Source organism: Homalodisca vitripennis, chromosome 6 (assembly GCF_021130785.1).
Source record: "Homalodisca vitripennis isolate AUS2020 chromosome 6, UT_GWSS_2.1, whole genome shotgun sequence".
Lineage (NCBI taxonomy): Eukaryota > Metazoa > Arthropoda > Insecta > Hemiptera > Cicadellidae > Homalodisca > Homalodisca vitripennis.
The window spans coordinates 35,618,373-35,673,825 of record NC_060212.1 but is presented as its reverse complement, the minus strand read 5'-3'; the positions used below and the strand labels follow the sequence as shown (position 1 = coordinate 35,673,825).

At 33.3% G+C, this 55,453-nt stretch overlaps 2 protein-coding genes across 4 annotated transcripts; both read left to right on the top strand.

Moving 5' to 3' along the window:
- Positions 1 to 3,794: 3,794 nt before the first annotated feature.
- LOC124364275 (UNC93-like protein MFSD11) lies at positions 3,795 to 27,952 on the top strand. Its single transcript, XM_046819620.1, has 8 exons — positions 3,795 to 4,705; positions 11,214 to 11,383; positions 12,499 to 12,675; positions 13,387 to 13,652; positions 18,229 to 18,351; positions 20,164 to 20,338; positions 24,906 to 25,041; positions 27,093 to 27,952. The coding sequence occupies exons 1-8, from the start codon at positions 4,604 to 4,606 to the stop codon at positions 27,255 to 27,257; spliced, it is 1,314 nt and encodes a 437-aa protein (XP_046675576.1). The 5' UTR covers positions 3,795 to 4,603; the 3' UTR covers positions 27,258 to 27,952.
- Positions 27,953 to 33,827: 5,875 nt separating this feature from the next.
- Positions 33,828 to 50,566, top strand: LOC124364276 (UNC93-like protein MFSD11). 3 transcript variants are annotated; one of them, XM_046819623.1, is made up of 8 exons: positions 33,828 to 34,070; positions 39,496 to 39,665; positions 41,191 to 41,341; positions 42,185 to 42,450; positions 44,314 to 44,436; positions 46,215 to 46,389; positions 47,255 to 47,390; positions 49,459 to 50,566. In XM_046819623.1, the coding sequence occupies exons 3-8, from the start codon at positions 41,244 to 41,246 to the stop codon at positions 49,621 to 49,623; spliced, it is 963 nt and encodes a 320-aa protein (XP_046675579.1). In that variant the 5' UTR covers positions 33,828 to 34,070; positions 39,496 to 39,665; positions 41,191 to 41,243; the 3' UTR covers positions 49,624 to 50,566. The 3 variants fall into 3 exon arrangements, with proteins under 3 accessions (XP_046675579.1, XP_046675578.1, XP_046675577.1); XM_046819622.1 differs by having other exon boundaries at positions 41,176 to 41,341; XM_046819621.1 differs by having other exon boundaries at positions 41,165 to 41,341.
- Positions 50,567 to 55,453: the final 4,887 nt, after the last annotated feature.

Sequence of the window (55,453 nt, the reverse complement as noted above, 5' to 3'; positions counted from 1 at the left end):
ACAACGAAATCATTGCTATTACTAACTTTACCGATACAGTCATTAACTTCCACTCATTACTGTCATCCGTGCGTCATCGTCTCTGAGATAATGTATTTTTTGTTTGTCCATCTTCATTTGTTTTTACCGTGTTTTATTTAAATGCGTGCTAAGACAGCATATTCTAGAATTTTTTGTGTGATTTTGATTAAATGTTATACTTTAAATTATGTATAGACTGTCAAGTTTTTATTTTTTATTTAAAGTTTCCTTTAGTTCATTTCTGTTTTTATTTATTTATTTTTCATTAATATATAGCATTTATTATTTTATTATTTATACTTTGTACATTCTAGATTTGAACTGGACAGCACGCACAGACTTTGTTCTATGTGCTGTCAATTTTCATGCAGTAACATGTACAAGTGTTGGAAATTTGTTTTTGAAAATAAATTTATTTGATTGATTGATTGATTGTAAATCTGATATGAGCATTTTTGTTTTCATTACAAAAAAAGAAAAATCAATTTGTGTTTAATTTTTATCAAAGAAACTAACTAACTATAAATACTTAGTATTCCAAGCAAGGTGTACATAAAAATCTGGTCCGTTTTGAAAGAAGGCTCTTTGCACCCAAGACAAAGTATATATTGAAGCAATTAACCTTGCTATCCTGCAACTGTAATAACAATATTTAAAATTATACATGATTACATTTGTAATAGAACTAATACATGATTAACTAGCTGTTTTCTACTGCTTCGCATGCTTTTCATAAGCTTTGCCCATGTATGTGCACTTCTGGTTCAAGCGAATTATATTTCAAACGCTGATGTTGAGTTTGCCTTGTTGCAATGATTAAAAAAATCTGTGTATGTTTATAGCCATTGTACACGTACATGTACTTTATTATAAAGTGGTCTAATATAAGTTTAAGCTTAAAGTTCAACCAGAACTTTAGCGTAAAGACAAATATACATCAAAACTTAGCGCCTTCAAATAGTGTTTGGCTATTTAATATATGTACATGTCTCGTAATTGCAGTTTATAGTGTGCAGGTGCTTTGAAAACTTTTATCTTTTGCTGCGCCGTCTGGTGGTGAGTTACATCAATGGGCGTTGCACATAAACCCTTCTCTGTGAAAAATATATATATGTACATTTTTTCATAATGATCGGTTAAATATTTTACTATTTTATAAAGAACATACAGACAAACATTCATATACAGGGTGTCAATTAAGTCTGGAACCTCTTTTTTTAATTTTTAAACCACAATATAAAAAAATACCAAAGTTCACACGTGTTTACTGGTGATAGTAACGCATACATCTGCCCAATTACCGACTGGATAATCCCTTTGGGGAACGGTCCACAAGGAGTCAGACAAAATTCTTAAATAGCAGCATAGGTCAAGTTTGGTATCAAATTAAAGGTCTCACTTAGCAGAGTAGAACGCCGCAAACCGGACTTCAAAAGGTGGATTCATTCAGTAGGTATAGTTATTTGAATTTTAAAACAATTGAACAATATAAAATATTAGGTATTACAAGTAAACACCAATTTTAAAGTACCTGGGATCAAAGTAAGTGTTCAAAATGTTCCCCTCCCATCATCTGACAATGTAGTAATCGAAGCCAGGAATTAATAATTATTACCAATAACACAACTACTGTTAGAATATGAAAGTGACAGATTGAGTCATACACAGCATCCACAGAAACTTAACGTTTGGGCAGGTATTACAGGAAATCAAATTATGGGCCCATTATTTATCAATGGTACTTTAAATGGTGACTTGTATCTAGCAATGCTCCAAAATGAGATAATTCCTGCACTACAAGCTGCTCTTGGTCGACAATTCCAAAGAATTTATTTCCAGCAAGATGCGTCCCACCACACTTTGCTCTCCTTGTTAAAGAATACTTGGATACAATATTCCTTTACAGATGGATTGGAAGACGTGGTGCAGTAGAGTGGCCTGCTCGTTCCCCTGATTTATCTCCGCTGGATTTTTTTCTTTGGGGATACCTCAAAGATAAAGTTTATCGTACTAAGCCTCGAGATTTGGCGCACCTAAGAAATCTCATAGTCCAAGAAGCTCAAGATATTACTCGTGACTACCTTCAAAATGCGGTGGATGGCTTTTAAAACTGCATAGGACATTGCCAGACGATGGGAGGGGAACATTTTGAACACTTACTTTGATTACAGGTACTTAAAAATTGGTGTTTACTTGTAATACTTAATAATTTACATTGTTCAATTGTTTTAAAATTCAAATAGCTATAACTACTGAATGAATCCACCTTTTGAAGTCCGGTTTACGGCATTGTACTCTGCTAAGTGAGACCTTTAATTTGATACCAAACTTGACCTATGCTGCTGTTTAAGAATTTTGTCTGACTCCTTGTGTACCGTCCCCCATAGGGATTATCTGGTTGGTAATTGGGCAGATGTATGCGTTACTATCACCAGTAAACACGTGTGAACTTTGGTATTTTTTTTATATTGTGGTTTAAAAATTAAAAAAGAGGTTCCAGACTTAATTGACACCCTGTATATATATTGCCATTTTATACAGTTTAATGTAAATAAAAGTCGTTTGACAGGTATTTGGTCTTCCGATCATATGTTAGTTTGCTTATTTAAACGCATATGTGACAGATACGGCCAAATACAAAATAATTGAATCGGAAAAAGTAAGCGCTCTGTGGTGTAATAGTAGCACATTCACCCGGCAAGTGAGAGATCCGGGTTCGACTCCCGGCGGAGCAAGTACTTTTTGTGATTCAATGTTTATTGAAATTATATATATATATATATATATATATGAAGAAGCGTAATGCGAAATATAGTTAATTAATATTAATATGTTGGCCTTTTTCTACATATATATATATATATATATATATATATATATATATATACATATATTAAGTTAATAAACAAACAATAAATCTAACACTGATAGCTGAAATTATATTAGTTCCAAGGTTGTTCCTGGATTTAATTTATACTGTATTGTTTAAAATTTTTAAATAAGAAGAATAAGAATAGTTTATTCCCAAATTCACAAATAACAAACATAAAACTTATAAGGAAATACTGCCATCTTACAAGTTATGATAGCAGCTGCAAAACAAAAATTACTATAACTACAGTTGCTTGTTAATGTCATGACAATGTGTGTGGCTCCTGTGACTGGCATTCAAACACTATCAATAAATACAAGAATAAACAAAAACCTTATCACTGCACTTTGTTCTCTTATCTATGGACACTATGATAACGCAAAAACTAAACATTTCCTTCAACTTACGTTAACAATCCTACTTTATTGTATTCTTATAATTAACAAAACAATAGCTCATCTACCTTTGCACCTTCAAAAAGTCATATATATATTATCTAATGCTAACAACCATAATTTTATTTCCAATGAAAATTTTTTGTACTATTATTACTTTTAATGACGAGAGGTAACCGGTTATAACACTTTGGACCCAAAAATACGAAAGATTTTTCAAAACATGCTCTGTTTACTCTGGGTGTGCGAAAAGATCCCATGTGCCTGTTTGGTTGTACTGAGTAATTAGTGCTTAATAGGTTCCACACATTTCAAGTTATATACATTGAATACATTTTGTGTCGCTTTAGTTGTGAATCATCGTATACTGTGCATGATGTGGAAGTGACTCACACTGGCTAATGACTAAAACTCTTATCTAGATTGGGCAAGGTCAGGTATTGCCATAAAGATAGTGGTGGAACATGTCTGGAGAAGTTTAATTAGCTTGTCAAATGGTGTCCACTACACTTGCTTAGCATTACATACAATTGGTGTTTTTTACAGCTGTTAAAAAAACTCAGCAATTAGTTATGTTTAGTTTTGTTATATATAATTATATATCAGTACCTAAGATAAAAAATAGGCAATACAATAAAATTGTAATACAAATATTATAAATTTAAAAATTTTACTGTCGTTTTGCAAGTGCAGTTTTAGTACAGAAATCAAGAGCTGTTCATTTGTTGCGGTTGAATTAATGTGAACACATTTTAGTTGAACTCTGAAGTGAGATCCTGAAATCTGATATCTAACTTATGCAAAATTTTCATTAATATTTTACAATATAAAATTGCTTTGTGGTAGTAAAAAATAGTTGTCTGTTTATATTTTATTTAATATTACGTTGCTATTCATTCCATTTACTTTAGTTTAGTATTGTATGTACAATCATCAATGTGCAATCATCTTGAATTTATCAAACCTGTTTCATTCCAATGTTTCTGTTTGTCGTAAGTACAATTTATGATTGTTTGATTCAAAATGGAAAAAGAGGCTTAGAGAAAATTCAATTTTAAAACAGTTTCGGAGTAAATTTGCAACAAGCTAAATGAATGAACCTAATATATGGAATAATTTTCTCTCCCCTCCCCTCCCCCCAAATGAAGCCTGAAGGCCAGATGTTGTGGAAGAGGGGGGAGGAGATTAAGAGGATGTTGTTAGTTGAGTAAGGAGTATCAAATGAAGACAAGAGGAAGATAATCTCTTCTGAACTGAATGGTTCAGACTACAGAAGCCCTATATTTAATCTATTTCTGAACTCAAAGTTTATAAAATGTCAATACCAAGCATGAAAAGTGAAATTGTGAAGAGTGCATACATTGGTTTCTGTTTTATGGTATTATATTCTGGATTCTATACCTTATCAAATTTGGAGGTAAGCTTCTTTAAACAATTTTTATTTTGGTTTTTTTACTTTTATAATATATTCTAATTGTATAATTCTGGTTTATTATAAATGATTTAAATTATTCATGCTTTCCATTCTCCAATAAGATGTATACAGTGATGTATATAGAAAATTATTTCGGATGGGGCTGGCACACTGGGTGGTTTAGGAGGTATTCAATACTTTATTCTTTAATTTTTTTTTATCTTTAAAAAATTACTAGATGCAATTTTAACATATATCTTTCAAAATTGGGAGGAGACGGGGACTTGAGCTATCTAAACCGTGGTCTTATTTCAAATTTTTGTCCCGTCCATATTCTTTTTAATATCTGGTTTCTCTCTCTTTCTTTGTATGTGCCCCAATCATCTGGCTCAATCTGTCTCGATCACTGTATATAATTCTGAGCTCATGACTTTTCCTTATACACCATTTTAAATTTTCTTCTATCGGTCCACTCTATGTGTCAAAAATCTGAGACTTAAGAGTTCCTTAGTCAAAAATTTGATGTATAGTCCTCTTCAATTGGTTCAATAATAAATTTCTAACTCGATGAGGTAATTAGGCATTTAATTTAATTATGTACACGTTTTTGGAGTTTTTTATACTTACTGTATTATTGCTTATTTACAATTACAGTAAATTTATGAATTGGCTGTATTGAACTAACCTTGAGTATTACCACATGAGAATAATAAGCGTCAAATACTTTTACGCCCTTATATATGATTAATAAAAATCCAAATCCTTTGCAATATTTTTGTAAAGTGTATACTTTTTGATTAGTAAAACAATGTAGTACGAAAACGTTAAAGAATTTTTTCTCAATAAGCACCCAGAAACAGTAGCTTAGCCAGAAATTTCGTCGTGTGGGGTCCGAAACCGGGGATCCCTGTGGGGACGGTTTTGTGTGTTATTTGCCAATGAATTTCACTGGTAAAAGGTAAATACCAAAAATATGGAGCTTTAGTAACTTACGCCTTATAGAAAGTGGAAAGAAGTAATAGGCAAATAACTCTCACAGCAACTCTAGTACCAAAAATTTTCATTGTAGAGCTACAGAAACTTTACGAAGTTCGATCTCAGCCGAGTAAAGGCACCAAAGTGATGATGGATTCACTGGAATAAGAAATAAAAGATCAAAACAAGCTTCACTTCAAGCGTAGAATTGACTCAACTATAATTCTGTCTGTGGAAAAATAAATACTCCTTCGAGACATGGGCCAGCTGATACGACGAAAACCCTTTAAGAAAAGAAGGGCATTTTCGCGCGTTGCTCGGGTACAGATCAAACTAACGGTCGGAAAATGCACTCGTAAAACTCTACTGATTTAAAGTTCGTCCACTTTTGGAATTCAGCTGATTGGGGTATTTGTATGAAATGAGTTTTATAATGACGATTTTTTTGTATCATATACACCACTGTAGACGAGTATATAATAGAATTTATCTGAAAAATCACTTTCGTCGGAAATAAAAAACCACCTGAAGAACTTCAACAACTTCGACTTCGGTTATTGAGGTAAACGTGGTATTCTTTTTATTAGAGTTAGGACGGACGATTTTTTCGTTATCATTAAACTGTACTCGACTACCTATATAATTATCGAGAAAAAAAATCACATCCGGTTCGGTAAATACCAAAAAAAAGCTCTCTAACTACCGATTCGTTTTGAACGGATTATTGGATTTCACAGGTTGAGTGGTTGAGGAAAAGTAGTACTTAAAATTAAATGTTTAGGCATAACATTGAATTTGGATATTAATTCAACAGCACGACAATAAATATATAAATATCGATAAAAAAAAACAAAAAGATTCACTTCCGAAACGAAATTATACTAAGGAAAATGAAATAATACCTCAGAGAGATGAAATCCAAGTAGTCCGGAACTTCTTATCAGTAGAGTTTTTATTTTTCCGTGTATTATCTGACCGAAAGCGATTTTTTCAATTTTATTTGTAATATATAGATTTTAGTCGTCGTTCAATTGATACCTAAAATCAAATTTTTAAACATAATTCAAAGTACCGCCTACTTTATATCTCAACGACTCAACCATTAGAAACCCAAAATAATCAAATACTGAATCATAGAGCATTTCCTCGGTATATTCCGACCTGAGGTAATAACAATACTTTTTAATTGTGTCAACAATAATAAAAAATTGCCATACAAACGTCAAATTAAAATTATTTAGAAATAATGTATATCTATTTTTTTAAGAATAGCCCCCATTCATACCCCGTTCATATACAGTCCAACTCATTCCTAAGACTGATGCATACTTACCAGCCATACTTTTTAAAATCTTCTAATTTTACCACCAGAAATAAGGATGATCGTATTACTTTAAATTTCCAATCCCAGCGGCTTCATCTTAAACTCTTCCACTGAATAAAAACAAACACCCACGACAAGCCAAAAAAAGTGGTCTCATCGAGCATTAAATTTTGTTGGTTCATACACATTTTTTGATTTCATCAGGGACCTTGTTGATCAGCTTAATACAACACAACCAAACAAAAAAAACAACGAAAACACCAAAAAGTCAAACAAGACAAAAAAGACCAACAACAAAACCATAAATAAACACAAAAACATAACAACCAAACAAACACACCACAAAACAAACACTGCAAACCAACAACCTTATCAAAGACAGAAACAACACCATAAAACAACAATAACAACAACAACAATAACAACATAACGCCCTAATAACAAACTAATACGACAAACAACTAACAACATAACTACACAACACAAACCAACTACCGAAAACACACACAGAAACAAAAAAGACCCTAAAACCAAATTAACTAAACGCGGATAAACACCAACCATAACTAAACAATCACAAAACACACCAACAAACCACAACACCCTACCAAAAACACAACTTAAACAAAATACACACAACACAACCAATTCGTATGGCAAAAACGTTTAAACATGCTCTGTACTGTGCGGATGTAACCGAAGGTTGTCCCTTGCCTCTGTCCCTATTGATATACGACCCTGCCCCCGACGTACTCGCACTTAAATCCAGAACAGTCGACATCGAGATGTAAGACAAGGCAAATTTAGCCAAACCAACTCCCTAAAGTCATCTCTGCATGAATTTCCGGGATTTAAATTTTGAAATGATGCGGACAGACTTTCCTTTTGACTTCAAATACTCGCTCAAATTTGTATTTACAGAACAGCCGGCCCCATATCCTCAACTCCGAACATTAGATGGGGTGTACATGGCTGAAGTAGCCATATTTAGTACATCCGCAGCAAAATATATAAAGGTTCCGTAAGCATAAATCCTGAAGAAACCCGTTGAGCAGTGTACTTTCAATGTGATTGTCTCAGTCAGACAATCGACAAAGAAAACCTACATTAGAATGTACCTTTAATCGACCTTAGTCGTTGTTCCGATTAAGGTACATTCCGAGACTTGTGGAATCAAGTTTCCACTAGAGGCAACATCGTCCGCCATCATCAGCAACGCGATCCTCAATCTCTCTTTGGCCGCAAACAGAAATTTAGTGAATTTGATTTGGAGAGTTGATGGTCCTTCAGATTTAATTTAGAAAAAAACTGAATACAAGAATACATTCTAACAAAGGAAATTGATTTTCTAATTCATGTTTTCGATGGAGCTTTAAATGCAGAAGCGATGTATCGTCAACATCCTGACCATTTTCCCTCTCAGAGCGATAGTTTCCCCTGCAGAGTACACAAGGAACAAGACTGGTCCAAGTATAGATCCCTGTGAACTCCCATAGAAAAAAGTCGCTAATTTAAAGTGATTTAATTTGTTTTTTGTTTCTCGATAATTATATAGTAATTAGTCGCGCGTTGAAATCATACCTACAATCACCCGCTCCTATACATAATCCTAAGTACCACTTTTAACCACAACCACTCAACCAAATGAAATCCAAAATCGGCAAAAACTTGAATCTGTAGAGAGCTTTTTTTTTGCGGTAATTACCACCGGAAGTGATTTATTTTCTCGATAATTATATAGATAAGTGTAACATTTTCATGATAACAAAACTCGTCGCCTAACCAATCGAAAACCCCACGTTTACATCGATCATTGAAGTCAAAAAAGTAGAAGTTTCTAAAGTCAGTAGAGTTTTTCACGTGTTATTTTAGCCGACCGATAAGTGATATTTATATTCGATAATTAAATGCAAGTTTTAACAGTTTTAATGACAACCTAAATCAACGACATAACTTAATACTATAAGATACATTTTAGTCCCCGACGACGAATTTAGAACGAAGAGGTCGCTAAATTAAACTGTTCGCCGTGTATAGGTTCAGGTTACATTGCGACGTCCACGTGACCCGCAAGCCCTATAGAAATACCGTGATTACACTACACTATCCTAAAAAATCCAAATCCGAAAGACCGAGCCCAAAAGTATCGTTTATACTTATGATTTAAACGAAAGGACAATTATATTTTTAACAACGGTCACTTCTATCAATCAGTTGAAATCAATCAATTTAATGTTTGTAGACAAGAGAATTGATAACTGTCTTTTTCTCCTGCTCCATGCTCATTTTTTAATAAGTCCTTAAAATTTCGGGGGGGGTCCGACCCCTGGACCCCCCCCTTCGCTACGGGCCACTGCCCAGAAAATCTTCTCTGGGGGAGTTTTCAGAACATGGAGGAGCCAGGAGCATGGAAATCCCCGAAAATTTTGAAAAATATTAGGCTCTAGAATCTTTATATATAGTACTTTTGAACTAAAAAAAGGAGGACAAAGATCAGGTCAGAGTGTATAGTATACAGTAACACCACTTTACCAACAGGAAGTTTATAAAGGCATAATAAAAATATTCTAAAACAAATATAGTTTTAATGAAGTATATCTAACTAAAACAAAATTTAATTTAATATTAACAAAATATTGTACAAAATAATTTAAATCACAAATCAAGACAAAAGCTAAATCTTGATATCTATTCTCAGATCAAAAGGTATAGATATCCGAGTTTGAAAATTGGCCACAAACTACCTGATAGGGTACAATAATGGGAGTTACATTAAAATTTAGTTCGTATATTTCAACATATAAAACTAGAATCTGATTAAGACCAAATGTTTATACAAGATAAATATAAGTGTATTGTAGTTGAATATGTATTTTTAGGATTTATAATAGTAAGAAAATAAAGTTATTAAATTACCATCTTTTCTTTTATTCTTGGCTGGGTGGTTCACAAAATTCGGCACTAGTCATGTTATGGAGCTAAGAGTGTTATGGATCTTAAGCGCGTAATTTTGTAAACCTTTATTTAATACTTTTAATTTTTAACACATATTAAATTGAGTAGGTTTTGTTCATTTACCAGTAACTAAATGTTTTAACGCGCAAATCGCCAAACTGCACCCAGGGCGTTGTTGCCTGGTGGTGACAACAAACTAACACAGTACAAAAATGTTCAGAGTTTGGGAAACTCAGTCTCTACTTTGACAACTGATCACATAGAGACTACTATAACAGATACCTACTTTGTACCGGATACTCGTCTGTCCTGAGAGTAGGTTTAAGTTACCGGAAACCGAAAGTACCCGGTACAGGTTACTGCTAAAGGTACTTTTAGGATACAGATACTTTATACATTTACTGCCATACCTGGTACAAAGTAATTAGACTTGTTTATTAGTAACAACAGCTGGAACATGTACCTGTACCATTTTAAGAGTACTCCGATATGTATGATTCTAAATCAGTATTAGTACATTTTGTGCTCAGTTACTCAAAGTACCATGTGCAGGTAAAAACCAAAAGAAATAAAAAATAACTTCACTTTCGTAGTTGCTGCGTGACAGTAAAGTTCAAATATTTAGTGTTTTGAAAAAAAAAATTGAATTATATGTGTAGTGCTGTGTTTCGCTAATTAAAATACATATTAAAGTTATATTTATATATTTTATTATGACTGATTTCAAAGTTCTGATATAATTGTTCTTTTTAGCAAAAAAAAAAAAAAAAACTATTAGAGGCAATAGATTATTTTGAAATAAAATGCTCTTGGGGGGGGGGGGGAATGTAAATATTTGTTCATGTGTAGCAAACACTCGTGAACACACAATGAAGAAACTATTGATCAGAATCAGAATCCAACATCTTGTCTTGTATTTAGTGCTGTACATACATTCAGTAGTGTCAAAATATAAATGTTAAAAATACATTCAAATATACAGTTTCAATAACACAAAGTGATTGTAACTTACAGTAACAACTGTCTCTCTTATTTATAAAATAAAAACTTAATTAATGACAATTCAATGAATTTTGTGATTGACCTACAAAGAAATAAAATTGATCAAAGTTGTATAAATGAATTAAAAAAGTAGTGCTCTGCAAGGAGATATCTATAGTAAAATGTTGTATTGCTTACTACTGTCAAACCTGATGGTATTTATTAGTAATTAACAGAAACAATTTTGTGCTGGCTTAAAAATAAAACTGTTTCTAGAAACTGTTCCTAACCTCTGCTCGAAAGGAGAATCCATCTTTTAACGGAGATGGATACATCAGTTTGGCCATCGTTTTTGTCTCATATTCTGCCTCCATGTGGTTGGTACTTCCTATAATCAGTGTATGCGGCACAAAACTAACATTTGTAGCTGGCTCCTTAGGATACAGGCAAGTATTTTTTTTAATTTTTTTGCATTTATTAATGCATTACAATTTTTGTAATTAATACATTGTAATTTTTTACACTATTGTTGGCGTAAGGTCACATTTTTAAACACATTTTGTTTACAGACTTGTCTCCTGTCTGACAAAAATATGAGAAAAGGATATTTCCACAGATGTTTGGCAATTATTTAAATTTTAACAATATTTGAAATAAAAATTTAGTTTTTAATCTACTACTTAAAGTCAATTTATAAAATTGAAAATATGTGTGGACGAATTTGTGAAAATGTACATGTAGTATGCTCAAAGATGGCTTTAAATGTTTAATTACACTTCTAGTAAATGTTAACAAAAATATTAATACTTGAAATATGTACTGATAGTTTTTTTACTTTCAAAAAAGATTTTCCACATACCAAAAATGTTGTGTTTCATTGACATTAATATATCTTCTTTAAATGAAATACATATTTTACTAGTAAATTTTCCTCAAAAGTTTAAAAATGGTTCACATAAAGTCACAGAGAGACAAAAGTGGTGGGTTTTGCATCAGCAATTTTATAGCTCCTACCGAGGTTGTATGTTAAAACAATTAAGGTAATGCAATAAATTTTTGGCTTAGAAAATATTTCTTTTTATTTTAAATTAATAGCCCCTTAAGGTAACTTCTTAATTAGTTCTAGTTTCTAATGAGTTAAAAATAGTAACTTTTCAACTAGATCATCTTTACAGAATATACCATATTTATATTGTAGTTTTCTTTTAAAAAGATTAATTTTGTTTAGTATAAAAATGCAATTGACACTATAGGGAACAATAAAACGCTTCAGCTTAAACGTCCAGTAATCTCAGATGGTGTGGAATTTTTAAACAAAATGCTTAGAATATCAAGATTTGTTATCAATTTAGACTGAACGTTTACAAAACAGGTATTCAATGTAAACTTGTATGTTGATAAATTTGTTATCATGTTTTTGGGATCACATTAATTTAGATAGTAACTCAGGGGTACCACACCAGTATTTTCCAGTTATGTTTACATGTTTATGAAGGTAATAGGCTGTATGATGAACACGACTAAGAAAAGGAAATTGTAAGTTATGATCACCTATATTCAGCCTGTTCATAGCCTCGTTCCTGACAGAGTCCAGTTGGCTACTGTACGCAGGATCGGCATGTTGTGGGGTTGGATCTGCCATGATCTGGCCGATACAAGGCAACTATATGATCCTCATCTCATCCAACCTCACAATCACCAGGAACTTGTCCATCTTCAACATCATCTGGCAGTCATCGTAAGTCTTTCTCAAATGAAATGAATAATGTGTATGTTGTAGCACCATTAAAGGGTTGTTTTTATAAAAACTTTTATAAAAACACTTTTGGAGGGATCTTAAAATTTAGTGCATGCATTTGGAGCAGTTTCCTTAAAAGATTCAAATTTAATGTCGATTTCAGATCTTAAAGGGGAAAAACTGTGTTCAGGAGGCTTAACAAAAGCTTTGTTGTGTACATTTCTGTATAGAAACTTAACTAAACTAACTGTATAAACCATTCCAGAAGGGTTCACTTCTGGTTGGTTTATACCTTCCAGTTGAACACTGGGTACAACAAAAACTGATGTGTCACTTAAATCTGAGCAACCTTATGGATATTCAGGAGCCACAAATCACTAACCGCAAATGTCGAGATATTCGGGTGCAGAGGTAGATCGGTAGGTCCAGTCTAATTTTGGAATTAGCGGGGATTCCTAAATGTTAAGGGCTGTTGCTAGCCTAGACATATGGGCATGCCACCCCTGCCCGCTTTGACTGGTGAGGCTGGTACAGAGCTGGCTTCCAAGGAAGCGTGACTGAGATAAATACCCAAAATCCTTCCTCAAGAATTTTGAGAGGAGGTGGCTCCTATTCCCAATCTTACCATCCAGAACATCCTGTGACTCTGGAAGCAGTGCAATGCAGTGTTACTTGTGAACAGTGAATTAATATTTTGCCATTATTTTGCAGATTGTTTTACGGAAACATTTTAGCCCTTTTCGTATTCCAAGATAAAGAGTACTTAGATAAACAGTCACGTACAACTGTGATCTTGGCATTACTGGGGATCTCTGCTTCAGCAACACTGTTTTTGCTCTTCCTGCCCACCCCGACCAGCAGTGATGGGAAGGATATAAAAGAGGATTATGCAAGTCCTATTGTGGCTCTGAAGAAGACATGGGAAGTTGCAATCACCAAATATATGCTAATTTTGTTTATCCCCTTTGTATTTATGGGTAAGTTTCATTTAATACATTGTTACTTATTAATCGATTGTGTCATTTATTTAATACTGACTATGGTAGATAGGGCTATACTGAGCTTTTAGCGGGGCCTGGAAAAGACATTCAGCCAGGCCCCATCATGTCTCGCTACCGCAACCCTGACACACTGTTTCACAACCCCCCCCCCCCACAACATTGTCTCATTGATAACATTGCATTATTTTGTTAATGGTAGTAACATTCAGTATTAAGTTATAGTTTTAGATTGAACTGTCTTGTTTGTCGAAGTGTGGCAGGGGCCGCCTCATCCCTTTTTGTCCAAATTGAGTTATACATCCTGTTCCTTAGTTTAAAACATGCTGAATCCAAATAAATCATTATTTTGTATCTAATCCCGTCACACCCACTTGCATAATTTTTTGGCAAAGTAGGAAAAACCGTAACAAACAGATCCACCACAATAAAAATATACTTTTTTTTACCAAAAAGTTCCTAAATTTCAACATTTATAAGTGAAAAATTATGAAAACATATGTACAAAAGATGTCAGTTTATTATGAGAAAAATATTTTTTGGAAGTATTGGTGTGGCAGGTTGATACTCACTTAAGAATATGATGGGTTTCTAAACTTAAAATGAATTAAGTTAAAAATAAACAAGAATTAAAGCACTTTACTGACTAAGAAGCTTTTACACTCAAAAACTCGTATGTATATAACTGCACAGAACAAATATTAGCAAACAGGAAACCTCCGGAATAAAGAGAATGTACTTCAATTTAAGAAAAACTATGACAAGAGGCTGAAGGCTATAAGAAAGAAGGCATCTTCATATTTCATTGAAAGGACAGAAAACAAGTCACAAGCAGTATGGCAAATGATAAATTCTACACAGAATAAAAAGAAAGATTGCCCTGTGCTTAAATTAAAAGTGGGGGAGGAACTAATAAACAATAATTCATGAAAAGTGGTAAACTGTGTCAATAACAATTTTTCAACAATTGCGGAGGCCATACTTGCAAAAATATTTCCTCCCAGCACTAAACCACTTCTGCCATTTCCTATTGTTTCTGTGATATCAAATTTAAAGTCCAAAAATTCTGCTGCCATTGTTAAAGTTTTCTCTAAAATGTTAAAACTGTGCAAGAATGAACTAAAACCTCCCTTAGTTTAAAATTTTAACAAATCATTTGAGGAAGGAAAGTTTCCATCAGGAATGAAAGTATAAAATATCTATCCAAAACATAAATCAATACTTACTAACTACATGTCAATTTAACTCTCTCAACTTTTTCATAAATATGTGAAAAGATCTTAAAAGGCTTCTAAATTCCTGTTTCCAATACAAGTTGCTAACAAACAACCAACATAGTTTTCGAACTGAAAAATCAATAACCACTGCAATAATTAAGCTGATAGAGACTGTTATTGACAATCTTGAGGAGGGCGAGCTTCAAAGGTCAATATTTTTGGACTTCAGTAAGGCTTTTTTGACTGCTAAAGCATAGACTAATTATAGGAAAACTGGAAAGTCTAGGTGGAAACAAGATTGCTAAACAATGGTTTGATACTTCAAGGAAGAAGAAAATTAGTGGAAATTAGACATACAAGTAAGGAGTTCAGATCTGACCTTTAACCAACAGTCAGCGGAGTGCCAAAGGGATCTACAATAGGACCAGTTCTTTTCATCTTATTCACCAATGATACATCTCAGTATTTTGGTGACTACTGAACACCATTGCTCTATGCCAACGACACCATGCTGCCTCTAAATGGAAAGACACATGATTACATAGAAATATCTTCTTATAATGTACTTAATATGGCATATCAGTTTTGCTTTGGAAATGATTTTGCTGTTAATCGTTTTAAAACCAAACAATTGGGATTTGGAAGGCGGGCAGCGATATACAATTCTCTCTGATATAGAAACGGACACACAAGCAAAATACCTTGAGATGACAATAGATGTAAACCTCAACTGGACACTAAATCTTGACAATATTAGTAAAAAAATTGAACACCGGCCTGTATGTTATAAAGCAAATAAAATCAATAAGTGACGACCATACAGCTAAAACAACATACTTCACTCTTGTTGAAGCACATTTTCTTTATGGTCTAATAGTTTGGGGTACTTCTATTACAAAATTTGAAAAGGATTCTTGTCATGCAAAAATAGGACATTAGGATCCTCTTTGACTTCCAAAGTCAAGAATCCTGTAAAGAAGCTTTTGAAGCAAAAAATATCTTGACAGGGTTGCGTTATACAATCAGGATGTAATCCTGTATGTTGACTGTGAAGATCTGCCAAAACTGAACAGCATATACCAACACAACACAAGACATGCCACAAAGTACATTCTACCCAACCACCATCTCACATTGAATGAGAAAAAAACCTTCATATGTGGGTAGAAAACTGTTCAACCATCTCCCCCAAGACCTGCGTTGTAAGAGTGAGAAAGCTTTGAAGACAAAGATGGCTTCAAGAAATACCCTACTAAACAAGAACGTAGCCGGGAAAAATTTGTTGGGGATCCAGACAACTGATATTTTCCCGTAGTGGACAGAGAGTAAGTCTCTATTTTGTTGCTTAAAAAGTTCTTGACCCGTTTCTTTATTAAGAACAATCTTTCAACAGTATATGTCAGTAATACTGAAATTTTTAAATAATAATAATCATTTACTACAAAAGTGGGTGGGTCCGGACCCCTTGACCCCCTTGCTGGATATGTCCTTGCTACTAAATACAATTTGACAATACTACTTTTCTTTCTTGACAATATTTATAGTCTTAATGATGACAAATAAAGAGTGTTTCTGATTCTGTACATTGCCTCTGGTCACTAAGAATTAATAAAATCCATCATTAAATTTTACATAGTTACTGGCTTCCTATCAACTAAATAATACAGATTGACACATGCTTTGGCAAACATTGATTGCCTGCATCCAGAAACTGTTCTGTTTACATTTTCACAAAAACTTTGAGGACCAAAAGAAGCATTCTAAAAGTCAAATCTTAAAAGAACTCTTTTGAATTACCCCTCTTTGGAGTTTCATCAACTCATTTTAGTTTGATAAGATAATTAGTTTTTATAGCAATACAGAATGCAGTGGTGGCAGAAGACTTTACCGTCTCCTTATTTTCCTAACAGGACAGTCGCATTGGTGATTCTCGACCTGAGAACTTAAGCGTAGAACTAAATAATGGTATATGTGGAAGATATTAAATGATAATTGAACTGCTCAATATTAAGTAATTTTATTTTAAATTATGCTTCCCCTATTATAGACAATATTCCATATTCAAATTTAGCAATGGGAAAATGTGAAAATTGGCTGTTACCTTATGATTTAAACTATTTCAAATATAACATGGGATTAACTCTCCAGACAAATCTGTAGATATGGTTAGGTGTTCATGCTTCCTATTGTATTTTTTCCCAAATCTTCTCAGCATACTTTTTTGACTTAGTCCTTCCTTTTACCACTGGAGGAAATATTTGATTGCAACACTTCTGGTTATTCCTCTTGTTGAATCCTCTCATATACCAACATGCATTGTGCGTACTCGTATGTATGTACATGAAGTTGAATGGTTCTGCTACACCATTGTTGTGAAACTCATGTATGTTAGAGCTCAACTCTTTCTTGCTGTTCTTATCCCACTGTTTAAAACTCTTTCAAGGTAGAAAATCTAGTGTATTCACTTTTAGCCATGATAGCCTTCAGCAAATCAAGTTTCTTTTTAACCCTCCACTATATCTGACAGGTTTAAAATATTGGTTTTCTTTTCTTGCAATTACTTACTTAGTATGTTCAACTTTTCAAACAATTCAGTAAGAAAAGCAATCTTTACCAGAAAGTTCTTGTCAATAAATTTATCATGGTTGTCAATTACATGGTTTTTATCCTCCTGGTAACCATATATTTCATATCTCAGCTCAAAAACACCCTAGAAAGGGGGTTACCAAGAAACAACCAACAAGAAATACCGAAGATTATAACATGAGCGGTCAGATCCCATGTCCTTGTACATTTGTTAAAAAAATCTTTCTTTTTAGAGTGTTTTTAATTTAATTTAATGTAGTTGATTGCACCCATAACAACGGTTATATCATGCAGTTCCTTAATGAGAACTTCAGCTGCTAATGCTTCTCTATGGATCATGCAATGGGTCCAAATCGCAATGGTTGCTCTTGCTTAAATGAGCTTGAAGCCTCTTTTTTCGACCCGCCATTGAACTTCCACTATCAGTAGACTACTTATTACAACACATTTTTACTAGTCAATTTCTTGGTTATTGGCATTATTTGGGTGGAATGATGAGTAGCGTCAAGGCAATACGTTCCAAGAAATAGTGAAAAGTCTGCCTGCGAGTCTCTCACAAGATTGCCATTCATGCGATGATGCAGCAATCTTACACGATATATTGTCTTAATCACTGTAGCTCAACTGCAGTGTGTGGAATTTCAAGGCGCCCCAGGGTGCTGCATCGCACGCTTTAAAAAGCACTCGACTAGACCATGTGTTAATTACCTTAAAACTAAGTACACATTATGTGTAATTTTTTATTATTGCAGGATTTCAAGTGTGCTTCATGTCTGGAGTGTACGGTTCATGTGTGGGGTTCACCAAACAGCTGGAACACTCTGAACAGCTTGTTCCTCTTATAGGATTGATTATTGGAGTTGGAGAAATTGTATGTAAGTAACACTATCAATAAACAGCTCAAACATTTTTAAGCTTTATAACTTTTGAATATTGTACCTCATACATTTTTGGGTTTCACTTTATTACATTTTTGTTTAATTAAAATTAAGTGCAAATTTCAAAAATCGTCTGGAGTAAGCTTTGAATGACTTTCTCAGAATAGAAACAATTTTACTTTTTAGTTTCTTGTTTATGTTGCACTGGTTTGTTACAGTTTTACAAGTTGTTGAAGACAGATTATTTTTATTTGTGAATGTGTACTGTTGAATTTCAATCCAAACATAGCTCTAGTGTGAGCTCCTGATATTGTTGAGATTAGATCTACATAAAGTCAAGCAAGATTCGCTTTGAAGACGCTTTCTTCACGTTTGGCCCAAACCATCTTATTAACTGTCTGTGTGATTTTGTATTGATGATGGTTGAGTAATACATTTTGTTATACAATGTAGTACTTAGAGGTTTGAGGTAGAAAGGGAATCTATGTGTGTATGTTTTTGGAAATAAAAAATGTTTCTATTTCTATATATTTCTAATCCTCATCCATCAAAAGTTTTTCTTGAAAGGAAAGGGATATGCTTTCCTGGAAAGTTTTGAGGATAAAGAGTCTCGAAATACAGTTTTGAGCACTTTTAAAAATTGAACTGGTTTAGAATAAAATACGATTCCTTTGTACTACCATGGAAAATTTTAATGTTTGGGACTAAAGAACACTGGTTTATCCACTTTCTGACAAATTTTACTTCAGGGAAATACAAGGCTTAGTGTATATGAGATACGAAAAAACACAATCTTATACTACGTTAAAATTATTTTCTTTTAAGAAAATATTAATTATTTTTTTCCATAAAAATCTGGAAGAAAGGAAAAATAATTCCTAAAAAATAGGTGGTAAAAATTTGAGAATTCTGGGCCTCAAAATGTTGTTTTTACCTCTGCCAAACTGATTTCGTTTAGGAAAGAACATATTGGTTCAATACATGTGTTCAGATATTGCCTCACAACCTTATTTCTATGTAATGCAAGGATCTGAGTAAGTTGCAAGACATAAAATAGCAGTAAAAACATATATTGGTAAAAATATGTCCAGTATACAGTAAAACAGTAGTTATGAGTGTAAATAATAAATAATCAGCTATAAAATAGCCATTTCACATTTAGACAGAAGACAACAGTAAAAACTAAGTGGTTTTGGAATTTCAGATATTATAAATTTGTTATGCTATTATAGTATGTTTATGTAACTGTTCCTGTAATGTATAATAATAGGATGTGTTATTACTTTTTGCATCTTTTAACATTATTTTGCTACAAACAATTTGAAATAATTATTCTGCAGTAGTACCAAAACAATTTATTCCACTGATTTCTTTATAAACACCATGACCGGAAGTGATAGTTTGATTCTAATTGAATTTAACCTTGAATTGTTTAATTTATACAATGGCCTATCGGTTTTCATCATGGATACAGTTATGGGTATTAAAAAAAAAAACTCAAATGAAGAAAGTAGCAACTGATTGATATTTAATAGATTAAAGTTTAATACTCATCTGTGTACAGTGTTTGCTAGCAAACGCTGACAAAGTGTCATCTTAAGCAATTAAAAACTTGATTATAAACAGTTAACTAGTTACCTTCTTACTTGTCCGGAGAGAGAGAGTAAATATGAACAAAATAATTTGTATTTATGCCTCTTACATATTGTTTAGCGGGTTTTGATGTTTGATCTGCCCGATTTTGTCAATGGTGTTGTGCCTATAGGCAATATTGCAGTATTTTGTCCGTATCACGTATTTTTGTTCCAGCTGCTCTGTGTTTGATATGTGTGGGTAAACACGTCACCTCGTGGATATGGGGACAGACTGTGGTGATGATTGTCGCTCTCGTTATTGAATATTCAACATTTATTCTGATATTTCTCAATTTACCTAACAACTCTGTATTTGGAGAGACGAGTGACTCGGCCATTTTACCAAGCAGGTGACAATACTGATTGAGATAACAAAATATCTATACTACCAAGTTGTACAAAATAGAATGTAAAATTTATTTTCACTTTTTTTGTAAACACTAAATATTTGACTATCCCTCTTCATATTTTATCTGATAAGGACCAGTAATCAAATTATGAATTGTCTTTACACTTTTCAAAACTTTAAAAGGCTATGTCAATGTCCTATTTGCAACTTCTAGGTGGTGTAATACAAGTTGTTCACACCATTTGTATCATTAATAAATTTATTATTTAATTCACACAGTTAAACAGATTTTTATATAATCAGTAATCACACAAGTTTGTTGTACCACTTGAATGTTGATCAGTAATAAATCATTACTCGCATTACTTAATTGTATTGCAGCGTATTGTATTGTAGTATACAGAGTGTTTGATAAGTCAATACCCAATTTTGTGTCAGCTGTATTCAATCAGTCAAAAATGACCCAACAGTTTTTTGTAGGGTGGCCCAAACAATAAGTGTAAAAAACCAGGCCAAAAACTTAACTGGATCTCAAAGAGTGCAGGAAGCATTAAGAAACATTCCAACACTATACGCTGCAAGCCTAGTGTCAAATGTCTGACAGTGGCTGTAGAAACGTGTTGCCAGCACTGGAGTTAATGTTGAACTGTAGTTAAATAATTTTTAGGGAAGGAACCCTAGGAATTAACCTACATTTTTATGTCAGTCACAAGTTCCACTAAAAAAAATAAAATATTTGATTCAAAAGATAAAACGGGTATTGATTTATCAAACTCCCTGTATTTTTATATCTTTAATGCAGTTAAATGTTTAATGGCACTTTAAATATTCCAAAACTTAAAATAATTTTGTTGCAATTTTTTAAATTCAATATCAATTCAAATATGTTTGGTGCAGTTCAATTTTACAGTTTCTTCCTAAAGCTAGTTTACAGTTTTACGTTGAATTAAATGTAATTAGTCATAATATTACGTAAAGTCAATTTCTTTGTGTGTATTTCACTTAATATTGTTTCTGGCTAAATGATATTTACTTTTCTGACTAGTTTCAGAACACGAGTTCAGTTCAAAATCAGCACAATATCAATTAAAACGCCTATATCTTTATTATGAAAGTAAAGTTCTCAATATTTACGTAAGACAATTATGTAATGGTAACTGTCTGAAATATTACTTATTTGGAGGATTATTATGTTTTGCGCAATGAGAAAGAATTTTTAAATTTTTCTTAAATCTTGAATTACGTTTAGTGATGGTTATTTTTATTAAATATTTGTACTGTTTGACATTGTATCTGCTTGTTTCCTTGAACAGTCGTCGTACCTCCAATTTTAGGATGTCTGAACATATTGAGGGCCTGTTACATCGATGTATTTTGATAGTATCTAAATAGATTTTAAGATAGCTATAAATGGAAACTTCTTAAAATTTTGGATTATTTCAATTATAAAACAAAAGCTCAGTATTGTACAATTTTTTTAACTCCCCAATTGTTCTGACCACCATTTTTGATCTACTATTATCAGTTGTAACAGTGTAGGATAAATGCCTCCCCAATGGATTATGCCAAATGTTATGCCAAATTATGGTTGACTCATACCAGGACAGATATCCTCAAATCAACACTACAAGAATACTGGTACATGTTTCTATTGATAGTTCGTAATTTACCAGTCAGATATTCAATATGTTCATTCCATTTTAGATTACAATCAATAATTAACCCTAATATTTTATCCTGTCCACAAGCTAAAGTTTTTCACAGTTACAAGTATATTTACATAAATTTTTGCTTCAAAATATATTTATAGTCTTTTAAATATACAGTAGCAGAATTTTTGTAAGAGAATATTACAGACTTAGTTTTGTTAACATTTACTATCAGTTTGTCACTAATGATCCAATCAGTTACTAATTTTAAATCCATATCAATCTTGTTTTTAAGCATATTGTAAGTTTCTCCATATGTTGCCAGGGAAATATCATCATAGACCAAAATAGTTGATTGAAATTTCTGACCAATCAGATCATTTATATAGATTACAAACATTAAGGGTCCTAATACTCCACCTTTTGGAATGAATTCCACAGGTTGTGGTCTTGGTATTTCTCATGATTCCCTGTATTCTGACAACCTGTTTCCTATCTGTAAAACATAATCCAATCCAACTATTGGCTGCACAGTTTTTCCATAATTCTTCAATTTATGCAGCAAGATATCTCTATCTACAATGTCAAATGCTTTACTAAAATTAATATAGGTAGCTATAGGTTTATTTTAATCTAATGATAGTACTATACTTCTGATATGGCTATCAATTGTAATTTTTCCTTTTAAAAATCCAAATTGAGAAAAAAATATTTGTATTGCAATATTCAACCAATTGCAACTGAAAACATGATTCAAATATTTTAGACAAGATATTTAATATAGAAATAGGCTTATAATTATTTGTGGACTGTCTATCCCTCGACTTATAGATAGGTACCACACAAACTAATTTTAATTCAGTAGGATATATACCACAACTGACAGAGAAATTAGAAATAAAAAATATTTCTACTAGTAGATAACAATGGCTAAATGCCTCAAAGTATTCTTTATTTTACACATACTTATTCTATCAATGCCTGGCCAGTACTTCTTTTGTTTTTCATACCTGATATAATTTTAAACATATCAAGAACAGATAGTTTACCCAAATCAAACCTACAGTTTTCATTTGATACCTCAGGGAGTTGAAAAATATCTTGACCAAATTCACATTTGATTAATTTCTATGGAATATCTATAAAAAATTCATTGAAACGAGTCTGCAGTAAATTTCTTGTTACTATTAACTTCATATACTACCTATATCTCCAACCATGACATAAGTGAAATGTTGCCGCTACTCATGGTTGACAGATCAAACTATGCACCAAATTCTCTAAATATTGTCTCTAGCAGCTTCTATTTTTCGAGAATAATATTGGAATTTGGCTTATATAATCTTTGCAGACACATCCTGGGCTACAATTGTGTATCTTGAAAAAAGCTTAATGTCATTTTTATGTATTTTACAGACTTGTACAATGAATTCTTGAAATTCACTTTGCTTATTGAAGAATCTGTAATCCAAGAGACCGACGTTTATTCGAACCTTTATTTGTTTTTATAAACTTGGCCTACCTTATACATAAACCATACAGATTATAAAATGTATTTAAGGATTCTTCAAATATCCTTGACAGTACTCCAGTTCTGTTGGGAGCTGTTTATTCACAATATCACATTCAGAAGGACAAAGGAACAATCATTCTCCATACTTATTAATAATCCAATTAATTTTTACTTCAGTCATTCTGTTTCCAATTCAGCAGTGTCCCAGTTAAGTGCCAAATACTTGTCAACACTATAAAATGCTTGAGATGCTAAAAAGCATTTCAGCTGCATTATGGTTGCTTTGAGCAATGGAGCATTTTCATCATATTAGGCAAAGTTTTGACAAAATAAACTCCTGTCTTTGACAACCTTTGTTGGTTTGTTCATAAACCACCTTTCTGTATCCCCAGTACGTACTTTCTCCTGTCTTTCTGTAGTTTCATACTCATGCATTTTAAAAATTTTCTACAAATGTAACAACTTGTTATTTTTGTCACCCATTTTAGCACTAACTTCACAGCATGCACAGCAATTTTATTAGTTTTTAGAGCACTTAAAAAATTGATAATCTGTTTATTACTATCTATTTACATAGTATTGCAATAATTGTAAACTTCTCAAAATAGGAAGGATAAAATAAGCTGGAGATAATAATAATAATAATGTTTTTTATTGAGACTGTATTAGAATAGTCAACTTCGTTAAGAGTCTAAAATTGTTCAGTCATACGGTGCACAAAAATCACACCCAGACATTCAAAGATCCATTTAGACTCATGCAATTGAATTCTATCCAACTTTAGTTCATGTCTGCGGGTTCATAGTTTCCTAGGAGTGTACATCACTACTTTTTTGTGATCGCATTTCAATTGGAAAAGATGAATGTTTCCAGTATGTTAATAGTTTCAAACTTTTGAATGCTAGTTTGCGCGAATCTCTCTTTTACAGTTTTACGATTGTTCAGGCTGCTTTTTTTTGGAAAATGAAAACTCTAGAAAAGTTTGCGTTTGAGCAACCTCCCCACAAAACCAATCTATAAGAGAGGTATCTGTAGATAAGCCCATAATATGCCGCCATCAGTACTTGAGTCGGGCAATATTTGGATAGTTGCGAGATACATTGAACATCAACAATAGTGTCACAACAGCTACTCAGTGTGTGTATTCATAACAAAACAATACTCATAGCTCGGTATAAAAAAAAAACTTAGTAAGAAAACTCCCATTTCGACCTTCACCAACACTAGTGAAGCTGACAACTAATTTTTTTCTCCAGGGAAATATCTTTATTGATTTGAAAAAACCCGGTTATGTGTTTATACAATGCAAATTGAATCTTGGCTTTTCGACTATTACTTGTTTTAAAAATAATGTAGTATACAATATAGTTGAGTAATAGTAACTACTATTTGTTTATTTTCCACAGCTGGTGGAATGCAGTATTAGCTGCATTCTTGATAGGTCTGTCAGATGGCATTTACATGTCTATGATTCCATCCATGATCGGCTTGCTGTTTCCCAGTGGTAGCGTGTACGGATGTGCTGTGTTTACCTTCATTTTGGTAAGTTCCTGTTATCATTCTTGTTTAGATTTTATAATACACTAGTATTGTATTAAAATTTCATTTTATAAACTCATTTAAAGAGAGGTGTCAAACAGATGAGCATTGTTTGATGACAAAAATTAAATCTTGGGGGTGTCAATGGCCAAGTGGTCTAAGACTTCGGACTTTGGATCTGAGTTATAGATAGTGCAAGTTCACATACTGTCTGTGAGCTTAGCACTTTTTATCAGTACCAACAACCTTGTACTGTATACTCTTATTCTGTTTGACAAGATCCTCGCATAGGCCAGTTGCTCAAGAGGATGGGCAGAATAAGGCTTTGAAGGGAATCGGCCTCTTCTTTAAAAAAATTAAACTGTATTGTATATAATGTATACAAGCACCATATTGTCTCCTAGGGTCTTATTCACAACTAGTACCATTTATCCTATGAACAAATTTTTTTTTATATATCAACTACACTCACCAAAAGTAAAAAAGTGATTTTTTCAATGCCTTAAAAATCAAGTGTAAAGAATTGTATGTGAAGAATTTCTTTTACAATAGTTAATATTTTATTCTGCAGAACGAATTAAGCTAATCTTGCAAATCTTGAAATTTGCATCAAGCTTCATTTTTGTATAGTCAACATTGAGTTTGATGATGGTTCATGTTCACTAGGTCTCTCCATATGATTTTGCTGAGGATTAGTGAAGCTTAACTGTTGGAGGATATCTTTAGGATGGATTGAGCTATAAGCTTGGATTGTGTATATTTTGCTATCACTCAGTAAGCTGACAAAATTTTTCATCTGACTTTGTCTTTCATGGGGTATTTCTAGAACGAATTCAACTATAGGATTGAAATTTCGTGTATAACTTCATTTGTACACGGGTTCAATCGGGTTTAGTGATGGTCCATGACTATTCATAGTATTTCGCTGAGTTTTAATAAAACTGAACACTCTCAGGGATATCTGAGAATTAATTTAGCTTAAGACGAGATTTCCATGATACTCCACTCACACATGGTCAGGATTGAGTCTGGAGATGGTGCATTTCTCTCCAGGGAATGTCTCTCTCTGTGTCCTTAGCCAAGCCTTTTACAAGACTCGCTCTGGTGTACTTCTACATTGTTATTTATTAGGTTCTTAGTTAATGTCACTCTTCAAGACCAGCCGACTGTAACTAATAACAAGGCCACATCTCATTCACTCATGACACTTAGGCCTATCACTCTCGTCCTGAATTCAAAAACAAGTCACCTGTTTACCTGTCCGAACATTTCAAATTTATTTCCGATATAAGTGAGCGACCTATGAGAAGGGGATCCACCTTACTGTCAATTCCTGTTCATCGATCGAACTTCTTCAGTAAGTCGTTCACTGTTCAGGCATGTCGCCTCTGGAACTCTCTTCCTGATGATATACGTATTATAGAGGGCCGAGCTCGTTTTGGGGCAAAGGTCAAGGACTTGTTGCTGGCCGGTCTGTGGGGGTGACGGGTGGCGGTGCTCGTGGCGTGCTTGTGGTCGGGCTGTGTGTTTGAGAGAATGAATGTAGTAATAACGAGAAATTCTTTAAAAAGTAATCTGTTAATTTAAGTTTTAATTTAACTTTGTTTGAATTTTTCTACATATTAAGCTGATAAATTTTATTTTTAATTATTAAATAGTATGTATATATTTTGGTTAATTTTTAAGCATTTATTTTAATTTAAAATTTGTTATTAGTTAAGATCATTCACTGTACATATATCGGTATATTATGTGAGGTTGAGTGGTAGAGAGGGCTAAATAGCCCTAACTCCGCCTCTTAAATAAAGGCATATTTCATAGTTGCCTTAACACATGTAAACATGAATGTCAACATTTGAAGGTGACAGCAGTTATTGTAATAAATTAGTACTGCTGAAAATGGCTAAAGACCTTGGGACTACTAGACAAACATAGAGTCAAATTGTTGGTTTCAAATTTCATTTAAAATTCTATTTTGTTCTTTAGCAAAAACTGTGAACCATGATTTTGTTTGATCAAAAAATGTGAAAGTACTTATTTTTGTGTGTTTTTAGAGTGTATTCTCTTCTGTGGGATTCTTCAGTAGTAACTATATTGGTCTCTACTGGCAGTTGTTGATCTTGGCAGTCACAGCTACGCTAGGTGCTCTCTGCTACGCTCATGTCAGTCTGGATGTCCAGAGACGAGTCGGCAAACAGGAAGAAACAAGCAAACTGTGATAACATTGAAACCGACTAATTATTTGATCTGTAACATCATTGGATTTATGTAAATGTAATATTTAATCCAGAGACTGGACTACTATAGAATTTCATTTTAGATTTGCTGGCAATGTATTAATTTTTCCATGTAGAAACTCCACTTAAACCTCATTAAAATTGATCAAATTATAACCTGGTCAACGTAGATATCAGCTGAAAAGTCTTGATTGTGTGCTTCAGTAGTATAATTATATAATGGATTAAGTTCAATTTGGAAATGTCCTGTGGTTTTACCAAAATGTGTTATAATTTGACAATATTGACTTAAAGTAATAAAAATAATTGTATTAACACGGAGTGTGAGTTTAAAAATGTGTTTAAGATTTCAATTTTATCCTAAGAAAAGTTAATATTTTCAGGAAATACCACTTTTAAAACAGTTTTAAACTACTGCATTATAATAAATGCTCGATTTGAATTTTGGTATTTTGTGTGCAAATTTTTTTTGTTTCACAGTTCAATCACTCATCTGGAGAAAATGTGTTGAAATTATTTTATTCATTTAACAGATTAACTGTTGGTTAAAAGACTGAAATTCAGTACAGTTAAATTGTATTGCTTATTATAAAATAGTAATTTATTTTAGTAAATATATAAATGTTGTGATGTTTATTTGCATATATGTAGACTATTTAAATAAATTGTTTTGAGTATTTGACAAATAAACTGTTGTGTGTTTCTATGAGATTGCCTTTTGTATTCTTCAGTATTTATAGAGTTTCTATTTGAACCTCATCAATCAAAATTTCCTTGAATATTCAAAACATGAAACTAACTGTAAATGCTCCACACTAAAATTTTAATTAGAGCTTACTATAGATCCCATATTGAAAGATTGAATTTGGAAATCAATGAAATTCATTGTAATAAACTGATACAATGAGAGTATCAAAGGACCTAACAAAACACAATGAAAGAGCTTTCCCACAGATAAACAGACATAGTTCTTCATTCTATCGAAAGGAACCTTGTACACATAACGCAGCTATGGTGGGAAGGCAGGCCCGTTTTACACCCTGCCAGCGCCGTAGGCACAACGAAGAGAAGCACCCCTTTTTATACCCCTGCTAGCTGACTGCAGCCCCCCCCACCACCTGTAAAGCCTATACCCCGTAAATTTATATTTAGTCTGAAATGCCAGTTTTGGTTCGGAAGGGACTTTAGACAATGTCCCTTAACTCTCCTTTACAAATTATCCTGATTCTTTTTGAGAGCCTTCCCATTATCCACCACCCATGGACCTGCCGTGTCCCGGACTGGCAACCGGTAGCCGTGAGGTATCTACTGGCCTCCGGTGGTAATGCGTGTAACATACCTCACGGCATCACGGACCACCCACCCTCCCTTCTTTATATTTGAAGTATTTACATTATTTATAGTATTTGTTTAATCACATTTTCTTGGATTATTTTTGGTTTTTTGGGTCACCACTAGACTGACTAGAGATTTATACAATAGCTTTTTTTCTGGTTTTCCGTGTTGCAAAGTCGTCAATAATGTTTTTATAGTCTAATTTTAAAGTAATGTCGTTTTGAGTGCACAACAACAATAAACCATTAAGCTTTTCATCAACCATCAACGATCTAATTTCTGAATTCACTCTTTTCAAAGCTGAAAAGCTACGTTCAGCTGTGCAGTTTTCACAAGTAAGGTTAGAAATATCCTGAGAGCAACCTCCAACTTGGGGAAAGTGTTCTCTAATCTGTTTGATTTTATGAAGGCATACATTTCTTTGATCTTAGAAACATTCTCCAAAACCATGTATTGTTTGAAATGGTTACATTCCTGGACAAAGTCTAGCCCATCAATACCGTTCTTGTATACTTCTAACATTTTAGGTTTCACAAGCCATCTTTTTGGAATTTTTCTCTTCTAGATTTTGTAAGATCTTAAATCTTGAGCCGAGATTTTTATAGGCCTCCCTTCCTTTGTTGAGCTGCGAAGCTATGTTATCAACGATGGGAATAAACACCCCAGTGCGAAATCTTTCTTGAGGAGATGTTTCTTTCATACTCATATCCTCCTTTTCATCGGGCAATAACTTTCTTTTTCTTAGTTTGCCGTATAAAGCTTCTTCTTTTTCTGCAAGTTGCAATGCTTTGGAGACGAAATCATCAAATAAATCTCTCTTTTTACTCAAAAACGAGGATAGTGTTTCAAGTTCCTTTGTAGCACCAAATAGGTCTAAATCTTGATTTTTAAGTCTTACATGTTTTATCAACTCTCTCGAGAATTTCGTCCCAGATCACAGTTATTAACGTGGGGTAAAAATTTCCCAGTGTTATAAGAAACCCAGCGGCTGTGCATTGTGTTTCTGGTGTCTGAGTATCATCTTTATTTAGCTCTTCAAGAGCATCTTTTAATTGATGTCGACTTATTTTTAAAGCTTGAAGGGCGTCTGCCCTAGCAGACCATCTTGTGTCACTCAGGGGTTTTACTATTAACTTTCTCTGATCTTTCTTTGATTTTCCTTCGTTACTCTTTTCAATATGACTTTTTAGGATGTTCCATCTGTAAGTGGATGCTGAGAAAAAAAGCATACAGCCCTTGTACGAATGTAAAAAATATTATGTGTTATCTGGACACGCCTTCTCGGCAGCAAAACACCCAGCAAGGTTTAGTGAGTGAGCTGCACATGGTACATAGTCAGCAAGATCATTTTTGCTTTTAATCCTTGCCTGAAGACCTGAGTATATGCCCGACATGTTTGATGCATTGTCATAACTTTGTCCACGACAGTTATCGACATCCAGCTCAAGTTTCTCAAGTGAACTGAGGGTTGCTTCTTCCAAAGTTCCAGATTTGTGGCATACACTTGATAATAGTTGTATCAGGCGTTCGTTGGTGCAAGCATTGGGCAATGAAACATACCGAAGTACAGCCAATTGGTCTGTGTACGACACGTCAGGTGTGGAGTCTATGATTAAAGACAGATAGCGAGCTTGCTTGATTTCATTTAAGATTTGTTTCAGTACTTCTTTGCTCATAATCTCAATAAATTCACTGCAAATGTCAGACGAAAGGTATAATACCTTTGCCTTTTTTACCATGTGTTGGGCGAGAAATGGATCAAATTCACTTATCAGCTCAAGACAGCCTAGAAAGATTCTGTTTGATGATGATGCATGCAGATAAAACCATGGCAGTTTGTTTTTCCATTTTTTGCCCCTCCTCAAAAATGCCAATTGCCTAGCGCCCTAGGCACGTGCCTACCGTGCCTATTCGGTAAAACGGGCCTGTGGGAAGGGTTGATTCAATGTGAATGTTGAGTTTAGCTCCAGTTACATTCCTCTTACAGGCAGTATCTGAAATCTGATTCCGTTGCAGACTTGAACACTGAAATCTGAAGCCATGTTTGTCTGAAGGGATCCAAAAACAGTTGGTGACAAAGAACGAAGAAGCTCAAAATGAAACCCCTCGCATCTTTTCGACATCAGAGACACCCAGACTACAAAAAGTAGTGCAATCTAGGTGAAGAGGTATTCTCATTGTCTCATCAGGTGCACAATAGAGTGCACTATGATGACGATCCCAAAGCACAGCAGAGCAACCAAGTCTTCTACACATAACGCAGCTATTATGGGAATGTTTTAGATTCCTTCAGACGAACATGACTTCAGATTTTAGTTGTCAAGTTTTTGTATTTACATTTTAATTTACAAAATCTCTTATTTAGATTTGTATTATTTGTGTTAAGTGTACATTTTCTTATTCTATCCAAAAACAGCAGCTTTTTCTTCATGGTAGCTAATTCGGGCTTGTACCAATCCCGTTTTATTTTGTTTTTGTGTTCTATTTTTTCTTTATTTACCTTTGAAACAACTTTGTAATGATTTTAACTATTCAGAATAACATAAAAAATCTTAGTAAACAGTGTTGCAGGACCTCTTTCAGTGTACTCACAAAGCAAGGATAGCCAACTACAAGACCCCAAAAACAAAAAGAGAGGTTGAATATTCTTTTTAGGTAATACCTTGCTTTGAATGCTATTTGAATTTTGTTGGATACCTACTTTTTGAGTCAACAGATTTATCTTTTTGAAACGTATTAACAATTATACCCTCATGATCTGAATAAGGAAATGATAAAGTAATTATTATTACGGTCGGGGAGTGCCGATGGCCGAGCGGTCTAAGACGTCGGACTTTGAGTCTGAGTTAGAGATAGCGCAGGTTCGAATCCTGTCTGTGACCCTTGCACTTTTTATCAGTACCATTGACCTCGTACTGTATCGACTCTCCCCCTTATTCTGTTTGATAAGATCCTCGCACAGGCCAGTGGCCCATGAGGACGGGCAGAATTAGGCTTAAAAGGGGATCGGCTTCTTAAAAACAAAAAAAATTACACAAATTTTGATTTAAATAAAACATTATCGAGACAGTTTTTCCCTATATTTGGATTTTTATGTCAAAAGGAAAAAAAACTATCTTAAATGTTTTTGCAGTTTTAGTATTTTTTGCAATATAACATTTGCTATTGAAATCACCCCCTACTGTAATATTATAGTATTTCCAACCAATAACAAAATGTTTAAAATGTTCTAGTGCAAATAAAAATTCCTGTCAGTTGCCATTAGGAGAGAGATATATACTAAAACTACAACAGTTTTACACTCATCTAGAATTGTTGCCGGTGCTTCAAAGTACAATTGGTCTCAAAATTTTGTTAAATCACATTTCCTTGTCTTTATTTTGTTATAACAAATATACAGGTTTCATCTCTTAATTGTTTCAATCTAGAAAAACCAGCAGCACACTAAAACCCAATGGGATAGTAACTAATAATTTCATCTTTTGACATCAAGTGTTCTGTTAAACAGACCACTAAAACGTTTAAACCTGATAAGAAACTTTCCAAAACAGAAGCTTTATTCTTTAATTTTAAAAAATTTAAGAAAAGTCATATTAAAACCGGCAGATTGTTTGTGCATGTTGGGTTTGTACACTTAGATTATAGGCTAAATACAATGCTATTATGGAGTTGCTAACATGAGGGACCCATACAAAGGGGTGGTGGCTAGACTGTTATATGACAATCTATTAGCCATGTACATACGTTGCCACGTGCATGTATTGAACCTTTGCTTCATTAGTGTATGTACCGAAGTTCAAACCATTCAAAACGCATTGTTCGTACTTCAATCACTCTTTTTGAAAATCTGCAAAAAAGGATTATTTTTCTAAAACTCCACTTTGACACAGTGACTGGATTGAATGCGTCTTACATAGTAACTGGTAAATAATAAGAGATGGCATGGCAAAACTCAGGACTTCCTAATGGGCTTTGGTCAGACAAAACAAAACCTAATAAACGCTATGTCAATCATGGTTGTCGATTCTTGTAGTAACTTGTTTTATGATTTTGTCATATAAACATCTCCCAAAGAAAATCACTCCATCTCTATTCATGTTTATATATAGATAAACAAACAAGAAATGTAACATGTTCACTGATGGCTGTAAAATATAGACAATTAGTTCTAAGGTAGTTCCTTGTTTTAATTTATACTGTATTGTTGTTTAAAATTTTTAGATGGTTGTATTGAGTAATTAGTGCTTAATAGGTTCCACACATTTCAAATGATATAACCATACATTGATTAGTTTGTGTCGCTTTAGTCCTGAATCATCGTATACTGTGCATGATGTGGAAGTGACTCACACTTGCTAATGACTGAAACTCTTATCTAGATTGGGTAAGGTCAGATATTGTCACAAAGATAGTGGTGGAACATGTCTGGAGAATTTTCAGCAGCCCGTCAAATTATAACGACCACACTTAACCACAAAATACAATTGGTGTTTGTTACAACTGTTAAAACAAAACTCATCAATCAGTTATATTTATTTTTGTTATATCTAATTCAACATTAGAAACTGAGTTAAAACATGGATAATACAATAAAATTGTTATACAAAATGTTGAACATTAAAATTTTTTACATTATATTGCAATGATAAGGCCTTTACTTTTACCCTACTATGAACAACTTTCACAATTGCTGTCTACAAGAGCAGTTTTAGTGCAGAAATCAAAGGCTGTTCATTTGTTGTGGTTGAATTAATGTGAAAACATTTTTAGTTGAACTCTGGGTTGAGATCCTGAAATCTGATATCTAACTCAAGCAAGATTTTACAATATAAAATTGCTTTGTGGTGGTAAAAAGAATAATTGTTTATATTTTATTTAATATTACTTTGTTCTAATAATTCTATTTATTTTAGTTTAGTATTGTAATAGATAGTTATTACAAATTTGATCAATTATCAATGTGAATCTTGAATTTATCAATCCTATTTTATTCAATGTTTTTCTATTTGTCATGAGCGAAATTTGTATGTGTTTGATTCAAAGTGGAAAAGAAAAGCTAACAATAAGTCAAATTTTAAAACAGTTTTGGAGTAAGTTGCAACAAGGTAAATGAATAAACCTAATATATGGAGTACTCTTCTTTTCCCCTCCCCCCAAGTGAAATTCTAAATACGACCCTGGGCTATGGAGAAGTCTCACATACCAAATCTGAAGGCCAAATGTTGTGGGAGAGGGGGATTGAGAGGAGGTTGTTAGTTCAGTGAGGAAAATCAAATGAGGAAGATAACCTCTTTTGAACTGGTTGGTTCAGACTGCAGAAGTTACATTTAATATATTTCTGAACTCAAAGTTTATAAAATGTCAATACCAAACATGAAAAGTGAAATAGTGAAGAGTGCATATATTGGTTTCTGTTTCATGGTATTATCATCTGGATTCTATACCTTATCAAATTTGGAGGTAAGGTACTTTAAAAAAAATTTTATTTGGTTTTGTTAGTTTTATACAAGCTAATTGTATGATTCTGCATTATTATGAAGGGTTCAAATTATTCATGCTTTCTATTCTCCAATATGGTGTACGTATACAGTGGCGTACATAGACAATTATTTCACAGAGGGCTGGCTCACTGGGTGGTCTGGGAGGTATTCAATAATTTTTAAAAACAGGGGCTTGGGAAACTTTCCTTGGGAAATTTGTTCTACTATCTTTAACAAAACTACTGGATACAATTTTAACACTTGTCTTTCAAAATTTGGGGGAGGGGAAGAATTTGAACGATCTAAATCGTAGTCTTTTTCCCTACTGTTGTCACATCCATACTCTTTTTAATATTTAGTTTCTCTCTCTTTCTTTGTACGGTACGCCCCAATAATCTCAACCTTCTGCTTTTCACTAGTAATGTAATGTCTGGATCACTGTACATGGTCTTGAACTCATGACTTTTCCTTATACGCCATTCTTAATTTTCCTTTATTAGTCCACTCTAAGTGTCGAAAATCTGAGTTCCTTGGTCAAAAATGTGATGTCTAGTCCTTTTAAATTGGTTGAATAATAAATTTATAACTTGAGGTAATTAGACAGTTAATTTAATTATGCACGCATTTATAGAGTTGTTTTATACTTACGGTATTATTCATTATTTACAATTACTGTATATTTACGAGTTGGCTATATTGAAATGACCTTGAGTTTTACCACATAAGAATAATGTTGAGCTTCAAACACTTTTACTTAAAACTGTACAACTTAACTTTTCTTATAAAGTGTACACTTTTTGAATAATAAAACAATATAGTACGAAGACGTTGGAGAATTTTTTTTCTCTATAACCAATAAAAGTATTATAAAACCTAAAAGAAGTTTGGATGTGTATTAGTCATATTTTAAACGAAATATCTCCCATAATACTACAACTAAAAATAAAGCCATAAAAGTATTTGACGTTTAATATTGTTCTTATGGGACTAAAATCAATATGATCACCAGACTAGCTATCTTAAACTTCTTGTTTGTCACCGTTAGACTGAACTGTTCTGTGAGTAGAAATGTGTATTTTTAGTTCATGTGTAGCAAACACTTGTGAACACACACTGAAGAAACTGTCAATCAGAATCAAACATCTTTATTTTATGCTGTACACAGTGCTTAATTTCTAAAAATTTTAGGTGTGGGAACTCTTAAAGCGGGAAGTCAGACGGTGGGTATGGAATACACCCAGGAAGGAGGGGGGCCCTCACCCAGGAAACTTTTGAAAATTATAACTGTAAACCTTTGTTTTTAGGCCACCCAGACATAATAATACATTCATTTTTATAAAATACCAAGTGATTATTTTAATGCTGTTTATTTTCTTTAAGGTGCTTGATTAGGATGTAAGAAAATAAAAAACATGAATTTAAAATTATTGAGTTTACTCTCTACTCTACTCTACTCCATTAACACCTTGTTGCCTACTTTAAATTTCCCAGAAATATTTGGTTTGATTTCATTGACCATTTTGTTTGAATCAATGAAGCTCGCCAAAATTAATTTTTTAATGAATGGTAAAATAAAAACAAATTGAGCCTTATTCACAGTTTTATTTATACACATTACAGTTAGTAATAATAATACATATTAATATGTAAATGGATGTTTGTTAATATAACAGCTTTTTTTACAAGTTTGCATATTTTACAAAAAAATTTGCATACCTTATGGGTACAAAACAATATTAATACATTCAAAATAAACCAAACTTCTTGGAAAGGAAAAGGAAGCGTTTAGTTACACACAAAATAAATGACACACAGAGTGGAGTAACACGGTTTCATTTTTTTAAATTTAGTGTAGTTTTAAAAAGTTAAGGTTGATTATTTTATTTGCTTATTAGTTATTATAACAAATATGTACGGATTTGTAGTATAATATTGTAAGGCAATGCCAAGGACTGTTGGTTGGTAAACTTAGTTTTAGTGGTTTGTTAATATTTTAAAGTGAAAACTACAAAAGAAACAAAACAACAACAATTACACAAAACTAACTGTAAGTACAAAAAAGAACTCAGAAACTTGAGTTCAGAACACAACTATAAGTTAGGCATAGGCTAGTTATTTTAATGAAAACTTAATGTTCTGAAATTCTAAAAGATATTTAAAAAACAGATTTAGGAAAAAAGTTCCACAATGCAATGCTGTCTTCATGGTAAGTTTTCTGCCCTCGTTGTTTTGACTTGGTGTCAAGTGCAGAATGGTGTCCCTTCGCCAGCCAGGTTTTGACGTGTCGCTCGGGATTGTATCTAGCCACAGGAGGTCCTAGGAGCCTGATCCGCAATAAATCGCAAACAGTGCTAATGTAGAGTGAAGATCTAAGAGGAGACATAATTAGATTCATTTGCAGAAAACCCACGTTTCACATTCAGCACTAGACACTGCAATACTATTTATGATGGAAATCAGTTTCTTAAACGACGGCGGTTGCTCTAGAATAGTAGGTTTCTTCTCACTTAACATAGGCTTCAGTCCCTGCTTGAAGTGTCTGAAGTCTCTAATTATATCCTGAGAGCTGCTAATCTTAAATCTATCGCAGATTCGCTGGATCTCACATTCTCGTAGGTGATGGATAAGTCTTTTGGCCAATATATGGGGTGGATCACTTTGATGTCATTCATGATTTTGGTGTAGTGTTCAGCCGCATTTGAAGATGATGATAGCAACCTTGAAGTCAAGTTGTTAGCGAGGCTCGATAGAAACTGTTTTTCTGGAATACTGGGTATCTTGGATCTTACACAAAGTTTAACATCTTGAAACATCAAATCGTCAATAGCAATTTTTAGCTTTCCACTGAACGTCTACACATGTTTTCAACTCGGTTTTCGAACACTTTGATTAACAGTGTTACATCACTGTGGGCTTGGATAAGGTTGAGGCTTGATTTTTGAAGCTGTAAGGAACAAATCCGATAAAACTCTTCTAGAGCATCGAACATCAATGCCAGGTTGTGTACAAAAGTTGTAGAAGATAATGTACTACAAAGCCCTTTGTAAGTTGAACGTTGCTTCGAGTCCCTTTGTTTGTCTTCAGATGCTTCAATGAAATGATTGTACAAAGCTTTAAAATCTGTCCAAACTGCTTTCACCGCCATTAAGCTGGAGGCTACCCAACGAGTATCTAAAACACGGCCGATTTTCAACATTTGCTCCTCTAGTCCTTTAGCAACTTCTGCCAACTCCCTGCTGTTTTTCGGTGAATACAACTAAACATGTTTCTAATTTTATCCATGAATATCTTAAAAATGATTGATTCCAGCTACTTCTTCTATGGAATCGTGCACGGCAAGCTCTAAACGATGGTTCAAACAATGCCAAATGAACAAGTTGGGGAACGTTTCAGTAAGCTGTATAGCAAGGCCAGATTTTCTTGCCTAGTAGCACTGAAGCACCATCACAAGTTAGGAGCAATCATATGGTCTTTCATGAATTCAAAGCTTAGACCTAATGCTTGTAACTGATTTAAAAGTTCTTGTAATATACCAGCTGATGTTGTGCTATTTTAGCTCAAAAAGTGTTAAGAACACTGTCATAGGGTTTTGCATTCCCTTTAGAACAGTTCTGATTATAAACCACCAAAGCATTTTTGTTTGAAACTGAAGTGGCTTCATCCAAAAGCAGGGAAAATTTAGAGTCTGACTTGATTAGGCCATTTATCAAGTCTGATTTCATTTCATCAGAAATATGATGAATTATATTGGAGCAAGCAACATTTGAATGTAGGATTCGCCCCATATCTAAGCCATTCATTATTTGAAGATCAATTTCAGTTTCAAACTCAAAAAATGGCCTATTTAGTTTAGCTTGCTTATAAGCCGTGCGGAAAATGCGCTCAGTTACAATCTGCTGCTCTTTATGCATAGAAGCAACAGCTTTTTTTCATTGTATCTTTCTTAGCTTCAATGAGTATTTTTTCAGCTAAAGAATGAGCTCGAGACCCACGGTGTAAAAATATCTTTTTCCTAAGAGAGGATTGTGGTCTTTTTTATTGTTTCCATAAGCGGTAAACAGTTCCTAAAACCCACTCTTCGCTAATCTTTAGGCCCTTCGTTTTCTCTGCACCTAGAGTACTCACACTACGGCAAACGTTGCAACCTAGTTCTCTGTTCACAATTAACCATGGATTTTTAGCTTTAAATTCAACAATTTGTTCTTCAGACCAACAAACTGGCTGTTCACCCCTATTAACAAAATCATTATTTTCATTACTAACCTTAGCTTCGTCTGCATCAGATCCCAAACCCACCAACCTGGATACTATTTTGACCGACGAGGAAGTCGAAGGGGAATGGTAATCGAAATTATCCTCATTGATCCCCGATTGCGTCTTCTTTTTTATCTTGATCAACAATTTGAAGTTGTAGTCAATGCTTCCGAACTGCAGTTCTCATTATTCGCATACCCTTTTTGTTTCTTAGGGTTAGGTTTTTAAAGAAATCAACAATTTTTTCTGGTAGTCATAGTCAATTAGGAAACTATTTAGCTGCACCAGCACTAATAAGCATATAACACGAACACAATCAAACGACCTGCACCTCAAAAACGAAACTTAAGCGTGATGGGATGCGATGCAACTTGTAACTTAAACGCGAAACACACCAAGGTCAAGTCAACTAGTCAACACACTTGTGATCACTGGGGCGGTGGCGCGGTTGAAGGAATGGAGGGGGAAAGGAAGGGGGTGGGGTGGGTATTGCTTTGTTATTGAGAGGCGCAGCCGCGCATGCGCGAACTAGGATGACTCGCCCGTCACCTTCCTCCTACCTGATTCCGTTGCAAGACTCATCACAGCACAGCTCACAACTGCTTGTACGGGCGCTTACTATCTGCTTACGAGTCACTCGCAAACAAAGCATAGCATAATATTGATCCTACCTACATTTTTTTTAACTAAAACTTGTACTCGTAGTTTTAAAAGCGTTCCCTTGCGTTCCGGCACTCTTGGGAAGTAAAGGGAACGCCGTTCCCTTGCGTTCCCACTGAAATTAACCACTGGCTGTACATACATGTAACAGTAGTGTCAAGATATAATTGTTAAAAATACTTTCAAAAATAAAATTCCAGTTAAAAAGTAATTGTAACTTAACAGTAACAACTATCTCTCTTACTTATATAGTGAAAAGTCACTATAACACTTCCTCCCTTAATGACACTTCAATGAATTTTGTGATTGTTCTTTTTTGACCTACAAAGAGATAAAATTGATCATAGTTTTATTAATGTTGTAAATAATTAGTGCTCTGCAAGGTGATACGCATAGTAAAATGTATTGTTTACTACTGTCAAACCTGATTGAATTTATTAGAAATTGACAGAAATAATTTTATCCTTGCTTAAAAATTAAAATGTTTCTAGAAACTGTTCCTAACCTCTGCTCAAAAGGAAAATCCATCTTTTAACGGAGATGGATACATCAGTTTGGCCATCGTTTTTGTCTCGTATTCTGGCTTCATGTGGTTGGTACCTCCTATAATCAGTGTATGTGGTGCGAAACTAACACTTGTAGCTGGCTCTATAGGGTACAGGTAAGTACTTTTTCCTTTATTTACATTTATTAATTCCATAGAATTTGTTTAACACTACTGTAGTTGTAAGGTCACGTTTTTAAACATTGACGAAATCTACAGACTTGTTTCCTGCCCGACATCAAAATATGGGAAAAGGAAATTTCCACAGATGTTTTACAATCAATTAAACTGTAAAAATATTTGAAGTAAAAACTTGATTTTTAATCTACTACTATAACTACAAACAAACTAACTATATCTATTTTTTTTGGTTTATTTAAAAAATTGATGTGGTCGAATTTGTGAACATATTCATGTAATATGCTGAAAGATGGCTTTAAATGTTTGATCAAATTTCTAGTAAATGTTAACAGAAATATGGGTAGTTGAAATATGTACTGAAAATTGTGTTACTTTCAAAAAAGGTTTTCTACATATCCAAAATGTGGTTTTTCAAAGTGGAATTAAGATATTAATACTTAGTATAAATTTAAGGCGCTTTTTGTGTTGGTCTGTTTGTACATCAATATTTTCTAAACTACTCATCGGATTTTGATACAGTTTTCACTGTCGGCTAGTATATGACATTTTTGCCGTAGCTTAAGGAATACAAAGGGAAAGCATACTTTTACTCTTGTACTGGAAGAAGAACACAAGCAATGGAAGTATATGCTCTTTGACCAAAGTAGTCTTTTTAAGCTTATGTCTGCATATATTTTCTTTACCGGGGATATATGTCCATCATATTACATCATAATTGCTTTCAAAAAGCAGGCTACGTCCTTCAATATTGAAATTGCATATTGAGCCGTGGGTAACTGCTAGTCTTATTTAAATTAAATACATATTTTATTAGTTAATTTTCCTCAACAGTTTAAAAATGGTACACATACAGTTCACAGAGAGACAACAATGTTGACTTTTGCACCTATGATTTTGTAGCTTCTACCGAGGTTGTTTGACTAAAACAATTAAGGTGATGGAATCAATTTTTTTGGTTTGGAAAATATATTTTTATTTAAAATTCATAGCCTCTTATAAGATATAATTCTTAATTAGTTCTATTTTATAATTAGTTTAAAGTATTTAATTTTTAACAAAATTCATCATAAAAATCATATCGTACAGGCTATACCATATTTGCATTATAATGCTCTTTTCAAATGATTAATTTTGTTTTGTATAAAAATACAACTGAAACCGTAGGAAACATTAAAACACTCTAGATTAAAATTTCCAGTAACTCTCTGATAGTATAGAAATTTAAACACAATGGTCAGTATATCAAGATCTGTTATCAATTTTGACTGTAGTTTTGTAAATAGGTATTCAACGTAAACTCGTATGTTGATAAATTTGTTCTTACGTATTTAGAATCACATTAATTTAGATAGTAATTCAGCAGAGGGACCATACCAGTATTTTCCAGTCATGTCCACATGTGTATGAAGATAATAGGCTGTATGATAAACATGATTAAGAAAAGGAAATTGTAAGTTATCATCACCTATATTCAGCCTGTTCATAGCCTCGTTCCTGACAGAGTCCGGTTGGCTACTGTACGCAGGATCGACATTTTGTGGGATAGGAGCGGCCATGATCTGGCCGATACAAGGCAACTACATGATCCTCATCTCATCCAACCTCACGATCACCAGGAACGTGTCCATCTTCAACATCATCTGGCAGTCATCGTAAGTCTTTCTCAAATGAACTGGATAATTTGTATGTTGTAGTAGAGGATTTGTTTTTATTGGAATTTTTTGAATTGAAATGTTTTATGTTTATTTCATTTTGAAATAAAATTGTATTAAATTTGAACCACAACAAATTACACCACACAAGTGAGCCAATTGAAGTAACTGACCATTATATTTAATCTTTTTTAAATGTTTGTTACATTAACAGGTGGAACAAAATACACTGATTACATTATATTAGATTCTAAAAAGTTTAATATCCATAACTTTAGGTTTGTATGTATTTATTATTCACCAATATAATAGATGCTAATTAAAAAAGTGTAGACAGTATAAAAATTTACAATGTAGTAACAGAAAAGTTGTTTTCAAACTTGTCTCTGACAGTGAATTAATAATTAGTTATTTTTTTTACAGAAAGAATTAGACTTTTTTAATACTCTACGATAAAGAGTACTTGGATTAACAGTCACACATAACTGTAATCTTGGCATTAGTTGTGAACAGTGAAATATTTTGCTATATTTTTCAGATTGTTTTACGGAAATACTTCAGCCCTTTTTGTATTCCAAGATAAAGAGTACTTGGATAAAATTACGCACAACAGTGAATTAATATTTTGCTACATTTTCCCGATTGTTTTACGGAAATACTTTAGCCCTTTTTGTATTCCTAGATAAAGAGTACTAATACTTAATATTTTGTTATTATTTTACAGAATCATTTTAACCATTTTCATACTCTAAGATAAAGAATACTTAGATAAACAGACACGCTCAACTGTGATTTTGACATTACTTCTGAACAGTGAATTAATATTTTGCTATTATTTTGCAGATTGTTTTATGGAAACATTTTAGCTCTTTTCGTATTCCAAGATAAAGAGTACTTGGATAAACAGTCACGCACAACTGTGATCTTGGCATTACTGGGGATCTCTGCTTCAGCCACACTGTTTTTGCTCTTCCTGCCCACCCCGACCAGCAGTGATGGGAAGGATATAAAAGAGGATTATGCAAGTCCTATTGTGGCTCTGAAAAAGACTTGGGAAATTGCAACCACCAAATATATGCTAATTTTATTTATATCCTTTGTATTTATGGGTGAGTTTCATTTAATAGATTGCTAATTCTTAATTGATTTTATCATTTATTAAATACTTACATTGGTAGGTGAACTCTTCTGCATTCTGACAGATCTAAATGTTCTCCAATAAAACACCCACAAAATTCCTTTCTCAGTAGAGTAATTTTTAATATAAGTTCCAATGAACTGTCAATGCTCAGAATAAAGATACATGGAACCCAGCGCTCTCATCACTTAACCCCCACTGTCCAGGATTCAATCCTTCCAGGACTATTCTCTGCAACTCCTCAAGAGGATATCTACCTCTGGTACCAAAGACCGTTCCTACAAGTCTTGGTTTCACATCCATGCCTAGTACACAGAGTTCTGTATAAGGATCAGGTTTCAGAATATCTCTTGAAGTTGATGAATCTACAGTGTCATATCGATCATATATTGAATGTCACATATTATAAGCAGCATGTGTAGGCAAGTCTAGGATGTGACTTTGACAACTTCTATTACTATTCTCTTCATATTCATTCTTAATAGTCTTTTTACTGCTTTGTAGTCCCATTGTGTTAAAATCTTTCAAGGGATGAAGGTGGTGGTTGTAGGTTTAAAAAAATTGTTCTGTCTGATAACGACATGTTTAAAAATATGTTTTTGTTAACTAAATTAATGTTTTTTATCAGTCAATTTATGTGACACCCTGAACTTCTCCACATACTGTACAAATTTCACTTTTTTATTGTCAGCTGTGCTACCATTACACCACAGAGCGCTTACTTTTTCCGATTCAATTATTTTGTATTTTGCCGTATCTGTCACATATGCGTTTAAATAAACAAACTAAAATATGATCAGAAGACCAAATACCTGTCAAACGACTTTTATTTACATTAAATTGTATAAATGGCAATAGCCTTATTTCATTTTAATAAACAAGGTGGTTTAATGGTAGCACATTCACCCGGCAAGTGAGAGATCCGGGTTCGACTCCCGGCGGAGCAAGTACTTTTTGTGATTCAATGTTTATTGAAATGAAATAAGGCTATTGCCATGTATACAATTTAATGTAAATAAAAGTCGTTTGACAGGTATTTGGTCTTCCGATCATATTTTAGTTTGCTTATTTAAACGCATATGTGACAGATACGGTCAAATACAAAATAATTGAATCGGAAAAAGTAAGCGCTCTGTGGTGTAATGGTAGCACATTCACCCGGCAAGTGAAAGATCAGGGTTTGACTCCCGGCGGAGCAAGTACTTTTTGTGATTCAATGTTTATTGAAATGAAATAAGGCTATTGCCATTTATACAAATTTAATGTAAATAAAAGTCGTTTGACAGGTATTTGGTCTTTCAATCATATTTTAGTTTGCTTATTTAAACGCATATGTGACAGATACGGCCAAATACAAAATAATTGAATCGGAAAAAGTATATATATATATGTTTTCTATATTAATTGTAAATCAATTTTAAAAGCAAGTAGTTTGACAGAATTTTATTTCAGTTCCCTGAGAGAGCCTTAAAAAATCTCTCTTGTTTTTTTTTTTATTACACATAAAAATCTTCTTCACTATTGACCACAAACCTATTCAATGCAGATTAAATTTATTTATATTCACAAATATCCAGATATATTTATGCACTACAACTAAGGTTTGGCATATATTATTGATTCAAATGCATTATTTTACATAGATCACTAAACACAATAATGGTCCCAAAACTGTGATCTGTTGAAACACCCAGTTTAGTCTCAAGAGTTCTGCTTTAACAGTTTTGTTGCCAAAGTATATAAGATCTGAGAATGCTGCAGGTCCAGACTAGACAATGGATTAATTACCACAATAAAATAAGTACATATTATATGTAATTTTTTATTATTACAGGATTTCAAGTGTGTTTCATGTCTGGAGTGTACGGTTCATGTGTGGGGTTCACCAAACAGCTGGAGCACTCTGAACAGCTTGTTCCTCTTATAGGATTGATTATTGGAGTCGGAGAAATTGTATGTAAGTAACACTATTAAGCAATTAGATATAATCAACTCAAGCAGCTTTATAAATTTTAGCTGAATATTGTATATCATACTTAGTTGGTTTTCACTTTATTACAATTTGATTTAATTAAAGTTGACTAAAAATTTTAGTAACTGTGTGGTGTAAGCTTTAAATGACTGATTCATCTCAGAAAAAACTATTTACTTTTTATTTTTTTGTTTTTGTTACAACAGTTTTACAAGTTTTTAAAGGTTTATAATTTTTAGTTGTAAATGTGTATTATTGGATTTCAATTCAGGCATAAATCTAGTGCAGGCTTCTGATATTGTTGAGCTTAGACCTTCAAGATTTGATTGACAGACATTTTCTTCACTTTTGGACTGATCCAATTTGTCGACCGTCTGTATGGTTTTGTATTGATGACAGTTGAGTAGTTCATCTTGTTACAGAATGTAGTACTTGTTAGAAGGATCCAGATAGTCTGGGAGGATCCAGGGGTCTAAGGGATGACCAATAGTCTGGGGATGCTCTCTTGAAAATTATTAGTGATATAGAGATCCTCTAAACACAGTTTTGAGCATTTTAAAAAACTGAATAGGTTTAGAAAACATCTCTTTTTACTCATATGAAAAATTTTAGAATTTGGGACACAAAAACATTAGTTTAGCCACTTTTTAACTAATTGTATTTCAGGGATATACAACTAAAAATATATATGAGATCAGAAAATGCAATTTTAGGTCGTTTAAAGTTATTGTTTTAAAGAAAATTCCAATATTAATGATTTAAGAAAAAAAAGATTCTGATCTTTCATATTTAGCCACATTTGGACTAATGGGCTTACAAGGAAGGAAAAATTGTGGTTCCTAAAACAATTTTGGACTCTAGGGTTGAAAAATATTGTTTCATCTCTGCCAAACTAATTTGGTTTAGGACAGAATGAAAATGTTACATATTGGTTCAACATATAATGTTCAGATATTGCCTCACAATCTTAAATTGAATTCAATGCAAGAATTTAATTAAATTTAAACAGGATATATAAAACATTGTTTATTGTAAACAAATCATAATGTGTCCAATATGGTACTATAAAAACACATTATGAGTATAAATAATACATAATCAACTATGATTGTAATCAAACATAAATAGTTATTTCACAGTTAGACAGAAGGCAATAGTAAAAACTAATTGGTTTTGGAATATCAGCACATTTATAAAGTCGTTACGCTATTGCAATGTTATATAATTTTGTAAGTGATCCTGTAATGTAATTTGTTATAATAGGACCTGTTACTGCTTTTGCATCTTTAAACATTATTTTGCTGGTAACATTTTGATATAATCATTCTGCAGTAGTACCACAACAATTAATTCCACTAAATTCTTTATAAAAGTCACTTTGACAAATAAATCATAGTTTTGTTCTAATCAAATGTAATCTTAAATTGCTTAACTTGTACATTGGGCAAACCCATCTATTTCATCATAAGTGTTATGAGCATTCATTCAGAAAAACTCGGATGAGGAAAATAGCAACTGATTGAAACTTATTAGATTAAAGTATAACACTCCACTGTGTATAGTGTTTGCTTGAAAACATTGACAGTGTTTCATCTTAAGCAATTGCAAATTTGGTGAATCAGTAAACATTAAACAAATAAATTGTGTTTATACCTCTTAAATGTTGTTGAGTGGGTTTTGACAATCTGTCTGGATTTGTCAATGATGTTGTGCGTATGGACAGTGTTGCAGTATTTTGTCTGTATCACATATTTTTGTTCCAGCTGCACTGTGTTTGATATGTATGGGTAAACAGATCACCTCATGGATATGGGGACAGACTGTGGTGATGATTGTCGCTCTCGTTATTGAATATTCAACATTTATTCTGATATTCCTCAATTTACCTAACAACTCTGTATTTGGAGAGACGAATGACTCGGCCATTTTACCAAGCAGGTGACAATACTGATTGAGATAACAAAATATCTATACTGCCAAGCTGTACAAAATCGAATGTAAAATTTACTTGCACTTATTTTGAAAACCCATAAAATTTAACTATTCCTCTTCAATGGTTTTATCTGATAAGGACTAGTAATTAAATTATTAATTATCTTTGCACATTTAAAAACAGTAATAGGCTATACAACACTGCCCTATTTGTAACAAATTGTATACACCATTTGTACCAGTAATAAATAAATTTAATTGACACAATTAAAAGATTTTTGTATAATTGGTAATCACACAAGTTCTCTACTTATAACGAAGCTGTGGTGGAAAGGGTTGATTCAATGTGAATGTTGAGTTTAGCTTCAATTCACCTTCATCTCAGTGCAATGTTTAGAATGTAATGCTGTCACAGACTTGACTCCTGAAATCTGAAGTCATGTTCATCTGAAGGGATCCAAAAATAGTCAGTGACGAAGAGTAAAGAAGCACAAACGAACGCTTTGCATCGTTTCGACATCAGAGACACCTAGACTACAAAAGGACACCTAGTGCAATCTAGGTGACTAGGCATTCTCATTGTCTCATCAGGTGTACAATTGAGTGCACTATGATGTTAACTGACATGATCCCAAAGCATGGTGGAGCAACCGAGTCTTCTACTCATAATGACCACTTCAGACAAACGTGACTCTAGATTTCAGGAGTGAAGTCTGTGACAGCATCAGAATTCAGATGCTGCACGTAAGAGGAACGTGAACTGGAGCTAAACTCAACATTCACATTGTACTTCAAATGTTGGCCTTATGCAATGTTGTCAGTATATCCAAGTAAAAGAGTATCTCTCATCCTATTTGTTTATTTTCCGCAGCTGGTGGAATGCAGTATTAGCTTCATTCTTGATAGGTCTGTCAGATGGCATTTACATGTCTATGATTCCATCCATGATCGGCTTGCTGTTCCCCAGCGACAGCATGTATGGATGTGCTGTGTTCAGCTTCGTTTATGTAAGTTCCTGTTGTTAGTCTTGTTTATATTTTACAATAAATTTATACCCTGTTTTTTGTATTTTAGGGACTTATTTGTAGAGATGTGTCAAAAAGAAAAGCACTGTTTGATAACAAACATTAAATTTTGGGGTGGCCATGGCCATGGACTTTGGATCCAAGTTAGAGATAGTACAGGTACAAATCTTGTCTGTTACCTTAGCATTTTTTATCAGTATTATTGACCTTTTACTGTATTGACTCTCTCCTTATTCTGTTTGAGAAGATCATCGCACAAGCCAGTTGCCCATGAAGACAGGCAGAAGAGGGCTTAAAATCTCTTAAAGGCTCTTGGATTAAAGGGCCAAAAGGGAATCAGCCTCTCCTTGAACAAAAATAAAACCTTATTGTATATCATGTATACAAGAACCATTGTCTTCTAGAGTCTCATTCACAACTAGTACTATTTATCGTATGAAAAAATAAAAAAATTGTTTTTAAAAGCAACAATACTACTCCCACCAAAGTACAAAAAAAGATTTTTTGCAATGCTTTAAAAATAAATCAAGAAATGTAAAGAATTTCAATGATTGTTTGTGAAGAATTTCTATTATGATAGGAAATATTTTATTCTATAGACTAAATTTATGCTGAATTATAAAATTGGGCTCTGCTCCAGATTGTATGCAAATAAAGAATTGTATATTATACAAGGTGTTTGAAAAGTCTGGGTACGGCTTAATATTTTACAAACCATAGCAGATAACATCTATAAACTTTGTACAGTGTCATATGGCTATGTAAACTATTTTTCCTTGCTATTACCATGACATGCCAACCATGGGGGGACGGCCCACAGAGGAAAACATGGAAATCTTAAATTAAAGCATGGGTCGAGTGATACCTCATTTGAAAGAGCTCACTTAGTAGAGTTGAATGCCGCAAACCACATCTCAAAAGGTTTATCCAATCAGAAATGGTGGGTTGTTTTAGGTACACATTGTGAAATACATTATGTGCTGCCATTTCTGACTGGATCGTCGTATTCTGATGCGGTAGGCGGCGTTTCACTCTACTAACGAATGGTTTCACTGATTAGTATTTATAAAAAATAACAAAAATATTTAATTCAAAATTAAGTGGTAAGTTAACTATTTCACCAACAAAGAACATTGGTAGAGCTTAACTATTGATATTAGTTTTGACGAATTCATTTTAGTTTTATTTATTGTGTTATAAATAATTTATGACATAATTTGCTAATTAAAAAAGTCAGTGAAAACACATCGGGATTAAAGCCAAGATTGGAATCTCTATGGGTCAAACTCTACATAAGATTCTACAACTCCCTTCACTGTTATTGACTGAGCAGTAGCAAATTTTATCACTCAGTGGGCTGACAAAATCTCTCATCTGTCTGTTTGTCACCCACAGGATATTTTGACAACAAATTCAGCTATAGAATTGAAATTTGCATAAAACTTCATGTCTACACGTGAAAAAAACGAATTTAGTGATGGTCCTTGACCATTCATAGTAGCTAAACACCCTCAGGGATATATGAGAATTAAATTAGCTGCTCATGGGGAGGAGTGAGTCCGAAGATGGTGCATGTATCCAGGAAATGTCTCTCTTTCTGTCCTTAGCCAAGCCGGTTAAATGACACACTGGCTGGTGTACTTCTCTACCTTGTTATTTATTAGGCAACTAGTTAATGTCACTCTTCAAGTCCAGCCAACTGTAACTAACTGTAACAAGGCCACATCTCATTCACTCACGATACTTAGGCCTTTCACTCTCATCCTCTATTCATAGTGTTTGTTGCCTTAACACATGTAAACATGAATGTCAACATTTCAAGGTGACAGGAGTAATTTTAATATATTAGTACTGCTGAAAAATGACTAAATACCTTTTCGCTGGGACTGCTAGACAAACACTGAGTCAAAATTGTCGGTTCCAATTACATTTAAAATTCTATTTTGTACTTAAGCAAAAACAGTGAGTCATGATTTAGTTTGATTTATATCCTCTTTACCTTATGCACATAACAAAAAATATTAAAGTATTTATTTCTGTGTGTTTGTAGAGTATATTCTCTTCAGTGGGGTTCTTCAGTAGTAACTACATTGGCCTCTACTGGCAGTTGTTGATCTTGGCAGTCACAGCTACGCTAGGCGCTCTCTGCTACGCTCATGTCAGTCTGGATGTCCAGAGACGAGTCGGCAAACAGGAAGAAACAAGCAAACTGTGATAACATTGAAAACGACTGATTATTTTATCCGTGACAAGAAGACTGGACAACTAATGAGTTAAATTTTAGATTTACTGGCAATTTACTAATTTTTCACATGGAAACTTCATTTAAGCCTGATCAAAACTGATTAAATTATATAGTGACCTGCTCAACCTAGATGTGAGCTGAACAGTCTTGATTGAGTGCCTCTGTAATATCAGTAGATAAAATTCCATTTGGAAATGTCCTTTGCAGTTTTATCAAAATCTGTTCGGATTTGACATTATTGATTTAAATGTAATAAAAATAATTATATCAACACTGAGTGTGAGTTTAAAATGTGTTTAATGCTTCGCTTTATCCGAAAAACATGTTAATATATTTAAGGAAATTCCACTTGAAAAGATTATTTTTAAACTACTGTTTTATAAAAAAGTACGGTACTTGATTCTGAGTTTTGGTGAACTGTGTGTACAAAAAGATATGGCTTATAGAGTTCAGATAAAAACAATGTACAACCAGTATTTTTTCAGAATTATTCAAATTTTATTTCTGAGCTTGAATTTATGTCTGGCTGGGGTTATAAAAACTTATTTGATACCATGAAAATTTAGACCCAACTTTATGTGTGTTTTATGAAGTTTTTAATCAACATTACCTGAGAAATTACAATGATCTGATCCTGAATACTCAAAAATTTTTCATAAAAGTGGCAAATGGAATGAAATCAAAATATTTTGGCTTTGTTACAAAGTTAGATTAATCCCACTGTCACTTCCCTGGAGAAAATGTGTTAAAATTATTTTATTCATTTAACAGATTTGAGAGACTGAACTTGAATAGAGTTTAATTATACAGTTTGTCATACAGATAGTAATTTATTCTATTACATATGTTAGTGTTGTAATGTTTATTTTGATGTATATTATTTAAATAAATGTTTTTGAGTATTTGACTAAAATTGTTTTGTTTTATTGTAAGAGATTGCCTTTCGTATTTTCAGTATTCCTAGAGTTTTTCTTTCAATCTCATCAATCAAAATCTCATAGAATATTCAAAACGTGTACCTAACTGTAAATGCTCTACACTAAAATTTGAATTAAAGCTACTTGTAGACCCCATCATATTAAAAGATTGACTTTTGAAAACATATAGGTTAATAATGTATGACAAATTAAAACCAATAAAATGTATATATCTAATACCTTTAAACAAGCAATTCTTGTATGTATATTCTAAATCTCGGAAACGGCTCAAACGATTTTGATGAAATTTAGTATGCAGGGGTTTCGGGGCGATAAATCGATCTAGTTAAGTTTAATTTAAAAAAAATATTGTTTTATCCGTTTTCAAGTAATGAAAAACTGCTACAAAATCAATACATTATATAGTAAATGGCATCTGGTAAATGACATCTGACGTATCGTAACAAGAGTAGTAAGCCAATCCTCACAGCTGATGATGTTTCATCAGAAATGCCAAAAAGTAAAAATAAAATTGTTTGTATAAATTAACGAAGGTTCAAACCAAAAGGAAACTTTGATTGTAGTATAAGTTGATGAATAATTTCACTCATTTTAAAATTAAGTATATTTATCTATTTCATATACTTCTTCTCACGCGTACTGCTAAAGTCAAATGCCTGCAAACCCACTAACAGTCAACTAACATTATACGAGCAGAAAGGTGTCATGATTTAGATGTTTTGACGTCTACAAGAAATGTGGCAGCGTGCGTCACAGCGTGTAGCTACTGACAATGACAAGCAACGAGAATACTGATTAGAAGAACAAAGACGTCGAGACAAGTATATAAAAAAATAAATCCCAAAACACCATTTACCACAAAAAATACGAGTAATGCTTGGTTTTCTGATATTTGTAATAAACTGATACAATAGAGTATCAAAGGACCTGATAAATCACAATGAAAGAGCCATCTCACAGATAAACAAACATACCTTTAGACCCCAAAATCAATAGGGTTCTTCAGTTCTTCATTCTATCGAGAGGAACCTATGCATCAACTTTCAAGTCTCCAAGACCTACTAGCCAGCTGTAGTGAAAGAAACTTAAATGTTACCCCATAAGAACAATGTTAAATTTCAAACAATGTTAAGCTCTTGGTTTTGGTGCCTCATTTTAAAGATGAAATCGTAATACACATGGTAGAAAAACTAAAAATTGTTCGGAGCTTTAAGTTCTTCTAGAAAAATATCGTAGAAAAAGATTGATTTTTCTGAATAAACTATACAAAATATTGAAAAAACAAAAGAGACACCTATAAATAGGTGAAGTGGTAGTCTCATTGTCTCATCAGGTACACAACTGAGTTCACTACGATGTGATAGACACCATCTCTCTCTCTCTCTCTCTCTCACGCTGGAGCAACCGAGTTTTCTACACATAACGTACAGTACTATGTTAGGAAGGGTGGATTCAATTGTGTACCTGATGAGACAATGAGACTACCCCTTCACCTATTTGTAGGCGTTTCTGATATCGAAACGATGTAAATGTTTCGTTTTGAGCTTCTTCGCCATTGACTTTCTGTGGATCTCTTCAGACGAACATGGCTCCAGATTCCAGAAGTCAAGTCTGGGACAGCGTCAGATACCAGACGCTGCAATAAAAGGAAGGTGAACTGGCGCTAAATTCAAAATTCAAATGAATCAAACCTTCATACCATACCTACGTTATATTCTGCAATGTGAAAACACAAGAAAATGACTAACAAACAAGTAAAAAATTTCAAATCCTTGTTGACCCAAGAATCATCATATGAATTGGTATTAACCAACATAATACATCAGGAACCTCATTTCTTCAAAAAGATATCAATCGAGGCTGCATACATAAAATATTAGCAAACCGGCCGATCAGTCAATCACCAGTCGAAATAACACCGCTTTAGTTATCAACTCTGAAAAATGAAATAACAAGGAAACCTAAAGTATCATGCAGATTTACAGTATAATAAGCCGCCTCACAACGCACGTCCAACTATCCACTGGATGCTCGGATGGATGGGTTGGATGCTCGGTAAAAGACACCCGCCTGCTTATTAAAGGGAACGCCGCACACCGGCGTTCCAAAACCGATGGACAAAAATTACTCCAGTGGATGTATGATTTGAATTCGCTGCGCATGCGCACATCGCTTCAACAGACACCAACTAGTTCTTCGCCGCGTGCGCGTGGTGTCTTTATTGGACGCTGAACACTTATCCGTGTTGTTGGAACCTTAAAAGTCAGTTTTTGCTAACTAATTCCTTACTTTAAAGCTCCATGTCGGATTGTCAACTCTTTTCATGGTATATTAGTAGAAAGCAAACTATAAGTCTTGAGTTTTGATGAATATATAAAGTTATGTTTTAGCCAATATTAACTAAAAAATACCTTTGGGATTTTGCTGGTTCTTAATAGTTTTAAAATGCTTACCTCAAGCATACAAGTAGCCGTTCTTGTGATTTATTTCTTGTAATTCGGGGCTTCCCTCTTTATATAATTCTCTATAAATGTCAAAACCTCTTCAAATTGTTCTTTATTTAGTCTAAAATACCGCCCGAATCGCTCTTCATACCCTCTAAAATTAATCTGCTATCAAGTGGTGGAATTCACCAAACACTTTTCTGTTTTTATTAATGGGTTGCACCCAATGTTTTCGTTTACTAATTGAATATTGTAGGGCTGTATTTTCGCCACCACTGCTGTTGTAACTGTCACTAGCAATTCATAGTACACTTCTAACAAAATCACTGTTACACCACTGTAAACTAAATGCCATTATTCCAATGTTTTCATAACGGAGGTCGCTAAAAGACAAGATGCAAACACATTCGTCCGTCCATCCGCTGGATAGACGTTTGCGGTCTGAGGTATTAGTAGTACCCCGTGGACGTACAAGGCATATAATCCGTCCAGTAGATGGATAAATGTTCTGTGTGAGGCGACCTTATGGGTTTGGAAGTTCATCTAGAATGAATCAATAATAAAAAGGCTCACTTCCGTTTCCTGTTTTGTCGCCATCTTCTTTCTACCGTGACGATCACCATTTACTACTGGCCTTTCGTCATTTCTTGGTGGTTAGTCGACCAATGTAAACCTATTTTGACCTGTATTCTATAGTTCGGTTCTAATAATTAATAAATAATCTCTAAATTATAATACTGTATTTAGTATTAATAATTGATCTACATTATGTGTCAGCTGATATACTAATATTTAAAAAACGTGAATGGCAGTCACCTTGAAACTGATACTTCAGTGAAATTCACCGTACGTATTTATAAACTATTATAATAAAAACATAAATGCAACAAATAACATCAATCACAGTGTATTAAAAGTTGTAGATATCAATTATGCAGTATAATAAACAAGTGGGTCAATGTTTAGTCAATTTTATTTAATATTTTACTATTTTATTTTTTTTTTTCTTAGTTGAACAAAATAATACTATTTTATGTTAAAGATCAGTATAAAACTGAACATAAATCTGAATTGCACGTAAAATATGATAAAATTCACGAGATGCATATTGTGACAGGAGTGGATTTTGCGAGGAGGGGAATGTTTTTTGCCCAACAATACGTATTTATGTGCCTTGTTTTATATAAAAGGAAAAGAAAAACATACGCAGATTTGGGAATGATTGACTTGCATGTCATCAGCGGCAGATTTGTCCACAGGTTGGACCAAGATGATTTCAATCAGAGCAATCACAATTTATACTCAAAACTGTAATTTGTAATTTATACTCATAAATAATTGTTGTGTGTAATTGTAAACACGTTAATTAGCAAGTCATGTAAACTCTTGACATTAAATTAGTGTTAACCTAAATCCATGCTCCACTTGGTTGGCCAGTCTCGGATGTGTTTACGCCAAGGAATTTTTATTTGAGCTACAGAACGAGGCTTGAGACTTGCCAAGACCGTTCATTACTCAGACTAGTTTGTTTAAATACTAGTTTATCGAAGAGTAGGGAAAGTGAAATTGGCATTTTTAAGGTTATTTATTATTGCATCGTTTATAAAACACATGCTAAAGAAACCCAAATCGAAAGTACTGTATACCATACACTCAAGATTTTGTGTTAAATCCATTTAACCATGCCTCAAAATATTTCCGGTCAGGCAAACACATGTTTATTTTGCCTGTCATTGATTTCACTGACTTAATAACAAATTAGTAGATCTGAGTTCTTATGCTTACGTGGTCACGGTGATGTAAAATTCCCGGGAATTTCAAATCGAGAAAATATTCCTAGGGGATATTGCCGGCAATATTCCCAAAACTCATAAATTCTCGGGATATAATTCGTAATATAGCTAAAAAATTGTAAATTAACAGGCGAAAGCGTTAACTATATAGTTAAAAAAACTGAAATACATATATTGTGAAATAACATTATAATTAGACAGTCCTCGATATTTCTAAATTTAAAATATAAATCACTCAAATTAAGGGGTCAATTAGGTAGTCTAATTGTGCAATAAAATAAACCATTTTTAGATGTTTAAAAATATATTTGATTGAAAAACACATCATAAAAACTCCATCTTTTCTCTTGTAAGAAAAAGATTCTCTATTAAGAAAGCTCATTGTAATTAAATGATCCTTAAGAGCTAAACCATGTTTTATGATCTAACAATTCTTTTTATTTGAGCATTCCTACTTTCAATTTTAAATTATAAATAAAATATTTGAATATAGGTTTAGGATTTTGTATCTGGACTTAACATATTTGTTAGAAATAAATACATTTTTTGTTTTAAATGCTTTAAAGATCAAAGAATGAAGTAAATATCATATTAAGCTATTCCCCTGTTGTTTATTAAAACATTT

What these genes read in the sequence shown, in the direction of transcription:
- LOC124364275 (XM_046819620.1), top strand. Translation starts at nt 4,604, where the DNA reads ATGTCAATACCAAGCATGAAAAGTGAAATTGTGAAGAGTGCATACATT. An exon ending in ATACCTTATCAAATTTGGAG is followed by an intron (nt 4,706 to 11,213) that starts GTAAGCTTCTTT and finishes AACTGTTTCTAG; the next exon opens with AAACTGTTCCTAACCTCTGC. An exon ending in TGGAGTTGGAGAAATTGTAT is followed by an intron (nt 18,352 to 20,163) that starts GTAAGTAACACT and finishes TTTTTGTTCCAG; the next exon opens with CTGCTCTGTGTTTGATATGT.
- LOC124364276 (XM_046819621.1), top strand. Translation starts at nt 33,969, where the DNA reads ATGTCAATACCAAACATGAAAAGTGAAATAGTGAAGAGTGCATATATT. An exon ending in ATACCTTATCAAATTTGGAG is followed by an intron (nt 34,071 to 39,495) that starts GTAAGGTACTTT and finishes AAATGTTTCTAG; the next exon opens with AAACTGTTCCTAACCTCTGC. An exon ending in TCGGCCATTTTACCAAGCAG is followed by an intron (nt 46,390 to 47,254) that starts GTGACAATACTG and finishes TATTTTCCGCAG; the next exon opens with CTGGTGGAATGCAGTATTAG.